At 47.9% G+C, this 51,427-nt stretch overlaps 1 protein-coding gene across 1 annotated transcript; it reads left to right on the forward strand.

The window, feature by feature from the left end:
• Positions 1-1,153: 1,153 nt before the first annotated feature.
• Positions 1,154-31,347, forward strand: LONRF1 (LON peptidase N-terminal domain and ring finger 1). Its single transcript, XM_029076755.2, has 12 exons — positions 1,154-1,690; positions 12,454-12,572; positions 15,929-16,051; positions 16,846-16,995; positions 18,768-19,008; positions 19,136-19,232; positions 21,239-21,353; positions 23,490-23,611; positions 24,876-25,034; positions 25,448-25,610; positions 26,503-26,655; positions 30,106-31,347. The coding sequence occupies exons 1-12, from the start codon at positions 1,186-1,188 to the stop codon at positions 30,262-30,264; spliced, it is 2,106 nt and encodes a 701-aa protein (XP_028932588.1). The 5' UTR covers positions 1,154-1,185; the 3' UTR covers positions 30,265-31,347.
• Positions 31,348-51,427: the final 20,080 nt, after the last annotated feature.

Raw genomic sequence — 51,427 nt, forward strand, 5'->3', positions numbered from 1 at the left:
CATTTCTATTTTATAATGAGTAAAATGCCAACACCACGATCATCCTTATGTCTTTATTGGTAAAGTGCCAATGTCCCAATCATTACTATTTTATTAGTAGTAAAATGCAAATGTCACCATCATCACTTTATCAGAAAATGCAAACACCACGATCATCCTTATTTTTTTATTAGTAAAGTGCAAATGTCCCAATCATTACTATTTTATTAGCAGTAAAATGCAAACGTCACCACCACCATCCTTTTATGAGTAAAATGCCAACACCACGATCATCCTTACTTCTTTATTTGTAAAATGCGAACGTCCCAATCATTGCTATTTTATAATGAGTAAAATGCAAACACCACGATCGTCCTTATTTCTTTATTAGTAAAATGCAAACGTCCCAATCATTTCTATTTTACAATGAGTAGAATGCAAACACCACGATCGTCCTTATTTCTTTATTATGAAATGCAAAGTCCCAATCATTTCTATTTTACAATGAGTAGAATGCAAACACCACGATCGTCCTTATTTCTTTATTATGAAATGCAAAGTCCCAATCATTTCTATTTTATAATGAGTAGAATGCAAACACCACGATCGTCCATATTTCTTTATTAGTAAAATGGAAACGTCCCAATCATTTCTATTTTATTATGAGTAAAATGCAAACACCACGATCATCCTTATTTCTTTATTGGTAACGTGCCAAAGTTCCAATCATTTCCATCTTATTATGAGTAAAATGCAAACGCCACGGTCATCCTTATTTCTTTCTTGGTAAAGTGCAAACGCCCCAATCATCACCGTTTCATCATGAGGCAAATGCCCCCATCCCCATGACGCCATCGTGAATAAAAGGCAACTGCCATCATCACGCTCGTTCTATCATTTCTTTCTCACGACATCGATAGTCGATCATCGGGTCCCAGGGAGAAAGGCCTAAGGGAGAAAGGACGGGCCGGGGGGGGGGGGTCGAAGGTCAACGGGCGCCGCGCATGCGCCCTTCCCGCCGGTCCGGCCCTCGGCCGGCGCACGCGCGGGGACGGCTCCAGGATCACGTGAGGGGGGAGAGGCGGGCGGCCAATGGGAGGCCGCGGAGGGGGTCGGCTGACGGGGGCGGCGCCCCGGGGGGTGCCGGGAGGAGGAGGAGGCCCGGGCCGAGGAGAGGCGGCGCGCGCCACACCTCCCCGGGAGGCGATGTCGGCGGGCGGGAGCCGGGAGGCGTCCGCGGAGGCCGCCGCCCACCCGCCCGAAGCCCCGGAGGCGGCGCGGCGCGGGGCCCCGGCGCGGGCCGAGCGTCCGGGCGTCCTGTTGGAGCGGCTGGTCCTCCATTACCGGCTCCGCCACGGGGCGCGGGGCCCGGCGGGTCCGGGTCCGGGTCCGGGTCCGGGTCCGGGCGGGGCGCTGGCGTGCTGCGGCTGCCGGGGCTTCCTCAGCGAGCCGGTGACGGCGGCCTGCGGACACAGCTACTGCGGCCGCTGCCTGCGCCGCCAGGTCCGGGCGCGCTGCCGCCTGTGCCGGGCCCGCCTCGACCCGCCGGCGGCCGCCGCGCCCCGGCCCAGCGTGCTGCTCACGCACCTGGCCGACAAGTGGTTCCCCGCCCAGCGGGAGCGCGCCCGCCACGCCGCGCGCCTCGGGGACCTGCTGGCGCAGGGACGCTTCACCGACGCCCTCCGACACGCCGACCACGCCCTCGCCGCAGGTCACCGCACAAGCCCCCGCTAAACCCGCGCGAAGCCCTCTGCCTGCCTGCCTGCCTGCCTGTCCCCCTGCCTGTCCGTCCCCCTGCCCGCTCGCTCCGTCCTCTCCCTTTTCCCCTTTCTCTCTTCGCCTTCTGCCTCCTCCCCCCTCTTCCCCTCTCCCTTTCCCCCTTATCCCGCTCTTCCCCCTCTACCTTCCCCCCCTTTTCCGTCTCTTCGCCCTCTCCCTTTTCCTCTTTCTCTCTTCGCCCTCTGCCTCCTCCCCCCCTTTTGCCCTCTCCCTTTCCCCCTTATCCTGCTCTTCCCCCTCTACCTTTTCCCCTTCTCCCTCTCTTCGCCCCCTCCCTTTTCCTCTTTCTCTCTTCGCCCTCTGCCTCCTCCCCCCCTTTTGCCCTCTCCCTTCCCCCCTTATCCCTCTCTTCCCCCTCTACTTTTCCCCCTTCTCCCTCTCTTTGCCCTCTCCCTTTTCCTCTTTCTGTCTTCCCCCTCTGCCTCCTCCCCCCTTTTGCCCTCTCCCTTCCCCCCCCCATCCCTCTCTTCCCCCTCTACCTTTCCCCCTTCTCCCTCTCTTCGCCCCCTACCTTTTCCTCTTTCTCTCTTCCCCCTCTGCCTCCTTCCCCCCCACCGCCCTCTCCCTTTTCCCCTTCTCCCTCTCTTCACCCTCTACCTTTTCCTCTCTCTCTTCACCCGCTGCCTCCTTTTTCCCCCCTTCTCTCTCTTTGCCCTCTACCTTTCCCCCTTCTCCCTCTCTTCGCCCTCTGCATTTTCCTCTTTCTCTCTTCCCCCTCTGCCTCCTTCCCCCCCCCCCCCGCCCTCTCCCTTTCCCCCTTATCCCTCTCTTCCCCCTCTACCTTTCCTCCTTCTCCCTCTCTTCATCCTCTACCTTTTCCTCTTCTCTCTTCCTCCTCTACCTTTCCCCCTTCTCTCTCTCTTCATCCTCTGCCTTTTTCTCTTTCTCCATCCTCTGCCTCCCTTTTCCCCCTTCTCTCTTCGTCCTCTACCTTTCCCCCCCTTCACCCTTTACATTATCCTCTTCTCTCTTCCCCCTCTGCCTCCTTTTACTCCCCTTCTCTCTCTTTGCCCTCTACTTTTCCCCCTTCTTCCTCTCTTCACCCTCTACCTTTTCCTCTTTCTCTCTTCCCCCTTTGCCTCCCTTTTCCCCTTCTTCCTCTCTTCTCCCTCTACCTTTTCCCCTTCTCTCTTTCCACCCTCTGCTTCCCTTTTCCCCCTTCTCTCTCTTCATCCTCTGCCTCCCTTTTCCCCCTTCTCTCTCTTCACCCCCCCCCTTTTCCCCCTTCTCTTCACCCCCTACCTTTCCCCCCTTCTCTCTCTCTTCACCCCCTACTTTTTCCCCTGCTCTCTCTTTATCCTCTACTTCTTCCCCCTTCTCTCTTTTTCCTCTACCTATTCATCTTTCTCTCTTCGTCCTCTGCCTCCCTTTTCCCTCACCCCTCTCTTCGCCCTCTCCTTATTCTACTCTTTCTCTCTTCACCATCTGCCTCCCTTTTCCCCCTTCTCTGTCTTCACCCTCTGCCTGTTCCTCGTTCTCTCTTCTCCCTCTGTCTTCCTTTACCCCTTCTCCCTCTCTTCGCCCTCTGCCTTTTCCCCTTTCTCTCTTCACCTTGTGCCTCCCTTTTGCTTCATTTTCTCTTCGCCCTCTGCCTCCCTTTCCCCCTTTCTCTCTCCTCACCTTCTGCCTGCCTTTCACCCCTTCTCTCTTCGCCCTCCTCCTGCCTTTCGCCCCTTCTCTCTTTGCCCCCTGCCTTCTTTTGTCCTTCTCTCTTTGCCCTGCCTTCTTTTGCCCCTTCTCTCTTCGTCCTGTGCTTCCCCTTTCTCTGCACCCCCCCTTACCCCCAGTTCAGGAGGCTTAGGAGAGGGACAGCCAGTGCTCAGTAAATACGATTGAGTGATTGATTCCTCCTAGGGGACTGTGCAGATCAGGATGCTTGGGGAAGGGTAGACTGCTCTGCACAAACTAAGTGCTCTGTCAGTGTGATTGAGTGATTTCTTCGTGTCACCCCATTTCTCCCCCCCCCCCTTTTTTTTAAAAAAATGGTATTCGTTAGGGGCTTACTGTATGCCAGGCACTGTATTGAGCATTGGGATAGATATATGCTAGTCAGATTGGAAACATTCTAGTCCCACATGGGGCTCAGTCTTAATCCCCATTTTACCGATGATGGAATTGAGGCATAGAGAAGCAAAGTGACCTGCCCAAGGTCACCCAGCAGACAAGTGGCAGAGCCAAGATTAGAACCCAGATCTTCTGACTCCCAGGCCTGTGCGCTATCAGCTAGACCATGCTGCTTCTCTCCCTCACAATCATTTATTGGATTGATTCCTCACTCCTTTTCTCTTCTGATGGGGAGAGAAGCGAGGAGGTCATTCATCGGCCCCTGCAGCTCCAAAGCCCTGTGGGGAACACAGCCACAGGATCCAGGGATCCACCAACCCCAACTGGGATCGGGCCTTCCTCCTCCTCTTTCTTCTCCTCCTCCTCCTCTCCTCTTTCTTCTCCTCTCTTCTCCTCTCTCTTCTCCTCTCTCTTCTCCTCTCTCTTCTCCTCTCTCTTCTCCTCTCTCTTCTCCTCTCTCTTCTCCTCTCTCTTCTCCTCTCTCTTCTCCTCTCTCTTCTCCTCTTTCTTCTCCTCTCTTCTCCTCTTCTCTCTTCTCTTTCTTCTCCTCTCTTCTCCTCTTTCTTCTTCTCTCTTCTCCTCTCTCTTCTCCTCTTTCTTCTCCTTTCTTCTCCTTTCTTCTCTTCTCCTCTTTCTTTTCCTCTTCTCTTCTCCTCTCCTCCTCCTCCTCCTCTTTCTCCTCCTCCTCCTCCTCTTTCTCCTCCTCCTCCTCCTCTTTCTCCTCCTCCTCCTCCTCTTTCATCTCCTCCTCCTCTTTCATCTCCTCTTTCTCCTCCTCTTCTTTTGCCTCCTTTCTGCTCTTTCTCCTTCTCCTTCCCAAACCCCTGGACTGTTAAAACTCCCCACAGGGACCCCGGAGCCCTACTGCCCGGGCTGGGGAGAGGGGAAGAAGAGGGATGGGGGTCATTGGTGTGATTGTCGTGGCCCCAAATTTGGATTTTTTTTCCCCTTTCTGTCGTGGTGTTTCGAGACTCAGCCTGAATCCCCATTTTACAGGTGAGGTACTTGAGACAGTGAAGTGACTTGCCCAAAGTTACAGTTATTTTTAATCAGTCAACGGTATTTATCGAGCACTTACTAGGTGCAGAGCCCTGTTGAAAGTGTCGGGGAGAGCGCGGTACAAGAGAAATGAGCAGCCACGTTCCCTGCTCCCGTTGAGCTTAGCAACTCGGTTAACATCACCGCTGGGAGTAACCTGCCGGGAAATCTCAGGGCGGTCCACGAGGGTGGGCTGCGTGAGGCGAAGGGGGTCGACATCAACCAAGTCGCCCAGGCAAGCTGGAGGCAGCAAGGCCAAGTTGCATAAGCACCGGGTTGTGTGTGTGTGTAGGAGAGGAGGGTTGTGTAACGCCGGTGACGTGGAGGGAGCGTTGTATCAGAGCTGCGGGGAGGGAGGGGGCCGGGGCCAGCGATGCCTTGGGGAAGGGGGGGAGGTGTTGGTGAGCAGCTGGGTTGCCTACAACTTTTCGATTCCCCAGCTCCCAAAAGACAAGTGCTCCAACTCAAAATGCAAATTACAGCCCTTCCTCCGACCGGTGGAGCCCCCGCTCCAAACTGCATGGTGCTCTCCCAAGCGCTTAGTGCAGTTGGTGCTCTCCCAGACGTTCAGTACGGTGCTCTAAGCAAAGTAAGCCTTCAATAAATGTCGTTGATTGCTAGGTCTCTGCCTTAATTGTAGTGTTCCGTGACTTAAATTCTCCCATCAGCAGGGGCTTCAGCCTCGAGAAAACAGGGGTCTCAATTAGACACGAGTCCCTCCAGAAAAGAAGGGGTGGAAGTTAATGTTACAAACATACTAAAAGTTGTCAGCTGTGTGACCTTGGGCAAGTTACTTAACTTCTGTGCCTCAGTTACCTCATCTGTAAAATGGGGATTAAGATTGTGAGCCTCATGTGGGACAACCTGATGACCCTGTATCTCCCCAGCGCTTAGAACAGTGTTCTGCACATAGTAAGCGCTTAAATTCCAACATTATTATCTTCGACTTGTGGTGATAAATTTTTTTGTGTTGTACTCTGTCAAGCACTTAGTACTGTGCTCTGCACTTATAGTCTAATCCTGGTTCCACCACTTGCCTGCTGTGTGACCGCAACCAAGTCCCGTCACTTATCGGGACCTCTTACCTCATCTGTTAAATGGGGATGAAGCCTGTGAGCCCCATGTGGGATGGGGACTGGGTCCAATCTGATTACCTTGTGTCTGCCCCAGTGCTTGGAACAGTGCCTGGCGCGTAGTAAGCGCTTAACAAATACCATCATCATTAGTAGTAGTAGTAGGTGCTCAAATTTTCATGCCCTACAGGGACCCAGTAGAAAGCATAGAAATGTGTTCTACCCCCTTTAAGGGTTAATATTGCCATAAACGATCTCTTGGCTTTTGCTTTCAAAAAGCAGGTGTTTCAAAGTGTAAGACACTTAAAGTATAAAATGGCTCCTCAACCCTGTATAAGGTGCATTAATGAGACTTTGGCATCTTATGACTTAGGTATTTTGGCAGTACTTACTCATTTGAATGAGTGCGTTAGTCACTTGAAATATCACCTCAAAGTAGTTAAAGCCCCCTGGAACTCAGAGTACACGTACAAGTCGTTGTCTTTATTCCCCCAAAAGGTTCATGGGGAGGGGGCGGAGGGCCAGGCGGTGGGCAGTGATGGTGTCTTCACTCCTGTTCCTATTTCATCCTGCTCCCTTCAGTCAGCGCGCCTGGTTCAAAATGGAAAGGGTCTAGCTCCGTTGTTAAAGTGAAGTTTGGTGGAAAACTAGGGGGGAGGGAGAGTGTATTTAGGTAGGGTTTAATTTATAAGCAGGCTAAGCAGGAATCCTAACCCCCTTTCACCGATGAGGGAAGCCAAGGCCCAGAGAGGTGATAAGTGAGCTGCCCGAGGTCACACAACAGAAGAGGCAGAGCCGGGAACCCCGGACTCCCAGATCCATCCTCTTGAGTGATGAACCGCGCTCTTTCATGAGGCTGGACGGCCGATATTGGGGTTAGGGCCGAGAGGCCAAAATGTGGCCCCTTTCCATGTGAGGGATTTATTTTTCTTCTGGTTTTTGTTAAGGGCTTCCTATGTGCCAGGCACAGTCATAAGCACCGAGGTAGATACAAGACGATCGGGTTGGACACCCGCTCCATCCCACATGGGACTCAGCCTAAATCCCCATTTTACAGGTGAGGTAATTGAGGCAGTGAAGTGACTTGCCCAGAGTTACCCAGCCAACAAGTGGCGAAGCCCGGTTGAGAAGCCAGGTTTTCTGCCTCCCGGCCCGGTGCTTGTTGCCCATGCCTGCTGCTGAAACGACAGATCGCAGCAGGGAAACTGTCGCTGCACGATGTGTTCCCACCTAGCCGGCCCTCCTTCAACGCCAGTCGATTGTATTTACCAGGCGCTTGGGAGAGTGCAGTGGAAACGAGAGACACATTCCCTGCCCACGGTGAGCTGACAGGTTAGAGGGATCGCCTGGCTGCCTTGCTCAGAGTACCGCGTCCGTGACGGACACCGAGCGCGGCGTCGGCTTGGGCCGATCTGTGAGTGACCCGCTAACGAGACCCGTTGCGTCTTGGGCAAAGGCCATTCTATCAAGCCGTAGGATCCATGGGTCAATGGTTTTTATCGAGGGCTTACTGCGTGTACTGTACTAAGCGCTTGGGAGAGTGAGAAGCAGCATGGCGTAGTGGATAGAGCAGGGGCCTGGGAGTCAGAAGGTCTAATCCTGCACTTGTCTGCTGTGTGGCCTTGGGCAAGTTACTTCATTTCTCTGGACCTCAGTTACCTCATCTGTAGAGTGGGGATTGAGACCGGGAGCACCACTTGGGATGGGGACTGTGTCCAACCTGATTTGCTTCTTATCCACCCCGGCATTTAGTTCGGTGGCCTGCGCAAAGTAGGGGCTTAACCAATACCCTCATTTACTATTATTGTTACATTTCCAAGTTGGCAGCCACATTCGCAGCCCGCGAAGAGCTCACGGTTTAGCGGGGAGACAGACATTAACTAAGTAAATTAGGGATGTGAACATCAGTGCTATGGGGCTGAGGGAGGGGTGAATATCAAGGGCCTAAATAAGATTACTGGGCAAAACTGACAAAGGAGTAGGAGCTGTTCATCACCCTGTCAAAAAAGATGCTAAATTTGTTGAGCATTCTTGAATGTCGTTCACCGTCCTGTCTTAGAGGCCAGCCCATTACTATCTGACTTGAGCGAATCCTTCGCTGTAAATCAGTAGTAATGATGATAATGGTGGTATGTGTTAAGCGCTTATTATGTGGCAAGCACTTTATGAAACGCTGGATAAATACAAAATAATCAGGTTGGGTACCGTCCCCGTCCCACTTGGGGCTCTCAGTCCATGTAGGAGAGAGAGCAGGTTTTGAATCCCCACTTTACGGATGAGGAGATGGAGGCAAAGAGAAATGAAGCGATTTGCCCAAGGTCACGTCGTTGGCGAGTGACAGAGCCGGGACTTAAACTCAAGCCCTCTGACCCCCAGCCCTGAACCCCTTCCACTAAACCTCCCGCTGCTCATAACTGCCGAATTGTACTTTCCACGGGCTTAGTACAGTGCTCTGCACACGGTAAGCGCTCGATAAATACGATTGAATGAATAACTGGAGGGTTCGTTGATCAGAGAAGGTGTGCTGGGGCTTGGCTTCTGATCATTACTGAAAATTCATGCTTCTGCCTTCCTGAAAAATTAGAATTTCCTAAATATACACAAGATGTGTGTGAAACAGATGAGCAGGTAGGAGGCACTGTTTATTTATAGCCTATTAGTTGGCAGTGTTTTACCTTTGTGAGAGAAAATTGAGCATTTGAGTTTGACACTGTTGTAGAAATACCGTGGCATTGTTGTAGAAACAAATTGTCATTTGCATTAACACTGACGACAGCTAAGGAAAAAAGTTCATCTTCATTGATGTCATCTCGTTCTTTTTTCGGAATCAAGAGAAGAAATTAATTGAAAGTGATGGGCCCCAACCATTCTTGATTTAAATAACTAAAAAAGGCTAGAAAACCAAGGCCGGGTCCCATTTGTGCTCTTGTGCCAAAATGCAGAGGCTTCCCAGAGCATTACATAAGTCTGTTGTGTGTGTGTGTGTTTAGAGGACATTTAATCCATTAAACTTTAAGTAGATGTTTCATAACCTTTGGGTAGGAAAAGTATTTTGTAAATCTCAAGTTCTACTTTTGTGGTTTATTTGACTTGTATCAATTTTATTCTATGGAAAGCAACGTGGCCTGCTGGACAGGGCCGGAGACCTGAGTTTAGGGGAAGCAGCGTGGCTCAGTGGAAAGAGCCTGGGCTTCGGAGTCAGAGGTCATGGGTTCGACTCCCGGCTCTGCCACTTGTCAGCCGTGTGACTGTGGGCGAGTCACGTAACTTCTCTGTGCCTGTTACCTCATCTGTAAAATGGGGATTAACTGTGAGCCTCGCGTGGGACCACCTGATTACCCTGTATCTCCCCCAGCGCTTAGAACAGTGCTCTGCACATAGTAAGCGCTTAACAAATACCAACATTACTATTACTATTATTTAAGCCCTGGCTGTTTGTTGGGCAACCTTGGGCAAGTCACTTCACTTGTCTGGATCTCAGTTCCCTCATCTGCAAAATGGAGGTCCGGTCCCTGTTCTTCCTGCTCCTTACGTGATCTTGTGTCCACCCCAGCACTTAATACAGTGCTCGGCACATAGTAAGCGCTTAACGACTATCAAAATGATGATGATGATTTTTTAGCTTGTCTATTTTCTTGCCTACTTGTGAAGAACAGCTTCTTCCTCCCCAGCTTGTTTGTGCCTTTGTATCTGATCAAGCCGTGCATGCAGTTATGATAAAGACCAGCAAACCCCACAGCTATCTGTAGTGTTTTTGTACTTGTTAATACCCAGCTTCAAAACTTAGATTGAGTCAATTGTTGATTCAGTTATTTATTCCGATTACTCTTAATTTTTCAATATGTCTGTCTCTCCCCATTAGCGTCAGTGCCTTATGGTCAGGGAAGGTGTCAGCTTAATAGAAACCATTATTGGGTGCTTAATACACTGCATTGCCCACAGTGGGTGCTCAGTAAATGCTATTATTACTCTTACCCGATGGCCCCAAAGTGTGTAGAGAAGAAAAAATTGGGCCTCTAGGCCCCCGGGGATCCAGCAACTGTATTTATTAACGGCCGGCCGAGCACTAGGCTAAACGCTTGGGAGAGTACAGTATAACAGAGTTGGTGGACACATTCCCTGCCCTCAACGAGCTTATGGTTTAGAGAGGGTTGATAGACAGTGCAACAAATAGAAATGAAGAGGGACCCAGATCTGTCCTTTGAGATTCTTTCTGCTGGAGGAAAAACATTTGGGTCGAATAAGGCAGTGTGGCTTTGGAATACTCCAGTCTTGTAGGCGCAGTCGTGATGTTTTGTGACTATGTGTGATCCTTGTGGTGATATTTTTAGAGCTTTCATTCATGTGGAGCCATTCTAGCCTGCAGATTAAGTCTACATTCAAGGCTTTATAATGAGGCTTTTATTGGTAAATTTAGCGACAGATATAAAAGATAAGCAGAGGGTGATTGGCTTCAGAATCAAGCCTAGTACTCAGAGGCATTAGAGAAATTGAAAAGGAAAACCTTTCATCTTGATTATGACGTCCAGCGTGCCGACTTTCTATTACGACAAAATACTAAGCAGCTGAAGGAACTGGAAACCGGCGTCGGCTTGATAATGTAATTGCTTTAGGAAAAAGGGGAAAAATAGGATGCGAGAGGGGGCACTTGAATAAAATTAGAATATTAAGAAAAATTTCAGCGGTGTCTAATAAGCCTTGGGCTTGAATAGAGAACTGTATTGGAAAATGAAAAATATACCAGAAAAAAAGGTGAAATCTGTGTGACTTAATTATTTAAAAGTTAAGCACTGTGGCCCTGCATTTAAAAGTGTTTCGGGTAGCGAGTCTTTTCCGTAGCTTATTTTAAAGGCGAATTAAGATTGGCCTTGGGTCCTTTTCCTCACCAAATGGCCACTTCTCAACCCTCCTCTTTTGAGGAAAAATGACTTCTTTTCCTCATCACAAATAGTTGCTTTCAGCTCCCAAATCGCCATAGTGTACTTGGTTTTTAATCAGTTGTATTTATTGAGCACTTGCTGTGTGCAGAGCACTGTACTAAGCACTGGGGAATGCAGCAACTCACAAATGAGTTTAAAATTCTGCTTCCCAATCATTTGGCCCCACTTTTGTTCCAGAAGGGTAAAGGGTGGCATCAGCACATCGTAGACCAAGAACCCCACAGGCACCTTGTCGGTCCCGGACAACCGGCTGTCAGCAGGCCCGATCCCGTGGGTGCTGATGCAGCACCGGAGGTCTTCACGTGCAGCGTTTTTTATTTCAAAAGCCAGCCTACTCCTCCCTCCGCGTCTGGAGGCTCAAGTGCATAGATTCCAGGGCCCCGAGAGGTGGGAACAGTGGCCCTGGAGAAAGGCAGGGGGCCGGGGATCCCTCTGGCTAACGGCAACTGGCTATTTCCTCTCACTCATCCGGGCGATGTAGTGTCGCGTGGGCCTGCTAATGCGTGACGCGCTTCTTTGTGTCTGTACGTGCCGTCAGCAAGGAGCAGGGCACACGTCTACCAACTCTGTTAGACGGTCATCTCCCAACCGCTTATTATGGTGCTCCCCACATGGTATAAGCGCTCAATAACTACCACTGATTGATTGGTCACCCTAGCTGGACTATGGGTAAGAGGCAGCACGAAGGAGGCGGTCATTTCCCGGAGGCCCGAGGGTGGTCAGCCCGACCTCGTGCCGGGGCAGAGGTCAGGTTCTCCCTGTCTCTTACTGTGCTGTCATTAGCAGGGAGGTTTTCCTTCCCTTCTGTGCCATTTAAAGGGAGGGTCAGACAGGTGACGGAGTCCGGATTAGAACCCAGGCCTTCTGACTCCCCGGCCCCGCTGTTTCTCTTGTTTCAGTAGTTGACTCCCAAGTTCCCACTACAGAGATTTGGACTCAGTAAGCGCTCAGTACCGTTGATTTATTTTGGGATCTGGTTTGGAAGTTTGGGGTTTTTAATCCTTTGAGGTGCAACTACCCACTCCTTACCTCCTAATCGAATGCTGCGGGAAGACCATCTACCGTGGCAGGGATACCAACGACTGGCCTGTCAAATTCTAAGCTTGTGGGTTTTACGTAATGTCATCTTTTGTTGTCTTAAGAAGCCTGGAAGTTGGAAATTGGAAGATAGGAGATGAAAGTGAAACTAGCTTAAAAATAACTCCGCTTTTTCTCTGGTGGATTTGAACCTTATCTGTCTTTAAAAATAGAAAGCTATTAATCTCAAAACTCTGGCAAAGCGTACTTATAATAAAGGTTGGAAAACAGCGGACTAAGATTTAAAATTCAAATGTGAAGGCGGGCCTCAGTGGACCGTCTGACGCACAGAAAGAATTTAAAGTATCTTACAGAACTCTCCGGGTTGGCTAACCGTCTTGAGATTAGACTAGTTTTACTTAGCCCCGGGTTGGCTAACCGTCTTGAGATTAGACTAGTTTTACTTAGCCCCGAAAATGTTATGTGACTTCTGGATGCTAGACGTTAGGTACCGTGTTCATTTTGCACTACCAGAGTTTTACAGAATCGTTATTTCTTTTCAGAGCCTGGTGACTTGACATTAAAAGTTTACAGAGCTGAATCGTATGCTGGTCTACAAGAGTTCAAGGCAGCCATAGAAGATCTAAATGCAGTGCTCTCTCAGCTGCCAAATTGGCCCGAGGTAAAGCCGCTCTTTGGGATTTTCATCAATTTTTAATTTTACCTCTAGAATAATTGCATTAAGTAAGGGTTATTAGCTCCATCCAGATAGATTAGCTAACTCAGGTAAGTGGTGTTCTGCGAGGTCATATGGGTGAACTTGATGTGAATAATTATTATCGTTGTTGTATTTAAGTGCATACTGTGTGTCAAACACTGTGTCAAGCACTGGGATGGATACTTAATCCAGTCAGACATACTCCCTGTCCCTCATGGGGTTCACAGACTACGTATTCTAGTAGTTTGGAATGTTCTAATAAATTAGAAATCCTGATTTGCCTTCGTAATTACATCCCCCTTTCAGTTTGCGTAATGGATAACAAGCCCTGTTTTGTTTTTTTTTAATGGTATTTAAACGTTTACTATGTGCCTGGCACTGTACTAGGTGCTGGGTTGAAACAAGCTAGACACAGCTAGAAACAAGCTAGTCAGACACAGTCTATGCCTCACAGGGGGCTCACAGTCTTAATTTTACAGGTGAGGTTAGTGAGGCCCAGTAATGGTATTTCTTGAGCGCTTACTGTGTGCAGAGCACTGTACTAAGCTCTTTGGAGAGTACAATACAGGAGTCGGTAGGCACATTCCCTGCTCACAACGAGTTTACAGTCTAGAGGGGGAGATAGACATTAGCGTAAATAAATAAATGACACATCTTTTTGGAAGTTCTGTGGGGCCGAGGGAGGAGTGAATACGGAGAGCAAATCAGGGTGACGCAGAAGGGGGCGGGAGAAAAGGAAGTGAGGGCAGGGAAGGCCTCTTGGAGGAGATGTCTCTTCAGTAAGGCTCGGAAGGTGGGGAGGATAATTGTCAGAAGTGAAGAGAGAGGGCGTTGCAGAACGTGGGCAAGGAGTCGGCGAGATAGACGAGAGATCGAGGTACAGTGAGTAGGTTGGCATTAGAGGATCAGAGTGTGTGGTTTGGGTTGTAGTAGGAGGGGGCAAGGTAACTGAGTGCTTCAAAGCCAGTGGTAAGGAGTTTCTGCTTGATGCACAGGTGAATGGGCAACCACTGGAGTTTGGGGTTTTTTTATGGTATTTGTTAAACGCTTATGTTCTAAACACTGTACTAAGCGCTGAAGTGGTTACAAACTAATCAGGTTGGACACAGTTCCTATCTCACATGGGACTTGCAGTCTTAATCCCCATTTTACAGACGAGGTAACTGAAGCCCAGAGAAGTGAAATGGCTTTCCCCAAATCACACAGCAGACAGAAGTGGAGGAGTCAGGATTTAGAACCCAGATCGTTCTGACTCCCAGGCCTGTGTTCAATCCACTAGGCCAAACTGCTTCTCATGACAGTTCTTTGAGATGTGGGGAAGACGTGAACTGAACGTTTTTGTAGGAAAATGATCCAGGCAGCAGAATGAAGTTGGGACCAGCACGGGGAGAGGCAGAAAGTAAGGAGGCTGATGCAGTACCAGTCCGTGGTGGCCACTCGCACCTTGGACACCCCGCCCCTGCTGAGTGATTGTTTGTTTCCCCAAGCCAGCCCTCTCATACAGCAGGCTAGATCCTTGGGACCCTCCTCTCCCACCACACATCCGCCCCTTGACTGCCCCGAGCCCCCTTTAGGCCCCTACTAGGAGAGTGCAGTGCTGGGCCAGAGCTATGTGAATGACTTGGGGGCTTCCAGCCCCACTATCTCTGGACACGCCACCGGGGTGGGGGTGCTGGGTGCTTGGCTACTTGGGTTGCGAAGGGGGATCCTCCCCTGCTCCCCAAGCGCGTCATCGGTGCAACTTGCAAGAAGCTTTATGGTGTTGCACAATGGAGACCGGCCTATTTTTGTTTTATGTTGAAATCCATTGGGAGATTTTAGTCAACCACGTGCATTTTCTTTGAGTGAGGCCCCATGCTCATAGTGCTGAAACCTGTCTCAATAGCGAATATAAGATAGCTTAGAATTTAGTACAGTGCCTGCCACATAGGAAGCGCATCAACAGATACCATCTTTATTATGATTGAATGAATGAAGTGGGCATTTGACTGCCGGCTCATTTTGAGTCCCATTAGTAGATCTGCAAGGGCTTGCTAAGCCTCTTGGCAGAGTCAGGGAAAATCCGCTCCAAGGGATTGGGTGGAAACTGAACCCGTTCTGGATGACTTTCTGGAGAAAGGGTATTCTGTTTAAATGTCCTGGGAGTTGTTCGAGGGGTCCTTTTCTGATTGACAAGTAGGTGCACACCCCTTGACAAACCAGTCGTCCTAACCTGGGAGCCTTTCATTCGTGATAATGAACACTTACCGAGTGCAGAACACTGTACTAAGCGAAAGCATCATGCAGTAGAGTGGGTAGATACAATCCCTACCCACCAGGAGCTTATAATCTACAGGGAAGTTTATGAACCTGATTCCAGCTGCTTTGGTTCTGGAATCAGTTAGGTGACACCACCTAGGAGTGAAGAGGCTGGCAGGCAGGAGTGAACGCTCTCTGGAGAAGGGTAATTTCTCAAGTTTTTTTAATTATTATTTTCAAAAAAGGACTTGTGGAAGTAAGTGTGCCTTCCCAGTTTGCTCTATGCGGTGTGGGAGTGAGGAGATGTCATTCTGTCTGCTGCATGTCATTCGTGGGAATGCTCTCGCCCTGTCACAAAAGCTACTGCCCATATTCCCAGGGGTGTTGTGAGGCATTAGGTGCATCTTAAATTGTATTCCTATTTCTGTAGTTTGTATTTTATGACTTTTATGCTTTCTCATTTGAACCATACGTGTATACATAATAATAGTAATATAATTGTGGTATTTAAGCACTTACTGTATGCCAAGCACTGTACTAAACACTGGAGTAGAGATAGGATCATCAGGTCGCACAAGAGGCTCAAAGTAGGAAGGGAACAGGAACTGAACCCCAGCTTTGCAGATGAGGGAACTGAGGCTCAGGGTAGTTAAGTGGCTTGCCCAAGGTCACACAGCAGGCCATTAGCCGAGCTGGGATTAGAACCCAGAGCCTCCGACTCCCGGGCCCCTGCTCTTTCCACTAGGCCACACTGCTTGTTCCATTTCCTCTATTAAGTTGGAAGCATACGGGAAGATCCGTATTATGTTTTTTCAAAGAACTCCTCCCAGGACCTAGTATCTCTGAACACTGTGGGTACCTAGTACATTATGTGAATTGTCTAAATTCCTTTGAGCCCTTTGATGAAAACACCACCTCCAAAATCATATGGTTTCCTCAACATAAAATAAATTGGTTAGTTTACCTTGGTGCTCACTTTCGTCACTTCCCTTATAGAATTTTTAGGAAATCCGTTCAGGGAAGAATGACTTTCCCACCCGTCTTTTTGATGTCTCCTCCTGTTTCATTTTTATCTAACTTAGGCCTACTTCAGGAAAGGAAAAGTTCTTCATGCGGCAGGCTGTGTTGGTGATGCCTTACAACTCTTTCTTCAGTGCTTAGCCCTCGATGAGGATTTTGCACCAGCAAAACTAGAAGTTGAAAAGGTAATCTTCCCTCTTCTTTCCAGAATAGCTCAGATCAGAACTCGGATAAAGTCCGGCTTCACCTGTCCAATCCTGGTGCCTTATCAGAAAGGCGAGTGGGTTGATGCCAGTGGAGTGATGTGTTGGGTCCATTAACTTTTCAAGTTTGTCAAATATTTTTCGAGGAGATCTTTCCCAAATGTAGCCTACTAAAATGATTTAATTTCTCTTCCTTTCTTTTTCATATGTCCATTGGCTGATATATGGAAAATTCTTTCTTAGTTGACTTAACTGTGGACATTTATGGCAAAATAAGTGCCTTAGATAAATCGTATTTATATTTGGTGAGACCAGGTGAAGATGAATGTCTGCTCAGACTTGTGCTTTACAAATGATGATGACTTGAAGTAGTCTGTCATCTTAACATGAGGGAAGTCAGACATTTTGTAGGGCTTAACTTCATTTTTTTTTCCTTAGTAAAAGGCTATTTTCTTTTCATGTGACCCTATTGTGTTGAAATAATTCATGCACAATGCTGATGTCTGTATCTTTGAAATTAATTTGTGGCCAATAACTGCCAGCCACACTTTCTATACATAGAAATTCATTGTATTTATATTCTTCCAACTCGTTTGTCTGGCAGATTCTAGTTTTTAAATAATCCATGAGAAATTTTCCTTTGAACCGCAGATCTGGAACATAGTAAGCACTTAACAAATGCCACGATTATTAATGTGTTCATATGAATTTACTTGATGCTTACAACAGACCATAGCAAAAGATTTGTCCTTCATCCTAGCTAATGTATCTTATAGATTTTGTGTGACTTATTGTCACCAGAAAATGTAAAAGAAGGTCTGAAGGAATCTTCCTGGAGTTCGCTACCGTATATTCGAAATAAATCTTTTGTTCTCGGTTCGGAAAGGGAAGAGTCCTGCTGCCACTTACAGTTTTGCTCACAACAGGTAAGGAGCGAACGTCTAGTAGAGTGTGTCAGAACTAACGTTTTTGTGGAACACACGGTAATTTCCCCTCCCTTCAGTCACTCCTCAGTGTAGATCTCTGCCTTCAGAACGAAACTGTAGTTTGGCCTGTTCGATGGCCTGGCTGAAAGAGCATAGGAGACCCCGCTTCTAGTTCTGGCTCTGGCTCTACGCTCTTGCCTGCTGTAGCACCTCGGGCAGGTCATTTCTTCGGGCCTCGGTTTCCTCATCTGTAAAATGGGGATAAGATAGCTATTCTCCCACCCTTTGTGACTGTGAACTCTGAGTGTGAACAGCGACTGTCAGTTCTCATTAGCTTGAATGTACCCCAGGGGTCAAAACAAACACACACAAACCCCTCTCTCTCCATCCCCCCAGCCCCCGAACTTTCAAAATAAAAATTAGGATCATGACCTCTGATTGTCTATGGATTTTCCATCTAACAGATTACTGTCTGTGCACTTCCCTCCCTGCCCTCTATGACCCTCCCAAGAGGCTATTGCCCTGTTAAACTCACTCAATCGGTGTTATTTATTGAATGTTTTTCTTGTGTGGCGAGCACTGTATTAATCGCTTGGGAGAATAGAATATAAGAGTTGGTAGGCACGTTCCCTGCCCACAAGGCACTTACAGTCTAGAGGGGGAGACATCCTTTAAAATAAATTAGGGCTACGGATGTTGGTGCCGTGGGGGAACCACCACTGCAGGCTTGTTTCCTCCCTTCTCCCGGAGGGCTTCCCTCCTTCTTTGCCTCTAATGGCCACCGAGATGCCGCTGCTGCATCCACGTTCATACCCCTCCCTAACTTGAATCGGCGGTATTTATTGAGCACCTTCTGTGGGCAGGGCACTGTACTAAGCGCTTGAGAGAGTACAATATAACAGAGTTGGTAAATGCGTTCCCTGCCCACAGCGAGCTCACCGTCTGGAAGCAAAGCAGACCTCCAGCCCTCCCCAAAACACACCACTCTGCTCTGAGACTCCGTGGGCCAGAGGGTCAGTCCCAGCAGAGAAGAGAGAAGCAGCGTGGCACAGTGGAGAGAGCCTGGGAGTTGGAATGTCATGGGTTCTAATCCCGGCTCTGCCACTTGCCTGCTGTGTGACCTTGGGCTAGTCTCTTCACTTCTCTGTACTTCAGTTACCTCATACGTAACATGGGGATTGGGATTATGAGCCCTATTTAGGATGGAGAACTGTGTCCAACTCGATTTGCTTATATCTTCCCCAGCTCTTAATAATAATAAGACCTGCCAAGAACAGGGAAATGGCTTCAGTCTGGCTGCCTTTTTTATAGATTGCTGCAATTTGACGGTCGATTCTGAGAGCTTAAAATCCAGCTCTGGTGTGGGTAGCGGAAGTCTGAGTCGCTGAGTTCCTTAAAAAACTAAGAATATGATATGGGTGCATTTTTCCACCACTTGAACTGTATGAACAGCAGTTCTGCACCAATTGGAAATGCCAATAACCTTTCTTAAACTAATCATTTTACCCCCCTCCGTCCCCCCCCCCCCCATTTAAAGCAGGTGAACTTTGGAATACTCTCAGCCAGGTCTGGCAAGAAAGTGATTTTTTAAAGTGGTTTTTTGTTTTTGTTTTTATTTTACACTTTATTTGTTGAGAATGATCTCCTTTGGTCTTGAAGTCTGTTAACACTGCAATTTCATTTCAACATGGTTCTTGGCAGCAGTGACTTTGTGCAATTTTCAAAGGAAAGAAGGAAACCCAATTAGCTCTGTTTCATGGTCTTTTTAATAGAATGAAGAAGTGCCAGAGGTCACTTCGGAGCCTGTCAGAGGAAGCCTGAATCGTGCCCAGTCTGCACAGACTCTTAACTCCCCAGAAATGCTCACCAAAGAAGATGGTTTGAAAAGAGTTTCTTCTGAGCCCCTTCTCTCTGGTCAAGAAAAAAATACGCTGCTGAAAAGGAAGCTGTCTCTCCTGGAACAAGATGTTATAGTGAATGAAGATGGCAGAAATAAACATAAAAAACAAGGAGGTAAAATTGTCTTTGGGGGGTATCTTTTTGCCTGCACATTTATATGGGAGTACGCGCTGTTTCCCTTCCTGTCATAGAGTTGGTGTGGGGAATTCTGGAAAGAAAACACTATTTAATTTTCTCACAGACACGACAAAAGGGCTTGCGGTGATGTCACTGGCGTGTGGGAACGTCCCAGAAGATCTGATAGATGTGTCCGATTTTGAGTGCTCTTTGTGTATGAGGTAAGTGTTCTTGCCCGGAACATTGATCGTGAACATGGAGTTCTGGAAATGTTAAGGTTTATAAAGCTGCACTTTTCGATCAGGGATTGCAGTAGCGAATTGACTGTAGGCGGCCGTCTCCAGCCGGACGTGCTTAATGACTAAAGGGCGTTTTCCAGTTGTTCCAGAAGTCTTTACTGTGCCCTGCCAAGTATTGTGAGAGGTCATGAAAATGATGATTACAACCTAGGGAAGCGTGTGTTTCAAGGCTACCTCGTGTTTTTCCCCCTCCTCACTTACGTACACAGTAGAAGCAGCATGGCCTAGTGGAAAGAGCACAAGCCTGGGAGCCCGAGAACCTGGGTTCTAATCCCATCTCCGCTATTTATCCTTGGGCAAGTCACTTTAACTTCTCTGGGCCTCCGTTCCGTCGTCTGTAAAATGGGGATTAAGACTGTGAGCCCCACGTGGGAAATGGACTGTGTCCACCCTGATTAGCTTCCTGCCACAGTAAGTGTTCAGTAAACACTATTGACTGGTTGTGTCTGCCCCATTGCTTAGTATAGTGCCTGACACATAGTAAGTGTTTAACAAATGCCATTTAAAAAAAAATCTGTTTAATTTGATCTTGACACTCCCCTTTTTAAAATCTAGCTTTTTATTTGAATACTTAATTGACCAACAGTGGTAAAAAGGGGTGAAACTGACACCATTTTCAGCCCCATGATCAAAAAGCACCATCTTCAAATGATATCTTTTTTTTAATGGTATTTAAGTGCTTTCTATGCACTAAACACTGCGGGAGATGCAAGCTCTTTCCTCCTCCTCCTCCCCGCCCCACCCCAAAGTTAGTCATATGAAAGGGTCTGACTTTCCTTTTGAGCATGGGGGTTGGGGGGATTTGAAGACCCAGGAAGTCACCACCTTGGATCTTATTTAGCCCTTCCTGGAAACTCTCAGGTCTTGTCAGTCAGTCACTGGTATTTATTGAATGCTCATTGTGTGCAGAGCACTGTACTAAGCACTTGGGAGAGTACAGTATAACAGTAGAACAGAAAAATTTCCTACCCACAGTGAGCAGTGCCCTGGGCTGTGCTAGGATTGTCCTCATGGAGTGAGTACCTCAGCTTACCCTTATATGTTTTGGTCACAACGGTACTGGGCAGAATTAGGGGATGTTCTTCCGACAGGGTACCTCAACCTGGACTTTTCTGGATTGTGAAGTTCTTCGGCGACCCAGCTCCATAGGAGCATTAACTGATGGCAAAAGCAGCATGGAGTAGTGGATAGGGCACGGGCCTGGGAGTCAGGCGACTATGGGTTCTAATCTCGGCTCCGCCACTTCTCTGCTATGTCACCTTGAAAAAGTCACCTTACTTTTCTGTGCCCGTTACCTCATCTGTAAAATGAGGATTGAGACTGTGAGCCCCATGTGGGTCAGGGACTGTCTCCCAACCCGATTTGCTCCTATCCACCTCAGCGCTTAGCACATAGTAAGTGCTTAATAAATACGATAATTATTATTATGATGATGATTACCCTGTTGAGAAGGGCTCAGTTCTGGGAAGGTATAAAAAGGGTGGGCCTGTGGCCATTGAACATATGCTGACCTCGAATGATAAACCCAATAGCAGCAGTTCTCATCAGCTCTGAACACGTCTGAAGATTCCTATGTGGGAGAGGTCGCTGGGATCAATTAATGCCTCTCTGGGGCTGGGTACCCGAAGAGCCTCACATTCGAGAAAAGTCGAGGCTGAAGTGCCCCCGGGTCTGACAGGCACGGTGCCGAAGCACGTAAGAAAAACTCACATTGGTGGCCAAACTGACTGCATGCAGGTATAAAGACTTAGCTCCTGCTGGAGTTCCATCTTCTCCTCTTTTTCCTCCTCCCTTCTAGCCTTACAAGGGAACTGAGGCTTTATTCGATTGCATGTGAAGTTAATTGATGTGAAACCATTTTTTTTCTCCCGCTCCTTTCCAGTGTATGGTCAGTGTGTAACCTAACATCATGCTCTCTTTGGTTTCAGGTTATTTTTTGAACCTGTGACAACTCCTTGTGGACATTCTTTCTGCAAGAACTGCCTCGAGCGTTCTTTAGATCACGCACCGCATTGCCCCCTTTGTAAAGAAAGCTTGAAAGAGGTAATTCAAAAATGTGCCTTTGTGGACTCCGGAAAGTCACTCCTTTAGATTCCGTCTTGGAAATAGTCATTTTTCAACTGACTTTCCCAGGAAGTGCTAATAAGTTATGGTGGGAGAGAGGATAAGAAAGTTGATTTCTAGGGCAGTCATTTTACTGCTTAAATTCGGTCTTTCCAGGGAAGCGTAAGGAAAACTGATCAACCCTCTCTCTTCCTTTTTTGATACCTCCCAAGGCAGCCATAAATGAATTTAAAAAGCCACCTGCCACCCACGATTTGATTATCAATCTGTGATAGTCGAGTGCTTACTGTGTGCAGAACACTGTACTAAGCACTTGGGAGAGCCCAAAACAAAAGAATCATCAGACACATTCCCTGCCCACATTGAGCACACCCCATCCCGAACTGAGAAAGTTATTGAGAAGTCACCGAGAAATCGAATGCCGAGGCCATTTTGCAGGATTGGCTGGCAAGCACTTATGGAGCCCCAGAGATCTCCGCGCTCTGTCGTCCTTACCCCCCCTTTTTACGTCCCTCTGTGTTGCTATTCTTTAGCTTTTTTCCAGTCATTCGTCCTTCCCGTGGCCTCAGAGCCCCCGCCTTGGGAGATTTGGCTCCTCCCGCTATCTCCGCCGCTCCAAACCACCCCCCTCCCCGCCCCCAATCACCTCTGCTGGACTTTCTTGTAATGCTTGTAAAGATGCTCACGCTCTTTCCATCTCTTTCTTCCTCCATATTCTGGCTGCAGCGTGGAGGCAGGCGTGACAAGCGACCCACATTTCTTATGTCCTTCAGCCCATGAGCCGCTCCTCTGGTTCTGAGGGAAACCGGGGCGGTCCCTGGCCCTTGTGATGTCCTGTCCAGGCCACGTCAGACATGGGGGGTGGCGGAGGGGTGTAGAAAAGGGGTGACCTGAGCCTCGTGAACGCATGAGCTGTAAACCAAGCACCTGACAAGCCATAAGACCACCCGAGGCCTTCCTGCTATGTGCACAGTATATCGAGAAGCAGCACAGCCTCCTGGGAAGAGCACGGGCTTGGGAGTCAGAGGATCTGTGCTCCGATCCCAGTTCTTCCACCTCTCTGCTGTGACCTTGGGCATGTCACCTCACTTCTCTGTGCCCTCCATTTTCTCATCTGTAAAATGGTTCAATACCGGTTTCTCCCTCGTGCTTCAACTGAAAGCCCCATGTGGGACAGGAACTATGTCCAAGGTGGTCTTGTTCTACCCCATCACTTAGTACAGTGTTTGGCACAAGGAGGAGCCTAACAAGTACCGTGGTTATTATTATTGTCATTATCCTCATCATTATCATTATTACTGTTATGTTATTATTGTCATGTCACATGTCAAAAGTGGCAGAAAGTGTTTGCAGTGTGGGAGAGGGGAGCTCAGGGTGCAGGGCGAGTGGCAGGCAGAGGCCGCTAAGCCCTTCCCGGGCTGGACCCGTAGGGGTGCTGCCATTCATTGATGCAATCATATTTATTAAGCGCTTTATGTGTGGAGCACAGTACTAAGCGCTTGGCAAGTACAGTACAGTGATAAACTGATATTCCCTGCTCATAGTATAGAGCGGGGTAGACAGACATCTGTACAAATAAATTAAAATGACAGATATATACATAAGTGCTGTGGGGTTGGGAAGTGGGGGAGGGCAAAGGGAGCAAGTCAGCGATGCAGAAGGGCATGGGAGATGAAGAAAAAGGGGCTTAGTCAACCAGATGCGGGGCTTCCTCTTGGGGGAGATGTGCCTTTGGTACAGTTTTGAAGGGCAGGGAGAGTAATTGTCAGATTTGAGGAGGGAGGGCGTTCCAGGCCAGAGGTAGGACGTGGCCGGGGTCGGCGGCGAGACGGGCACAGTAAGAAGGTTAGCACTTGAAGAGTGAAGTATACGGGCTGGGTTGTAGAAGGAGAGAAGCGCCAGGACGGTGACACTGTCAACCCCAGCCACCGGGAAAAGTGAGCCTTAAAGCCCGAGAAGTGGACCCTGAGGGCGGCCCCCCCTACTCCTGCTCTAGAAGCCCCATCCTTCTACTTTAACTGGATGAGGAGGAAATCGAACCAGACGGGATTTGGATTATAGCAGCTCAAGATTTTAGCAAATAATCTGTCTCTGATGTTTGTGGTTCTCTGTCAGTATCTGGCAAACAGACGGTTTAGTATCACCCAGCTCCTGGAAGAATTAATACAGAAGTATCTCCCCGAGGAACTGGCTGAGAGAAAAAGAATTTATGATGAAGAAAATGCTGAACACTCAAAGTAAGTTGAGTTTTACCAGGGTTAAATGTACAATGACAGCGACTCGCTCGCCATAAAGAATCTTATTCCCAGGTGCATTTAAGTGGACGTGTCTTTGGGTTCTTGCTGAACACAGAAGTGAAGTCAAATGCACCAAGTCAAACCACTTCCTTACCATTTTTATTCTAGTGGTTTTCCTCTTTTGGAAGCGTGAACTGCTTTAGCAGTTCAAGATGTGTGGAGAGTTTCAGTGTAATCCTTGAAACAAATTGGCCACATATTATGAGGATTTCGGCTTTCTTCCTTCCCCTTTTCCTTCCCCGTGTCTTTCCTTTACCTGGCCTACAGGAGAAGCTGGAGGGCTAGTGGGAAAGGTGAACGATCAATAGCATTTACTGAGCCCCTGCTGTGTGCAGAGTGCCATCCTAAGCATTTGGACCAGTACAGTGGATTTTGAGGGCCCGGATAAGTATTCCAGGGGCAGGGTACCCCAACAGGTGAAGGAATTGGGTCCACCTTCTGACTGGGGCGATTTTTTGGATTGGATGAACTAAATGTCTGAGTAATGTGCCTGTATATCTCTCAGTACCCCTGTGGAATGTCTGCAGAGAAGTGGCTTTGGGATGTTTGCTCAACAGTTTCCATAGTTGGGAGTGACGTTTAGGAGAGGAAGGAGGCCTTAAAGCGTTTTGTTTTGGGTTTTTTTTTAATGGTATTTAAGCGCTTACTATGTGCCAGGCACTCAACTGAGGACTGGAGTAGGTCCAAGGGAATCAGGTTGGGCACAGTCCCTGTCCCACATGGGCCTTATTTTCTTAATCCCCATTTTACAAACGAGAGAAGTTGAGGCCCAGAGAAGTGAAGTGACTTGCCCAGGGTCACACAGCTGATGGCGGAGCCTGGAATAGAACCCAGGTCCTTAGGACTCCCAGGCCCTTGCTGTATCTACTAGGCCACGTTTGTAGTTCTGACCCACTTCTCTTCTCATCCTGTCTTCTATCCTTATCTTTTTAATCTTTGGCCCTCTGCACCTCTCTCCCTTCAGAGATTGCTTTTTTAAACCTTTTCTTTTTTTATATAGAGCTGTACTAGTACCTTGTAAATTCCAAATGTGTTATTTCAGTCTCAACCAGGTTAACTTTAGTAAACCTTATTCATCCCTCTATTCTTGCCAGAGATTAAATAAGATGAAAGTTGCCAAGTTGCTGGCTCGCGTGCTCTGGTGTAACCCAGTGATCAGTGTTTGGGTTTGTTGGTTTATTTTGCTTATTTTTTTTTTCTTTAGCTTGACCAAGAATGTCCCAGTATTTGTTTGCACTATGGCATACCCCACCGTGCCTTGCCCCCTTCACGTGTTTGAGCCAAGATATCGACTGATGATTAGGAGGTGTATGCAGACTGGAACTAAACAGTTCGGGATGTGTGTCAGCGACTCTCGAAACAGGTATGTTATCGGGGAGTTCCTGAAACGTGAGTGTTGGAAAGCGATTCAAACATTTACCTCTTTTTTGAAGAAACATACATGAGCCTCTTCTTGGATTATTATTAATGATAATAATAGTGGTGTTTTGTTAAGCACTTACTATGTTCCAGGTACTATAACTAAGTGCTTGGGTAGTTACAAATTTATCAGGTTGGTCACAGTCCCTGTCCCACATGCGATTCACAGTCTTAATCTGTATTTTACAGATGAGGTAACTGAAGCCCAGATAAATGAAGGGACTTGCCCAAGGTCACCCAGCAGACAAGTGGAGGAGCGGGGATTAGAACCCAGGGCCTTCTGAAGCCCGAGCCCGGGGTCCATCCACCAGGCCATACTGCTTCTCTGTCAGATCCTAGTCCTGCCTTTCATGTTAGTTTTGCAGATTACGGCTGCATGCTGCAAATCAGAAATGTTCACTTCTTACCTGACGGACGATCCGTGGTGGATACCGTGGGAGGAAAGCGATTTAGAGTTCTGCAGAGGGGAATGAAGGATGGCTACTTCACTGCCGACATCGAGTATCTCGAAGACGTTGAGGTATTAAGGCCCCGCGCCGCCGATCTCCCAGGCCTGCTCGACTCTTATCCGAACCCTTTCGGTCGGGAGCCGTAGAAAGCGTATCCGAAGGGTACACGTCGATTACCACCGTCACTCCGCTCTAGGAAAGCCATGTGGCTTCGGTCGTAGCGCTGTTGGATGGGTCCTAGCTGGCTTACCGGTTCCTCTCAGTGGCGCGGCTTCTTGTAGGCATTTGAATTTGAGCGCTGACTGTGTGCAGAGCACTGTACTGAGTGCTTGGGAGAGAACCGTAAGCATACACATTCCCTGCCCACCGTGAGCTTAGGGTCTAGAGGACAAGCTTTCGGCGTAGAGGCACCAGGGCCGGGTGTAGTAATGACCTGGAAGAAGGAAGGGTGGAAGCTCATTTGACCGACAGATGATGAGGAAGATGAATTGGGCAAGGCCGGCTAAGTCTTTGGCAACGGCCCAAAGTCGAAAGGCTCTCCGAGCAAGTTGGAGAGAAATTTACCAAGTGCTCAAAGATTACTATTATTCTTTTTAATATAGTAAAAATGGATTTTGGGGCACCTGACTTAATTCTGCCTTGCCCGTTTCGTATTTTCGGTTCAAGTCTAGCCGAAGGAAAAGCAGAACAGAGTGCGAACTGAAACATTGGTTGCAGATGACGTAGGAAAGTTGGTCAAGTGGGAACTTCACAAAAATTTTAAAAAGGAATGTTAGAAGGGCTTTTGAAATGAAGCATGCTTCGGTAGGACGTCATCCTCCCTGCCATCACCACTGACCGATCCCCAGTCCCAGGATCATACAGATTGGGTTTGTAAGGTCACCGAGTTGATGGTATCTTTTTCAGCAGAGGTGCTTAGCTCCTTTACTTTCTAACCCTTCAGCTGTGCTATGGTCTTTGCAGGTCGAAGATGAGGGAGAGCAAAAGAACCTCAAGGAGCTTCATGATCTGGTGTACTCTCAGGCCTGCAGCTGGTTCCAAAACTTAAGAAACAGGTTTCGCAGTCAAATCCTGCAGCACTTCGGGTCGATGCCGGAGAGAGAAGAAAATCCTCAGGTGAGAAGATTCCCCTATTCCTTGCTTCTGAAATAAGAATGTGGACTTTTAAGAGAAGGGAAATGTTAGGTGAGTGTGGTGGTGGTCCGGGTGGGAAGAATACTTAGTACAGTCCTCCGCCCACAAGAAGCGCTCAGTAAATACCCTTCCTTCATTAACTTTTACTTCCCTCTTCCTTACCCCTTTTGGAAGAGTTTTTCCTGCTTGGGCAAATCCCTTAACTTCTCTGGGCCTGTTCTCCCTCCTGGACCGAGCCTGATGAACTTGGATCTACCCCAGCACGTAGCGCTTGACGCATAGTGAGCACCGTGAAATAAAAAGCAAAAGGACCCAAGTAACCTTTTACCGTTCCCCAGCAGCCCTCTGCCGACCTCTAGGGGTGAGGGACTTAGCCATTTGGTGAGTGAAATCTAAACCTGGATTAGCTGGATTTAAATCTCCGGGAAGCACCGCGCCTTAACAGAACTGATGAAATGAGAAAACTTTTAGGATTCTTTGCCTTTTTCGTCCCCATCTTTCATCATTCACTTCCTCCTCTTGTGTCCTATATCAATACAAAGACCTAGCTCCCTCTCTAGACTCAGGACAGCATTTAGTACAGTGTTCTGCACATACTAAGCGCTCAAACAATAGCATGGATAGCTTTGGTTCCCATGACCCAGCTTCTGGACTGCAAATACTCCTTGTTTTGACCCTCTGTGCCAGGAGTTCTTTTGTCTTGCCATCTCCTAGGACCGGTAGAAAGCATAGGTCTAAAGATGCGTTGGAACCTCCTCCATTTAGTAGATGGTTTCAACCCGATTCCCAGTGGATCAAGGTTCTCCCGATGTGATTTTTCTTCCTTGAAATGGCCCCTAACATTTCATCATCATCAGTAGCCTATATTGAGCCCCAGCGGTGGGCCAAGCCCTTTACGTAAGCACTAAGGAGTGTAGAAGAGAGAATAATAATGGTATTTAAGCGCTTACTGTGTGCCAGGCACTGTACTGACTATCCCCCAGCTCAGGGAGCTGGCAGTCTATGGGGGAGGTAAATACTTAAATTATAGAGGGAGGTGAGGGCCCAAATACTCTGGTGGGGTGCGAGGGCCAGCCTGCCATTTTGGGGCTAGAGGCTGGGTAGACTGGGAGGTGACACATCCTAGTGGGAAGAGCACATGACTCAGAGGCAGGAGACCCGGGTCTAGAAACAGCGGAAAGAGCTGGGGCCTGGGAGTCAGAGGACCTAGGTTCTAATCCTGGCTCTGCCATTTGTCTGCTGTGTGACCTCGGGCAAGTCACTTAGCTTCTCTGTACCTCAGTTCCCTCATCTGTAAAGTGGGGATTAAGACTGTGAGCCTTATGTGGGACAGGGACCGTGTCCAACACAATTTGCTTGTATCCACCCCAACAGTTATTACAGTGCCTGGCACACAGTAAGCACTTGGGTACCATTGTTGTTGTTATTACTACTATTATCATAATACCACTGGATAGGTGACCTTGGACAAATCACCCAACTTCTCTGGGCCTCAGTTTCCTCCTCTGCAGAACGAAGATAGAATACCCGTTCTTCCTGCCTCTCAGACTATAAGCCCCATGTGGAATAAGGACGGCATCCAATCTGATTTCCTTGACTCTGCCCCAGTGTTTGGCACATAGTATGTGCTTAGTATTTTCCCCATCCCTAATTATTATCATGATAGTATTTAAGCACTTACTATGTGCTGCGCACTATGCTGAGTGCCGAGGTAGACACAAGTTCATCAGATTGGACACAGGCCCTCGGGGCTCACAGCCTGAGTGTGGGGAAGAACAGGCCCTGAGTCCTCATTTTACAGATGAAGAAACTGAGGCAAAGAGAAGTGAAGGGACCTACCCGAGGTTACACAGCAGGCAAGCAACTAAACCGGGAGTAGAGTCTAGGTCTTCTAACTCCAAGGCCCGGACTCTTTCCTTTGTTCAATCATATTTATTGAGCGCTTACTGTGTGCAGAGCACTGCACTAAGCACTCAGCAGTGTACCGAGGCCACACTGCTTCCCTAACCTGTTTTAATGAGTGCCCCCCCCCCCCGTAGACTGTAAGCTCCTTGGCGGCGGGGATCGTGGGTTGTCCTTTCCCAAACACTAAGCACAGTGCTCTGCACACAGTCAGCTCTCAATAAATGCCACTGATTAATAAAGACCAGCAGAACAGACATTATTTGGAAAAGATCTCCTGGAGATGTGATTTCAGAAGGACAATGTCTTGTGTGAAGAGGGAGGAAGTTCCAGGTGAAAGGTAGGGCATGAGCATCTAGTTCGAGACGGGAGAGATGAAATGAGGCACCGTGAGTAGGTGGGCTTGGCAGGAACAGAGATTGCGAAGGTGAGGTCAGGAGGAAGCCAGCCAACCGAGGGCCTTCAAGCCGACGGTCAGGAGTTTCTACTTGATTTGGAAATGACCCTGATTGTTTCCTGGTACTTCTTAAGTGCTTACTATATGTCAGATACTGTTCTGAGCACATGGATTAGGTACAAGTTAAATAGGTCGGATTCAGTCCCTGTCCCACATGGGTGCCCACGGTCACAACTAGGAGGGAGAACAGGTATTGAATCCCCATTTGAAGAAACTGAGGCCCAGTGAAGTGACTTGCCCAGGGTCACACCGCGAGCAGTTGGCAGAGCCGGGATTTAGAACCTAGGTCCTTTGACTCCCAGGCCCTCGCGCTACCCGTTAGGTCGCACCGAAAGCTAAACTGAGGCTCTGGGGATCCAACCGGGAACGTCGTACATGCAAAGCCTACGCTGTACCCCTGAGCTCCTCCATCCCTTGGGAAGCGGGGAGACGTGTGTCCGATGATGTGGTAGAAGGATGATCCGGGCAGCAGCGTGAAGGGTGGCCTGGAGGGAGGGGCGGTCAACCGGGAGACCGATGCCGTAGTCCTGCTGGGGGAGGATGAGAGGAGAGGAAAGGATCCTAATAATTGTGGTTGGAGTAGTGAAGCGTTTACTCTGTGCCAAGCACTGTTCAGTGCGCCAAGTTAGCGCAAGCTAATGGTATCTGTTGAGCACTTACAGGCACTAAGCACCGTTAGATCTAAGTTAATGGTATTCGTTAAGCACGTACTGTGTGCCAAGCGTCGTTCTAAGGACTGAGTTAGGTACAAGATAATGGTATTTAGATACAAGTTAACCAGGTTAGACACGGTACCTGTCCTACATGGGGCTCACAGTTTAAGTAGGAGGGAGGACAGGTAATGAACCGCCCTTTTGCGGATGAGGAAACCTCAGAGAAGGGAAAGGACTTGCCCCAGGCCACCCGGCAGAGAGGGGACTAGAAGCCAGGTCCTCTGACCGCCCCCCACCCCCGGGCCTGTGCTCTTTCCGCTTGGCCACGCTGTTCCTCCTGTCGCCTTGTCTCGTCCTCTGATTTCTGAACCTCCCCTCGGCCTCGCCAAGGGACTGAACGCCCGTCTGTCCCCTTTTCAGGCCCCTCCCAATGGGCCGGCCTGGTGCTGGTGGCTCCTGGCGGTCCTCCCCGTAGACCCTCGCTATCAGCTGTCCGTCCTGTCCATGAGGTCTCTGAGAGAGCGCCTGGTGAAGATACAGCACATCCTGGTCTATTTTTCTAGAGACCAATCTAAGTGACACTCTGCCCCCTCCGCACACCTAGCGCCGGTTTCGGGAGCGGGACCCCAACCGCGCTCTCTCCCCCGCGACCTCCCCGAACCTCAGCCCGGCCGCCAGGCTCGAGACCGCCGATCCCTCGCCCAGAAAGGGCCGACCGTCCACGCCGGTGGCGGGGAATCCTCTCTGACGCGCGGACCGAGGAGCGGAGTCGCCGGGACTGAAGGGAGAGAGGACTTGGGTGTTTCGCCGCGGGCTCGGCCGAGGGTCCCGGCCCAAGTTTACAAAAACTAGGAACACATTCAAGTTTTCAGCGTGTTGAACTTGCCTCAGACTTAACCGTCCTACTTGCTACTATTTGCACAACCATGTGAACTCTAGTACCGAATGTCGCCGTCGGCCGGGGAGACGTCTCCTGCCGAACCGTCTCGACGGCCAATATGGCACGGACTCTTCATCGTGTAAAATATTTGGTCTCTCTAGAGCTGCCCAGAACCCGGAGGCTGAACTCCTCGATGTCACACATCCCTTTTTTTTTTTTAATTTTTATTTTCAGGAACAGTTGCAAACCTTAACACGGTACTGTGCTTCTATTCAAAACTACACTTAAAACTGTGAAAAAACTGGTTTACATAGAGGTGTACATAGAGTTGAGTGGGGCAGTTCCCCAATTCAGTACCCTGGTAGTTCGCATGTTTGGGGGCTTTTGACACTTGAGCATTTAGATAGATAGTTAGAGCTTCAAAGAGGCAGAAGTGGTAGCCTGGAAACGTTAGGAATTGCGTAGTGTAAACCCACTAGAGAAAAGACTTTATGTAGAACCAACCGAAGGTTTTGTTTTTTTTGTTGTTTTTTTTGTTGGTGGTTTTTTTTTTGTATGGTTTTGGTGCGAACGTTAGAATTCTCTGCCTTACTCATATGGATAATAGGGCTCACTGCAGTGGCACGATCGGTATTCATGCAGCCCTAGGTACTTTTATAATTATTCGTTGCAAACACGTGACCGTCCGATACTGGCTTTCTTTTATGTAAGTCATTTGTAAACATTTCTTATCAATTTTGCTTTTGCTAATATTTAATTTTCAATAAAAATTAAGTTCGTAAGTCTGTCTCTTTGTTAACATAGGCAGGTTTGGCCTCTCCGGAAGCAGCTTTTCTCTTCAGAACCGAGGTCGGAGAGCAGCGTGGCCAAGAGGCAAGAACACGGTCCTGGGAGTGGGGGGGGGACCTGAGTTCTGATCCTGACTCCGCCACTTGCTTCATTCATTCAATCAGTTGTATTTATGGAGCGCTTACTGTGTGCAGAGCACTGAACTGAGGACTTGGGACAGTACAGTGAAACAATGAACAGACATTTCCTGCTTGCTGTGTGACCTTGGGCAAGCCACTTAACTTCTCTGTAACTTTCAACTGTAGAATGGGAATTCAATGCCTGTTCTCCCTCTTAAGACTGTGAGCCCCTTGTGGGACCTGATGATCTTGTATATGCCCCAGCCCTTAGTACAGTGCTTAGCGCATAATAATAGTAATCATAATGGTATTGGTTACCTCTAAACAGTGGTTCCATGGGCTTGACCTCCTCCATCGTTTAGAAACGTTGAATTTGGAGGTTGTGGGGGGCGGTTAACCGCTGCTTCGGTGGAAGGCAAGGAGGGCAGATGGTGAGGGCAGAGCCGCCCAGAAAAAGGCCCAGAGAAGCAGTGTGGCCTGGTGGATAGAGTGTGGGCCTGGAAGCCAGAAGGACCTGGGTTCTAATCCCAGCTCTGCCAGTTGTCTGCTGCATGACCTTGGCCAAGTCACTTCACTTCTCTGAGCCTCAGTTCCCTCATCTGTCAAATGAGGATTAAGACTGGGAGCCCCATGGACTGTGCCCAACTTGATTACCTTGCATCTACCCCGGCACTTAGTACAGTGCCTGGCACATCGTAAGCTCTTAACAAATACCATTTACAGCAACAAAAGGGCAGTGTCAGGAGCCAGTCTTCCTCAACTTGTCCCAGCCCCCTCCCACCCCTGAGACTGCAGGATTGGGCTTCTGGGAGGAGGCATCCGAGGTGGGGGTGATGGGGGGCGGTTAGGAAAGCAGGGAGGAGCAGAATCAGCGTGCCAAGAATCTGTAAATAGCAAAGGATGATCTTAATAAGTGCCCAGGTGGGAAAGGGCAGCATTTTACTCCTCACCTCCACCAAACCTGCGCACAGGGGAAAGGTCACCGCCTCGGTCGTCGGTGGGCAAGGAGGTCGGGTCTAAAAACACACACGTGCACTCGAGGATTTGTGGGGCAAGAATGAAGCAGATGAACTCTCAAGTGTTCGCGGTAATTCTTGGGTGAGGAGCCACTGTTCAGTGGGAAGACGGCAGCTTTGAAGAACGAGAGTGGTGGTGGGGGGGATTGGGTGCGATTTCGGGACGGAGAGGTAGGGTCCCGAATGCCCTAGGAAGGGCCGAGGAGACCCTCCCACCTCTTTTTCGCTGCAGCTGTGCCAGATGAAGTTTGCCGACCCATTCGCAGGACAAAGGTATGTTGGAACATCTGGGTTCCCTCCCTACCCTGGCTTGTAGTTTGGGGATGCCCAGGTTCAGGCCGAATCTGGATTTGATCGGCGTCGCCCCCAGGCTGCGATCAACACTGTTTCTCTCCCAATTTCCCTTTCCGTTCCCAACCCTTTTCCCTGTGAGACGGGGCGTCCGGGTTGAACCCTCGCTGAAAACCCGCTAAGTTCCTCCATCTGGAAAAAACTGAACTCGTACTGGAGTTTGCAGTGGGAAAATTCCCGCATCCCTTCCCACCTCCCAAGTTCTTCCCCCTGCCTCGGATGTCTTTCCTCTGATTCCTAGAGACGATCAGAGGACAATTGCAATGAGGTGGTTTCTCCTTGGGAGTTCTCATCTAGTAAACACACCTCACTGAGGGAACGTGGCTCAGTGGAAAGAGCCCGGGCTTGGGAGTTAGAGGTCATGGGTTCTAATCCCAGTTCTGCTGCTTGTCAGCTGTGTGACTTTGCTCAAGTCACTTTATGTCTCTGCCTCAGTTCCCTCATCTGTAAAATGGGGATTAAGACTGTGAGCCCCACGTGGGACAACCTGATCACCTTGTACCACCCCCCAGCACTTAGAACGGTGCTTTGCACATAGTAAGTGCTTAAAAAAATACCATTATTATTATTATTACCGTCAGAAGCCCCACATGGCCTAGTGCAAATCGATGGCTTCTTCCCCACTGCTTTCAAAAATTCTCACATCTCCCCGGTCCTAAAATTAACTCTCCCTTGACCCCATGGTTCCTTCCAGTTATCACCATCTCCCTCCTACCATTCCACTCCAAACTTTTTGAGATGATAAAAATAATAATAATGATTTGTTAAGTGCTTACTATGTGCCGAGCACTGTTCTAAGCTCTGGGGGAGATACAAGGTAATCAGGTGGACCCACGTGGGGCTCACAAGTCTTCATCCCCATTTTGTAGATGAGGTAACTGAGGCACAGAGAAGTTAGGCGACTTGCCCAAAGTCACACAGCTGATAAGTGGCGGAGTAGGGATTAGAACCCATGTCCTCTGACTCCCAAACCCGGGCTCTTTCCACTAAGCCATGTTGCTTCTAATAATGATGGTATTTAAGTGCTTAGTATGTGCCAGGCACTGTACTAAGCACTGGAGTGGATACAAGCAAATGGAGTCTCTGTCCCAGATAGGGCTCACAGTCTCAATCCCCATTTTACAGATGAGGTAACTGAGGTACAGAGAGTGAAGAGACTAGCTCAAGGTCACACAGCAGTCAAGTGGCAGAGCGGGGATTAAAACCCATGACATTCTGACTTCCAGGTTCTGTCGAGAAGCAGGGTGACTTGGTGGAAAGAGCATGGGCTTGGGAGTCAGAGGTCATGGGGTCGAATCCCAGCTCTGCCACTTGGCAGCTCTGTGACTTTGGGCAAGTCACTTGACTTCTCTGTGCCTCAGTTACCGCATCTGTAAAATGGGAATTAAGACTGTGAGCCTCATGTGGGACAACCTGATTACCCCAGCTCTTAGAACAGTGCTCTGCACATAGTAAGTGCTTAAATACCAACATTATTATTATTGTCATGTTGCTTCTCTCTTTGCTGGGTTTGACCCTCTGGCCCACGGAGTCTCAGAGCAGAGTGATGTGTTTTGGGGAGGGCTGGAGGCCTGCTTTGCTTCCAGACGGTGAGCTTGCAGTGGGCAGGGAACGCGTCTACCAACTCTGTTATATTGTACTCTCTCAAGCGCTTAGTACAGTGCTCGGCCCACAGAAGGTGCTCAGTAAATACCACTGATTGAAGTTGGGGAGGGGTATGAACATGGACACAGCAGCGGCATCTCGGTGGCCGTTAGAGGCAAAGAAGGAGGGAAGCCCTCCGGGAGAAGTGAGGAAACAAGCCTGCAGTGGCGGTTCCCCCACGGCACAAACATCCGTAGCCCTAATTTATTTTAAAGGACGTCTCCCCCTCTAGGCTGTAATTGCCTCATGGGCAGGGAACGTGCCTACCAACTCTTATAATCTTATAATCTTAGAGGAGCAGCGTGGCGCAGTGGAAAGAGCACGGGCTTTGGAGTCGGGGCTCATGAGTTCAAATCCCAGCTCTGCCACTTGTCAGCTGTGTGACTCTGGGCAAGTCACTTAACTTCTCTGTGCCTCAGTTCCCTCATCTGTAAAATGGGGATTAAGACTGTGAGCCCCACGTGGGACAACCTGATTCCCCTGTGTTTACCCCAGCGGTTAGAACAGTGCTCTGCACATAATAAGCGCTTAACAAATACCAACATTATTATAATCTATTCTCCCATGCCATTAATACAGTGCTCTCCACACAGACAAGCATTCACTAAATAACACCGATTGAGTGAGCTTAAGAGGGCAATAGTCTCTTGGGAGGGTCACGGAGTGCAGGGAGGGAGGCCCATAGACGATAATCTGCTAGGTGCAAAATCCATAGATAATCAGAGGTCATGATCCTAATTCTTATTTTGGAAGTTCAGGGGTGGGGGGATGGAGAGAGAGGGGTTTGTGTGTGTTTGTTTTGACCCCTAGGGTACATTCAAGATAATGACAGCTGACAGTCTCTTCACACAGCTCACAGTCACAGAGGGTGGGAGAACAGCTATCTTATCCCCATTTTACAGATGAGGAAACCGAGGCCCGGAGAAATGACCCACCTGAGATCCTGCAGCAAGCAGAAGGGGCAGAGCCGGAACTAAAAGCAAGGTCTACTGTGATCTTTCGGCTAGGCCATCAAATAGCCCAAACTACAGGGCCGTTCTGAAGGTAGGAATCTACACTGAGTGACTGAAGGGAGGGGAAATCAGGGTGCGTTCCACAAAAACGTGAGTTCTGACTCTCTGACATACATTCCTTACCTGTTGTGAGCCGAACTGGCAGCGGACTCTTCCCTTTCTGAACCGAGAACAAAAGGTTAATTTCTAATATATGGTAGCAGTTCTGACAGTCGGACCTAGATTCCTTACCTGTCATGAGCAGAACTGGCAGCGGGACTCTTCCCTTTCTGAGCAGAGAACAAAAGGTTAATTTTCGAATATGCGGTAGCAGTTCTGACACTCGGACCTAGATTCCTTACCTGTCGTGCGCAGAACTGGCAGTGGGACTCTTCCCTTTCCGAACCGAGAACAAAAGGTTAATTTTCGATTGTGGTAGCAGTTCTGACACTTGCACATAGATTCTTTACCTGTTGTGAGCCAAACTGACAGCGGGACTCTTCCCTTTCCCAGCCGAGAACAAAAGGTTAATTTCTAATATACGATAGCAGTTCTGTCAGTAGGACCTAGATTCCTTACCTGTTGTGAGCAGAACTGGCAGCGGGACTCTTCCCTTTCCAAACCGAGAACAAAAGGTTAGTTTCGAATATGTGGTAGCAGTTCTGACACTCGGACATAGATTCCTTACTTGTTGTGAGCCGAACAGGCAGCGGGACTTTTCCCCTTCCGAACCAAGAACCAAAGGTTAATTTCGAATATGTGGTAGCAGTTCTGACACACAGACCTAGATTCCTTACCTGTCGTGAGCAGAACTGGCAGCAGGACTCTTCCGAACCGAGAACAAAAGGTTAATTTCGAATATGTGGTAGCAATTCTGACACTCGGACCTAGACCCTTACCTGTCGTGAGCCGAACTGGCAGCGGGACCCTTCCCTTTCCGAGCCGAGAACAAAAGGTTAATTTTCGAATGTGCGGTAGCTGTTCTGACATTCGGACATACATTCCTTACTTGTTTTGGGCCGAACTGGCAGCGGGACTCTTCCCTTTCTGAACAGAGAACAAAAGATTAATTTCGAATATGTGGTAGCAGTTCTGACACTCGCACATAGATTCCTTACCTGTTGTGAGCTGAACTGGCAGTGGGACTCTTCCCTTTCCGACCCGAGAACAAAAGGTTAATTTCGAATATGTGGTAGCAGTTCTGACACTCGGACCTAGATTCCTTACCTGTCGTGAGCAGAACTGGCAGCCGGACTCTTCTGAACCGAGAACAAAAGGTTAATGTTGAATAAGTGGTAGCAGTTCTGACACTCGCACATAGATTCCTTACCTGTTGTGAGCTGAACTGGCAGCGGGACTCTTCCCTTTCTGACCCGAGAATAAAAGGTTAATTTCGAATATGTGGTAGCAGTTCTGACACTCGGACCTAGTTTCCTTACCTGTCGTGAGCTGAACTGGCAGCGGGACTCTTCCCTTTCCGAACAGAGAACAAAAGGTTAATTTTGAATATGTGGTAGCAGTTCTGATAGTCGGACATACATTCCTTACCTGTTGTGAGCAGAACTGGCAGCGGGACTCTTCCGAACCGAGAACAAAAGGTTAATTTCGAATATATGGTAGCCGTTCTGACAGTCGGACATACATTCCTTACTTGTCGTGAGCCGAACTGGCAGCGGGACTCTTCTCTTTCCGAACCGAGAACAAAAGGTTAATTTCGAATATGTGTTAGCAGTTCTGACACTTGGACATGCATTCGTTACCTGTCGTGAGCAGAACTGGCAGCGGGACTCTTCCCTTTCCCAAACCGGGAACAAAAGGTTAGTTTCGAATATGTGGTAGCAGTTCTGACACTCAGACATAGATTCCTTACTTGTTGTGAGCCGAACTGGCAGCGGGACTCTTCTCTTTCCGAACCGAGAACAAAAGGTTAATTTTTGAATATGTGGTAGCAGTTCTGACACTCGCACATAGATTCTTTACCTGTTGTGAGCCAAACTGACAGCGGGACTCTTCCCTTTCCGAACCAAGAACAAAAGGTTAATTTCGAATATATGGTAGCAGTTCTGACAGTCGGACCTAGATTCCTTACCTGTTGTGAGCCGAACTGGCAGCGGGACTCTTCCCTTTCCGAACTGAGAATAAAAGGTTAATTTCGAATATGCGGTAGCAGTTCTGACATTCGTACATACATTCTTTACATGTCATGAGCCGAACTGGCAGTGGGACTCTTCTCTTTCCGACCCGACAACAAAAGGTTAATTTTCGAATATGCGGTAGCAGTTCTGACACTCGGACCTAGATTCCTTACCTGTTGTGAGCCGAACTGGCAGCGGGACTCTTCCCTTTCCGAACCGAGAATAAAAGGTTCATTTCAAATATGCGGTAGCAGTTCTGACATTCGTACATACATTCTTTACATGTCATGAGCAGAACTGGCAGTGGGACTCTTCTCTTTCCGACCCGACAACAAAAGGTTAATTTTCGAATATGCGGTAGCAGTTCTGACAGTCGGACCTAGATTCCTTACCTGTTGTGAGCCGAACTGGCAGCGGGACTCTTCCCTTTCCGAACCGAGAATAAAAGGTTAATTTCGAATATGCAGTAGCAGTTCTGACATTCGTACATACATTCTTTACATGTCATGAGCAGAACTGGCAGTGGGACTCTTCCCTTTCCGACCCGACAACAAAAGGTTAATTTTCGAATATGCGGTAGCAGTTCTGACACTCGGACCTAGATTCCTTACCTGTCGTGAGCTGACCTGGCAGCGGGACTCTTCCATTTCCAAACCGAGAACCAAAGGTTAATTTCGAATATGCGGGAGTAGTTCTGACATTCGGACATACATTCCTCACTTGTTTTGGGCCGAACTGGCAGCGGGACTCTTCCCTTTCCAAGCCGAGAACAAAAGGTTAATTTTGAATATGTGGTAGCAGTTCTGACATTCGGACATACATTCTTTACCTGTCATGAGCAGAACTGGCAGCGGGACTCTTCCCTTTCCGAGCTGAGAACAAAAGGTTAATTTTCGAATATGTGGTAGAAGTTCTGACACTCGCACATAGATTCTTTACCTGTTGTGAGCCAAACTGACAGCGGGACTCTTCCCTTTCCGAACTGAGATCCAAAGGTTAATTTCGAATATATGGTAGCAGTTCTGACAGTCGGACATGCATTCCTTACCTGTCCTGAGCAGAATTGGCAGCGGGACTCTTCCCTTTCCAAAATGAGAACAAAAGGTTAGTTTCAAATATGTGGTAGCAGTTCTGACACTCAGACCTAGATTCCTTACCTGTCGTGAGCCAAACTGATAGCGGAACGCTTCCCTTTCCGAGCCGAGAACAAAAGGTTAATTTTGAATATGTGGTAGCAGTTCTGACACTTGCACATAGTTTCCTTACCTGTTGTGAGCTGAACTGGCAGCGGGACTCTTCCCTTTCCGACCCGAGAATAAAAGGTTAATTTTGAATATGTGGTAGCAGTTCTGACACTCGGACCTAGATTCCTTACTTGTTGTGGGCCGAACTGGCCGCGGGACTCTTCCCTTTCCTAACCGAGAGCCAAAAGTTAATTTTGAATATGTGGTAGCAGTTCTGACACTCGGACCTAGATTCCTTACCTGTCGTGCGCAGAACTGGCAGTGGGACTCTTCCCTTTCTGAACCGAGAACAAAAGGTTAATTTCTAATATATGATAGCAGTTCTGTCAGTAGGACCTAGATTCCTTACCTGTTGTGAGCAGAACTGGCAGCGGGACTCTTCCCTTTCCAAACCGAGAACAAAAGGTTAGTTTCGAATATGTGGTAGCAGTTCTGTCACTCGGACATAGATTCCTTACTTGTTGTGAGCCGAACTGGCAGCGGGACTGTTCCCCTTCTGAACCGAGAACCACAGGTTAATTTCGAATATGTGGTAGCAGTTCTGACACACAGTCCTAGATTCCTTACCTGTCGTGAGCAGAATTGGCAGCGGGACTCTTCCGAACCGAGAACAAAAGGTTAATTTCGAATATGTGGTAGCAATTCTGACACTCGGACCTAGACCCTTACCTGTCGTGAGCCGAACTGGCAGCGGGACCCTTCCCTTTCCGAGCCGAGAACAAAAGGTTAATTTTCGAATGTGCGGTAGCAGTTCTGACATTCGGACATACATTCCTTACTTGTTTTGGGCCGAACTGGCAGCGGGGCTCTTCCCTTTCTGAACAGAGAACAAAAGATTAATTTCGAATATGTGGTAGCAGTTCTGACACTCGCACATAGATTCCTTACCTGTTGTGAGCTGAACTGGCAGCGGGACTCTTCCCTTTCCGACCCGAGAACAAAAGGTTAATTTCGAATATGTGGTAGCAGTTCTGACACTCGCACATAGATTCCTTACCTGTTGTGAGCTGAACTGGCAGCGGGACTCTTCCCTTTCCGACCCGAGAATAAAAGGTTAATTTTGAATATGTGGTAGCAGTTCTGACAGTCGGACATACATTCCTTACCTGTGGTGAGCAGAACTGGCAGCGGGACTCTTCCCTTTCTGAACCGAGAACAAAAGGTTAATTACGATTATGTGGTAGCAGTTCTGACAGTCGGACATACATTCCTTACCTGTCGTGAGCAGAACTGGCAGCGGGACTCTTCCGAACCGAGAACAAAAGGTTAATTTCGAATATGTGGTAGCAGTTCTAACACTCGCACATAGATTCTTTACCTGTTGTGAGCCAAACCGACAGCGGGACTCTTCCCTTTCCGAGCCGAGAACAAAAGGTTAATTTTGAATATGTGGTAGCAGTTCTGACACTCGGACCTAGACCCTTACCTGTCGTGAGCCGAACTGGCAGTGGGACTCTTCCCTTTCCGAACCGAGAACAAAAGGTTAATTTTCGAATATGTGGTAGCAGTTCTGACAGTCGGACCTAGATTCCTTACCTGTTGTGAGCCGAACTGGCAGCGGGACTCTTCCCCTTCTGAACCGAGAATAAAAGGTTAATTTTGAATATGCAGTAGCAGTTCTGACATTCGTACGTACATTCTTTACATGTCATGAGCAGAACTGGCAGTGGGACTCTTCCCTTTCCGACCCGACAACAAAAGGTTAATTTTCGAATATGCGGTAGCAGTTCTGACACTCGGACCTAGATTCCTTACCTGTCGTGAGCTGACCTGGCAGCGGGACTCTTCCATTTCCAAACCGAGAACCAAAGGTTAATTTCGAATATGCGGGAGTAGTTCTGACATTCGGACATACATTCCTCACTTGTTTTGGGCCGAACTGGCAGCGGGACTCTTCCCTTTCCAAGCCGAGAACAAAAGGTTAATTTTGAATATGTGGTAGCAGTTCTGACATTCGGACATACATTCTTTACCTGTCATGAGCAGAACTGGCAGCGGGACTCTTCCCTTTCCGAGGTGAGAACAAAAGGTTAATTTTCGAATATGTGGTAGAAGTTCTGACACTCGCACATAGATTCTTTACCTGTTGTGAGCCAAACTGACAGCGGGACTCTTCCCTTTCCGAACTGAGATCCAAAGGTTAATTTCGAATATATGGTAGCAGTTCTGACAGTCGGACATGCATTCCTTACCTGTCCTGAGCAGAATTGGCAGCGGGACTCATCCCTTTCCAAACCGAGAACAAAAGGTAAGTTTCGAATATGTGGTAGCAGTTCTGACACTCAGACCTAGATTCCTTACCTGTCGTGAGCCAAACTGATAGCGGAACGCTTCCCTTTCCGAGCCGAGAACAAAAGGTTAATTTTGAATATGTGGTAGCAGTTCTGACACTTGCACATAGTTTCCTTACCTGTTGTGAGCTGAACTGGCAGCGCGACTCTTCCCTTTCCGACCCGAGAATAAAAGGTTAATTTTGAATATGTGGTAGCAGTTCTGACACTCGGACCTAGATTCCTTACTTGTTGTGGGCCGAACTGGTAGCGGGACTCTTCCCTTTCCTAACCAAGAGCCAAAAGTTAATTTTGAATATGTGGTAGCAGTTGTGACACTCGGACCTAGATTCCTTACCTGTCGTGCGCAGAACTGGCAGTGGGACTCTTCCCTTTCTGAACCGAGAACAAAAGGTTAATTTCTAATATATGATAGCAGTTCTGTCAGTAGGACCTAGATTCCTTACCTGTTGTGAGCAGAACTGGCAGCGGGACTCTTCCCTTTCCGAGCCGAGAACAAAAGGTTAGTTTCGAATATGTGGTAGCAGTTCTGACACTCGGACATAGATTCCTTACTTGTTGTGAGCCGAACTGGCAGCGGGACTTTTCCCCTTCCGAACCGAGAACCAAAGGTTAATTTCGAATATGTGGTAGCAGTTCTGACACACAGACCTAGATTCCTTACCTGTCGTGAGCAGAACTGGCAGCAGGACTCTTCCGAACCGGGAACAAAAGGTTAATTTTGAATATGTGGTAGCAGTTCTAACACTCGGACCTAGACCCTTACCTGTCGTGAGCCGAACTGACAGCGGGACTCTTCCCTTTCCGAGCCGAGAACAAAAGGTTAATTTTGAATATGTGGTAGCAGTTCTGACACTCGGACATAGATTCCTTACTTGTTGTGGGCCGAACTGGCCGCGGGACTCTTCCCTTTCCGAACCGAGAACAAAAGGTTAATTTTCGAATATGTGGTAGCAGTTCTGACACTCGGACCTAGATTCCTTACCTGTTGTGAGCCGAACTGACAGCGGGACTCTTCCCTTTCCGACCCGAGAACAAAAGGTTAATTTTTGAATATGTGGTAGCAGTTCTGACACTCGGACCTAGATTCCTTACTTGTTGTGAGCCGAACTGGCAGCGGGACTCTTCCTTTTCTGAACCGAGAACAAAAGGTTCATTTCGAATACGTGGTAGCAGTTCTGACACTCAGACCTAGATTCCTTACCTGTCGTGAGCCGAACTGGCAGCGGGACTCTTCCCTTTCCAAGCCGAGAACAAAAGGTTAGTTTCGAATATGTGGTAGCAGTTCTGACACTCAGACCTAGATTCCTTACCTGTCGTGAGCCGAACTGGCAGCGGGACTCTTCCCTTTCCAAGCCGAGAACAAAAGGTTAATTTTTGAATATGTGGTAGCAGTTCTGACACTCGCACATAGATTCTTTACCTGTTGTGAGCCAAACTGACAGCGGGACTCTTCCCTTTCCGAACCGAGAACAAAAGGTTAATTTCGAATATATGGTAGCAGTTCTGACACTCGCACATAGATTCCTTACCTGTTGTGAGCTTAACTGGCAGCGGGACTCTTCCCTTTCCAACCCGAGAATAAAAGGTTAATTTTGAATATGTGGTAGCAGTTCTGACACTCGGACCTGTATTCCTTACCTGTCGTGAGCAGAACTGGCAGCCGGACTCTTCCGAACCAAGAACAAAAGGTTAATTTTGAATATGTGGTAGAAGTTCTGACACTCGGACCTAGATTCCTTACCTGTCGTGAGCAGAATTGGCAGCGGGACTCTTCCGAACTGAGAACAAAAGGTTAATTTTGAATATGTGGTAGCAGTTCTGACACTCGCACATAGATTCCTTACCTGTTGTGAGCTGAACTGGCAGCGGGACTCTTCCCTTTCTGACCCGAGAATAAAAGGTTAATTTCGAATATGTGGTAGCAGTTCTGACACTCGGACCTAGTTTCCTTACCTGTCGTGAGCTTAACTGGCAGCGGGACTCTTCCCTTTCCGAACAGAGAACAAAAGGTTAATTTTGAATATGTGGTAGCAGTTCTGATAGTCGGACATACATTCCTTACCTGTTGTGAGCAGAACTGGCAGCGGGACTCTTCCGAACCAAGAACAAAAGGTTAATTTCGAATATATGGTAGCCGTTCTGACAGTCGGACATACATTCCTTACTTGTCGTGAGCCGAACTGGCAGCGGGACTCTTCTCTTTCCGAACCGAGAACAAAAGGTTAATTTCGAATATGTGTTAGCAGTTCTGACACTTGGACATGCATTCGTTACCTTTCGTGAGCAGAACTGGCAGCGGGACTCTTCCCTTTCCCAAACCGGGAACAAAAGGTTAGTTTCGAATATGTGGTAGCAGTTCTGACACTCAGACATAGATTCCTTACTTGTTGTGAGCCGAACTGGCAGCGGGACTCTTCCCTTTCTGAACCGAGAACAAAAGGTTAATTTCGAATATGTGGTAGCAGTTCTGATACTCGGACCTAGATTCCTTACCAGTCGTGCGCAGAACTGGCAGTGGGACTCTTCCCTTTCTGAACCGAGAACAAAAGGTTAATTTCGAATATATGGTAGCAGTTCTGTCAGTAGGACCTGGATTCCTTACCTGTTGTGAGCCAAACTGGCAACGGGACTCTTCCCTTTCCAAACCGAGAATAAAAGGTTAATTTTCGAATATGCGGTAGCAGTTCTGATACTCGGACATACATTCCTTACTTGTTTTGGGCCGAACTGGCAGTGGGACTTTTCCCCTTCCGAACCGAGAACCAAAGGTTAATTTTGAATATGTGGTAGCAGTTGTGACACTCGGACCTAGATTCCTTACCTGTCGTGCGCAGAACTGGCAGTGGGACTCTTCCCTTTCTGAACCGAGAACAAAAGGTTAATTTCGAATATGTGGTAGCAGTTCTGACACTCGCACATAGATTCCTTACCTGTTGTGAGCTGAACTGGCAGCGGGACTCTTCCCTTTCTGACCCGAGAATAAAAGGTTAATTTTGAATATGTGGTAGCAGTTATGACACTCGGACCTAGATTCCTTACCTGTCGTGAGCCGAACTGGCAGAGGGACCCTCCCCTTTCCGAGCCGAGAACAAATGGTTAATTTTCGAATGTGCGGTAGCAGTTCTGACATTCGGACATAGATTCCTTACTTGTTTTGGGCCGAACTGGCAGCGGGACTCTTCTCTTTCCGAACCGAGAACAAAAGGTTAATTTTGAATATGTGGTAGCAGTTCTGACAGTCGGACATACATTCCTTACCTGTGGTGAGCAGAACTGGCAGCGGGACTCTTCCCTTTCTGAACCGAGAACAAAAGGTTAATTACGATTATGTGGTAGCAGTTCTGACAGTCGGACATACATTCCTTACCTGTCGTGAGCAGAATTGGCAGCGGGACTCTTCCGAACCGAGAACAAAAGGTTAATTTCGAATATGTGGTAGCAGTTCTAACACTCGCACATAGATTCTTTACCTGTTGTGAGCCAAACTGACAGCGGGACTCTTCCCTTTCCGAGCCGAGAACAAAAGGTTAATTTCGAATATGTGGTAGCAGTTCTGACACTCGGACATAGATTCCTTACTTGTTGTGGGCCGAACTGGCCGCGGGACTCTTCCCTTTCCGAACCGAGAACAAAAGGTTAATTTTCGAATATGTGGTAGCAGTTCTGACACTCGGACCTAGATTCCTTACCTGTTGTGAGCCGAACTGACAGCGGGACTCTTCCCTTTCCAAACCGAGAACAAAAGGTTAATTTTTGAATATGTGGTAGCAGTTCTGACACTCGGACCTAGATTCCTTACTTGTTGTGAGCCGAACTGGCAGCGGGACTCTTCCTTTTCTGAACCGAGAACAAAAGGTTCATTTCGAATACGTGGTAGCAGTTCTGACACTCGGACCTAGATTCCTTACCTGTCGTGAGCCGAACTGGCAGCGGGACTCTTCCCTTTCTGAACCGAGAACAAAAGGTTCATTTCGAATACGTGGTAGCAGTTCTGACACTCGGACCTAGATTCCTTACCTGTCGTGAGCAGAACTGGCAGCGGGACTCTTCCCTTTCCAAGCCGAGAACAAAAGGTTAATTTTCGAATATGTGGTAGCAGTTCTGACACTCGCACATAGATTCTTTACCTGTTGTGAGCCAAACTGACAGCGGGACTCTTCCCTTTCCGAACCAAGAACAAAAGGTTAATTTCGAATATATGGTAGCAGTTCTGACAGTCGGACCTAGATTCCTTACCTGTTGTGAGCCGAACTGGCAGCGGGACTCTTCCCTTTCCGAACCGAGAATAAAAGGTTAATTTTGAATATGCGGTAGCAGTTCTGACATTCGTACATACATTCTTTACATGTCATGAGCCGAACTGGCAGTGGGACTCTTCCCTTTCTGAACCGAGAATAAAAGGTTCATTTCGAATATGCGGTAGCAGTTCTGACATTCGTACATACATTCTTTACATGTCATGAGCAGAACTGGCAGTGGGACTCTTCCCTTTCCGACCCGACAACAAAAGGTTAATTTTCGAATATGCGGTAGCAGTTCTGACACTCGGACCTAGATTCCTTACCTGTTGTGAGCCTAACTGGCAGCGGGACTCTTCCCTTTCCGAACCGAGAATAAAAGGTTAATTTCGAATATGCGGTAGCAGTTCTGACATTCGTACATTCATTCTTTACATGTCATGAGCAGAACTGGCAGTGGGACTCTTCCCTTTCCGACCCGACAACAAAAGGTTAATTTTCTAATATGCGGTAGCAGTTCTGACACTCGGACCTAGATTCCTTACCTGTCCGTGAGCCGACCTGGCAGCGGGACTCTTCCATTTCCAAACCGAGAACCAAAGGTTAATTTCGAATATGCGGGAGTAGTTCTGACATTCGGACATACATTCCTCACTTGTTTTGGGCCGAACTGGCAGCGGGACTCTTCCCTTTCCAAGCCGAGAACAAAAGGTTAATTTTGAATATGTGGTAGCAGTTCTGACATTCGGACATACATTCTTTACCTGTCATGAGCAGAACTGGCAGCGGGACTCTTCCCTTTCCGAGGTGAGAACAAAAGGTTAATTTTCGAATATGTGGTAGAAGTTCTGACACTCGCACATAGATTCTTTACCTGTTGTGAGCCAAACTGACAGCGGGACTCTTCCCTTTCCGAACTGAGATCCAAAGGTTAATTTCGAATATATGGTAGCAGTTCTGACAGTCGGACATGCATTCCTTACCTGTCGTGAGCAGAATTGGCAGCGGGACTCTTCCCTTTCCAAACCGAGAACAAAAGGTTAGTTTCGAATATGTGGTAGCAGTTCTGACACTCGCACATAGATTCCTTACCTGTTGTGAGCCGAACTGGCAGCGGGACTCTTCCCTTTCCCAAACTGAGAACAAAAGGTTAATTTTCGAATATGTGGTAGCAGTTCTGACACTTGGACATGCATTCCTTACCTGTTGTGAGCCGAACTGGCAGCGGGACTCTTCCCTTTCCAAACCAAGAACAAAAGGTTAGTTTCGAATATGTGGTAGCAGTTCTGACACTCGCACATAGATTCCTTACCTGTCGTGAGCCAAACTGGCAGCGGGACTCTTCCCTTTCTGAACCGAGAACAAAAGGTTAATTTCAAATATATGGTAGCGAACTCCAGGAAGATTCTTTCAGACCTCCTTTTATATTTTCTGGTGACAATACGTAGTTGTTTACACCCGCTATCTCCACTACTTCTCCTCCAGTTCTCTTCCTGACCCCTTCCAATCTGGCATCCACCCCTTTCACTCCAAGGAAACGGCCCCCTCAAAGGTAACCAACGATATCCTTAAGGGCAAAACTGATAATAATAATAATGGTGGTATTGGTAAGCCCTTACTATGTGCAGAGCACTGTTCTAAGCACTGGGGGAGATAGAGGGTCATCAGGTTGTGCCACGTGAGGCTCACAGTCTTCATCCCCATTTTACAGATGAGGTAACTGAGGCGCAGAGAAGTTAAGTGACTTGCCCACAGTCACACAGCTGACAAGTGGCAGAGTCGGGATGACCTTTATCCTAATCCTCCAGAGACTGACCCCTTACTCCCATCCTCCCCCTCCACATTTGCCAGACCACCAGCCTTATTAAATTCCCACCTCCTCTAAGAGGCCTTCCCAGATTAAACTCTCTTTTCCCCAGCCCCCTCTCCCTTCTGCACTTGATTTGATATTTGCCCCATCTTCAACCCCACAGCATTTACCTACATATCTATAAATTATATATTATAAACTGTATATATTCATGTCTTCCCCTCTAAACTGTAAGCTCGTTGTGGTAGGGAATTTGCCTTATATCTTCCAAGTGCTCAGGACAGTGCTCTGCACCCGGTAAAGGCTCAGTAAATGCCCACTGACTAGGAAACACTCCCAAAATCTTGTTTTAGCAACCCAAACTCTGACAAGAGCTATTAATAAATAACCAAAGTGAGATGTTTGATCTGACTCTCTTGTCCTGCTGGGAGGGGCCGGAGAACAAAGATGAAGTCAGGAGGGTGAGCCACAGGAGAAAAAAGAAGCAAGTCTGTTGATTATTGGCAATGTATTCCTGGTGAAAAAAACATAGTCTACAGGCAAACAAGCTTTAATTGGGCCTCAAGTAAGTTTCTCTGCCCAGAGAGAGAAGCAGGCAGATGACTGGGTTGTGAGATGTGTTGGGTGACAAAAAATATAACTTAGTCTTTGGGCAAACAAGCTTTAATTGGGCCTCAAGTAAGTTTCTCTGCAAAATGAGAGATGCAGGCAGATGACTGGGTAGTGAGATGTGTTGGGAGAGGAATAGCCCACTTGTCTGCTGTGTGACGTTAGGCAGCTCACTTCACTTCTCTGTGCCTGTCCCTCATCTGTAAAATGGGGATTAAGTCTGTGAACCCCACGTAGAACATAGACTGTGACCAACCTGATTAGCTTGTATCTACCCCAGTGCGTAGTAAAGTGCTTGGCACATAGTAAGCGCTTAGAGAAGCAGCGTGGCTCAGTGGAAAGAACCTGGGCTTGGGAGTCAGATGTCATGGGTTCGAATTCTGCTCCGCCCCTTGTCAGCTGTGTGACTGTGGGCAGGTCACTTCTCTGTGCCTCAGATACCTCATCTGTAAAATGGGGATGAAGACTGTGAGCCTCACATGGGACAACCAGATTACCCTGTATCTACCCCAGCTCTTAGAACATTGCTCTTCACATAGTAAACACTTAACAAATACCAACATTATTATTATTATTAACAAATACCATTTAAAAAACAAAGCAGAAACAAAGTCTGAGCCATTGCAAGGATCCCGCAATCGGCAGCCTTGAGTTTGGCTGGCAAAGCACACGAGAGAGGCATAGGGAATTAATTTATGTACTTTATTTAGTTCATTAAAAATCATTTAGTAGGAGAAACAATCATACATGGCCAGGTAGATGAACAGATAATGAGAGTTAAAGGTCAGTCAGCTAATTAGGGCCAACAGGTGGGGTGGGGGAATCATTCATTCATTCAATAGTATTTATTGAGCACTTACTATGTGCAGAGCACTGTACTAGGCGAATCAGCTGCTGAGGGACACTTGGCTCCTGATGGTTACTTCTTGCAAGAACCTCCATCTGGCCACTCAAAACATAATTGGAGTTCAATTCCCTTTGAGTTCCCTGGAGATGGCTCTGTTGGGAGGCAGGAATGCTAGGCGGAGGAACTAGCCTGGAGGCTATTTGTACTATATCTCGTAATTGTGCTATGTCATTCATTCCATCATATTTATTGAGTGTTTACTATGTGCAGAGCACTGTACTAAGCACTTATTAAGCACTTACTATGTGCCAGGCACTCTTCTAAGGACTACGGTAAGACAAAATAAGAGGGTTGGACCCAGCCCCTCTCCCACATAAGGCTCCCAGGCTTCATCCCCATTTTACAGATAATTGAACTGAGGGTCAGAGAAGTGAAGTGACTTGGCCCAAGGTCACAGGGCAGACAAATGGCAGAGCAGGGAGGGGCACCCAGGTCCTTCTGAGTCCCAGGCCTGTGCTCTATCCATGAGGCCATACTGCTTCTCCTTCATCGCCAACATGAAACAGGTTCGTGAACTACTGCGCGAGGAGAAATGCTGGGGAACGGAAAACCAGTTTAAAGCCATGCCATAAAGGGGCTGAACCAGGGGGTCGGGTTAAAGAAGGTACAGAGTCCACCGAGCAGAAGGGGATTTAAAGATTTCTCTAACTCGTGGTGCTTGTCATGAACAAACCTCAGGGATCAATATGATCAACATGGTATACTTCAAAAATCAAAATTCTCCAGAGATTTTTAAAAAAGGGGCTTGGCCATAAGACTCTCACTGCTCAATTGTAAACTCCCTGAGGGCAGGGATCAGGCCTACTACTTGTAATTCATTCTCCAAACTGCTAGACTGTAAGCCCAGTTGTGGACAGGGAATCTATTATACTGGTTGCATTGTTCTGTCCCAAGCGCTTAGTACAGTGCTCTGCACACAATAAGCACTTTAATAAATGCAATGGAATGAATGTGTGAATGGAACTGTAATTTTGCAAAGGTAGAGGATTTCAGAACGACAGGTCAGCTGACTTTGTGCACTTCTGAGTAACAGCTGTGTCTGACTTGATTACCTTGTATCTACCCCAGTGCTTAGAACAGTGTTTGGCACAATAGTAAGCACTTAACAAAGACAATTTTTACAATTATATTATTATATTACCATAACAGTAATTGTGGTATTGGTTAAGTGTTTTCTGTGTGCCAGACACTGTACTAAGCACTGGGGTGGATACAAGCAAATTAGGTTGGACAGTCCCTGTTTCACGTGAGGCTCACAATCTCAATCTCCATTTTACAGATGAGGGAACTGAGGCCCAGAAGTGAAGGGACTTGCCCAAGATCCCACAGCAGAAAAGTGGCAGAGCTGGGATTAGAACCCATGACTGTCTGATTCCCAAGCCCAGGCTCTAGCAACTAGGCCATGCTGCTTCTCTGATAATGATGGTATTTGTTAAGCGCTTACTATGTGCCGAGCACTGTTCTAAGCGCTGGGGTTGATACAAGGTAATCAGGTTGTCCCATGCTAATCCTCATTTTACAGATGAAATAACTGAGGCACAGAGAAGTGAAATGGCTTTGCCCAAGGTCACACAGCAGACAGGTGGTAGAGGCAGGATTAGAACCCATGTCCTCTGACTCCCAAGCCCGTGCTTTTTCCACTGAGACACGCTGCTTCTTTTCTACACTAGTTTACAATGATACCATGACCCAGTTTTTAAAAAGGAGTGGGGGCCACAATCATTCAGCGGTATTTAGTAAACACTTTGTATTAAAGTGCTTGGGAGAGCATTCATTCAATCATATTTATTGAGCACTTACTGTGTGCAGAGCACTGTAGTAAGCGCTTGGAAAGTACAATTCAGCAATAAGGAGAGACAATCCCCGCCCACAAAGGGCTCACAGTCTAGAAGGGGGGAGACAGACAACGAAACAAGTAAAAAGGCATCACGACAGAGTTGGTGGCCACGCTCCCTGCCCACAGCGAGCTTACAGTTCATTCAATAGTATTTATTGAGCGCTTACTATGTGCAGAGCACTGTACTTGGAATGTACAATTGGTTAACAAAGACAATCCCTGCCCATTGACGGGCTCACAGTCTAGAGGGGAGTTGTCCACAGCCCCGATGGTCAGCAGACGTGTCGGTTATAGAAAAGTGCCCCGCAGCTGGGCATGTTTCCAAACAAAATATATATTTTGCGGGCTGAGATGGTATAATTTGATTATCTCCTCCCTAGGCCAGTGCTGACCTCCACCATAATTATTACTAATCAGCAGAGATGTAAAACTAACCAACCCAACCAGTGTCCAACTGAGATTGAAACCTAATAGGTCACTGATTGATCAATAGGCTAAAGGTAGAGTTTCACCTAGGGAAGCTGTTGTCTAGTAAGCTTTAGTTGACTGAAGGGTAAAAGGATCATCATCCTTGGTGAATTGCTGACACTGAACCTTTCACCTTGTGTGCTGGAACTTTCCGGGCTCGCTGAAGACTTAGTATGTCACTGCAGATTTTTGTCCTACAGCTAAATTAAGACATTTCGGGAAGGTTTTAGTTTGCTCCTATTCAAGACACCCAAACCAGGAAGGTAATCCAGACGAGATCCAAGTTGAGGAATAGGAGATGCTTTCAAAAACCGAATCTGGACATTTTAGCTGGGGGCAAGCGAAGGTGCTCAAACAACAATAATAATAATGGCATTTGTTAAGCATTTACTGTGCTAGGTGCTAGGGT

Source organism: Ornithorhynchus anatinus, chromosome 12 (assembly GCF_004115215.2).
Source record: "Ornithorhynchus anatinus isolate Pmale09 chromosome 12, mOrnAna1.pri.v4, whole genome shotgun sequence".
NCBI lineage: Eukaryota > Metazoa > Chordata > Mammalia > Monotremata > Ornithorhynchidae > Ornithorhynchus > Ornithorhynchus anatinus.

Excerpts from the sequence above, each read along its gene's own strand:
- LONRF1 (XM_029076755.2), top strand. The coding sequence starts at position 1,186 with ATGTCGGCGGGCGGGAGCCGGGAGGCGTCCGCGGAGGCCGCCGCCCAC. Across the intron at positions 19,233-21,238 it reads GAGTGCTCTTTGTGTATGAG|GTTATTTTTTGAACCTGTGA; the intron begins GTAAGTGTTCTT and ends CTTTGGTTTCAG. Across the intron at positions 25,035-25,447 it reads GTCAGCGACTCTCGAAACAG|TTTTGCAGATTACGGCTGCA; the intron begins GTATGTTATCGG and ends CTTTCATGTTAG.